General features: G+C 42.5%; 1 protein-coding gene across 1 annotated transcript; it reads left to right on the forward strand.

The window, feature by feature from the left end:
• Positions 1-27,663: 27,663 nt before the first annotated feature.
• On the forward strand, positions 27,664-38,860 carry SLC38A2 (solute carrier family 38 member 2). The gene is made up of 16 exons (XM_069975942.1): positions 27,664-27,828; positions 28,976-29,198; positions 29,429-29,510; positions 29,608-29,723; positions 30,518-30,591; positions 30,680-30,772; positions 30,857-30,938; positions 32,058-32,140; positions 32,540-32,598; positions 32,735-32,914; positions 33,055-33,134; positions 33,222-33,322; positions 33,721-33,842; positions 34,182-34,326; positions 34,568-34,665; positions 35,512-38,860. Exons 2-16 carry the CDS (start codon positions 29,077-29,079, stop codon positions 35,608-35,610), a joined length of 1,536 nt encoding a protein of 511 aa, XP_069832043.1. The 5' UTR covers positions 27,664-27,828; positions 28,976-29,076; the 3' UTR covers positions 35,611-38,860.
• The last annotated feature ends 33,229 nt before the right edge of the window (positions 38,861-72,089 follow it).

A 72,089-nucleotide genomic window follows, 5' to 3' on the forward strand; every position in this document is an offset into this window, starting at 1 on the left:
TAGTTAAAAAAAACTATACAAATGTGGTATCGCCATAACCGTAGCGACCCAGAGAATACATGTATTATGTTATTAGTGACCGTCGATACAGATTTTTACGGCGATCACTAATGGGCTCTATTCTGCTGCCATCAGCTCTTTATGGCGATGGTGCAGAATAGTGCAGCAGCGCCGGTAATGCCCGCAGCCCCCTCCTCTCAGCTATCGGAGGTCGCTGAGGGGTTGGGGCAGAGTGTGGGGTCAGTCCCCTCACCAGCGATCGCTGTTATTATCAGTGTAACGGCGGCCACCGGTAACAGACATTGCCAGTGCAGCTGAACGCTTTCATCTCTTCTCACCGTGAATCCACAGTGAGAGGAGATGAGAACATGTCCCCCCCTGTCCCCAGAATTAACCCTAATGACCTGGCCACTGACCCTTCCCTCCCTGGGCGGCCATCTGATCCAAGATGGCCGCCACCATCACTGTGAACAGACTCTGTTCACAGTGATGGATTCCTAAAAATGATCAAAGCTTCATTCTCTCCACCACCGGAGGTGGCAGAGAGCATGGGGCAATGATCGGTGACCACCCGGTGTGGTCCCAGTACAAGTGATCAGCGGTATATACTATATACCACTGATCGCTTGTTCCAAATGGTGTCGGCACTTTTTTACGCCTGTCACCAAAGTCAAGTGCCCTGGATTACCCGTAACCACCCCGGATTACTTGTAACCACCCCAGATTACCTGTAACCACCCCAGATTACCTGTAACCACCCCAGATTGCCCGTCACCACCCCAGATTGCCCGTAACCACCCCAGATTGCCCGTAACTACCCCAGATTGCCTGTAACCACCCTAGATTGCCTGTAATCTCCCCAGATTGTCCGTATCCACCCCAGATTGCCCGTATCCACCCCAGACAGCCCATAACCATCCCAGACAGCCCATAACCATCCCAGACAGCCCATAACCACCCCAGATTGCCCATCACCACCCCAGATTGCCCGTCACTACCCCAGATTGCCTGTCATTACCCCAGATTGCCCGTAATCTCCCCAGATTGTCCGTATCCCCCCCTGATAGCCCATAACCATTCCAGACAGCCCGTAACCACCCCAGATTGCCACAGACTGCCTGTAACTACCCCAAATTGCCTGTAACCACCACAGATTGCTCGCAACCACCCCAGATTGCTCGCAACCACCCCAGATTGCCCGTCACCACCTCAGATTGCCCGTTGCAACCCCAGATAGTCAGTAGTCAGTGAACACCACCAGATTGCCCGTCACCACCCCAGATAGCCAGTGAACACCCCCAGATTGCCCATCACCACCCCAGATAGCCAGTAACCACCCCTAGATAGCCAGTAAACACCCCAAGATTGCCCATAACCACCCCATACAGCCAGTAAACACCCCAGATTGCCCGTAACCACCCCAGATTGCCTGTGACCACCCCAGATTGACCGTAACCACCCCAGATTGGCACAGACTGCTCGTAACCACCCCAGATTGCCCATAACCCCACCAGATTGCCTGTTGCCACCTCATATAGCCAGTAAACACCCCAAGATTGTCTATTACCACCCCAGATAACCAGTAAACACCCACATATTGCCTGTAACTAAAATGACACTCCTTCTCTTCTGAGCCCTGCTGTGTGCCTATACAGTGGTTTATGCCCACATATGGGGTAACATTGTACTTAGGAGAACCTCCGTTACAAATTTTGGGGTGTTTTTTCTCCCCTGTTCCTAGTGAAATTGAGAAATTTCAAACTAAACAAACATGTTATTGGAAAAATTCAATTTTTTTCATTTTTACGGTCTAGTTTTGAATACTTTCCTCCAATACCTGTGGGGTCTAAATGCTCACCACACCCCAGGAGGAATTCCCTGAGGGGTGTACTTTCCAAAATGGGGTGACTTTTGGGGGGGTTTTCTATTCTGTAGACATTACAGGGGCACTGCAAACGCACCTGGCGCTCAGAAACTTCTTCAGAAAAATCATGCACTGAAAATGCTTGGCGCTCCCTTCCTTATGAGGCCCGCTGTGTGCCCACACAGTGGTTTATGCCCACATATGGGGTACCGTTCTACTCAGGAGTACCTGCGTTACATATATTGGGGTGATTTTTCTCCCCTGTTTCTCGTGAAATTGAGAAATTTCAAACTAAACAAACATGTTATTGGAAAAATTCTATTTTTTCATTTTTACTGTTTTCTTTTGAATACCTTCCTCTAATACCTGTGGGGTCAAAATGGTCACCAAACCCCAAGATGAATTCTTTGAGGGGTGCACTTTCCAAAATGGGGTGACTTTTGGGGGGGGTTCTATTCTGCTGACACTACAGGGGCTCTGCAAACGCACCTGGCGTTCAGAAACTTCTTCAGCAAAATCTGAACTGGAAATGCTAATTGGCGCTCCTTCCCTTCCGAGCCCCGCTGTGTGCCCACACAGTGGTTTATGCCCACATATGGGGTATCGTTCTACTCAGGAGAACCTGCGTTAGATATATTGGGGTGAGTTTTCTCCCCTGTTCCTCGTGATATTGAGAAATTTCAAACTAAACAAACATATTATTGGAAAAATTCTATTTTTTCATTTTTACTGTCTTCTTTTGAATACTTTCCTCTAATACCTGTGGGGTCAAAATGGTCACCACACCCCTAGATGTATTCTTTGAATGGTGTACTTTCCAAAATGGGGTGACTTTTGGGGGGGTTCTATTCTGCTGACACTACAGGGGCTCTGCAAACGCACCTGGCGCTCAGGAACTTCTTCAGCAAAATCTGAACTGGAAATGCTAATTGGCGCTCCTTCCCTTCTGAGCCCCGCTGTGTGCCCACACAGTGGTTTATGCCCACATATGGGGTATCGTTCTATTCAGGAGAACCTGCGTTACATATAGTAGGTTGAGATTTCTCCCTTGTTCCTCGTGAAATTGAGAAATTTCAAACTAAACAAACATATTATTGAAAAAATTCTATTTTTTCATTTTTACTGTCTTCTTTTGAATACTTTCCTCTAATACCTGTGGGGTCAAAATGGTCACCACACCCCAAGATGTATTCTTTGAAGGGTGTACTTTCCAAAATGGGGTGACTTTTGGGCAGGTTCTATTCTGCTGACACTACAGGGGCTCTGCAAACGCACCTGGCGCTCAGAAACTTCTTCAGCAAAATCGGAACTGGAAATGCTAATAGGCGCTCCTTCCCTTCTGAGCCCCGCTGTGTGTCCATACAGTGGTTTACGCCCACATATGAGGTACCATTGTACTCAGGAGAACCTGCGTTACAAAATTTGGGGTGCATTTTCTCTCATGTTTATTATGAAAATGATATACTTTAATCTTAACAAATATAAAATTGGAAAATTTCTATTTTCCATTTTTTTCCGGCCTAATTGTGAATACTTTCCTCCAGCCCCTGTAGGGTTGAAATGCTCATTATACCCCTAGATTAATTCTTTAAGGTGTCTAGTTTCCAAAATGGGGTCACTTATGGGGGTTTCCAGTATACAAGCCTCCTAAATCAACTTAAAAAAAGAACTGGTCCCTAAAAAAATCAGTTTTGGAAATTTCATGAAAATTTGATTATTTGCTGATACATTTCTAAGCCCCCGTAAAAGTGAAATATGTTTACGAAATGAAGCCAGAATAAAGAGGACATATTGATAATGTGACTTACTAACCAATTTTTGTCATGTGCCTTTTTTTTTTTTAGAAGCAAAGAATTTCAAAGTTCGTAAAGTGCAAAATTTTCAAATTTTTCATTATATTTTGATGTTTTTCACAAAAAACACACAAGACAGTGACCAAATTTTGCCACTAACATAAAGTACCATATGTTAACGAAAAAACCAATCTCAGAATCGCTAGCATACGTTAAAGCATCACTGAGCTATAAGCGCATAAAGTGAGACAGGTCAGATTTTAAAAAATGAGCCTGGTCATTAAGGCCCAAACAGGCTTGGTCCCTAAGGGGTTAAAGGGATTTTATATTGCGTGCACTATATAGCACTAAAGCACTCATTGTGTATTCAGCAAGAGAAATTTATAGATTTTGGTAAATCATTACTGCAAAAGATTAAAGAAGTTAGAAGTCTTTTGGGCAATAATGATTGAGGTCTAATCAGGATGACCATCTAGTTAGCCAGAACAAAATGATTTGGTATTGCTAGAAATATGGTAACCCAAGCAGTGCTTCATAGCTGAACGAGTTTAGTTTTATAAAACCGTTGTGACCTTTGATATAAGAGGATGAGACTATTAGGAATTAATGTAGTGCACATGGAAGTGTCTGGTTTTTTCATTCCTTTTTTTCACAGATATGTGCTTGGCGCCAAGGGTATTAACGTTCAGACTTTGTTTCTTTTTACTACATATACACAGATTGGCTGTCCACAAATGTCCAGCTTTAAGAAAACAAGGCTTTATTCCCCCTGCCACCCCTCAGTGCACTCAAATACAAGAGAAAGGCAAAGCAGTTAATACAGGGAGTAGGACTGATTTTGCCTTCACCCTGCATACAGTATGTTTAGCACATTTACAGTAAGCTAGATCTTTGAATTATAGATTGTTGTAAGTTATTCTCCATGCTACTACTTTTTGTTTATCAGTCGGTCTGGTATTCTTTGTTGACACTTCATTATTAACTCTAGTTAATTACTCTAATAACAAAAAAACACATATCTAAAGAAGTATCATGTAGTCATGATGCATATGTCCCACTAAGACATATGCATATGTTCATATCTAAATATTTCTTTTATAGGTATAATATTGCTGCACAGATTAGTAAAGGGGGTAGTCGTTTTATCAAATTGTTTTCTGTTGGTTTATGCTTTCTACTGAATACTGTAAATTATGTTATACTATAAATCATTGAGAAAATAAACTACTAGGATGTGCTATAATATGTTTAAGTAATATTCCACCATTTAAAAGAAATTGCTGTTGTGCTGGGGTTTTAGGAAAAAGTTATGCTTACCTACCCCTGTTCCCTCACAGGTCCTTCTCTTTTCCTGTTTTTAAGTCCTTCGCTACTCCTGTCTTCCCCCTGATTCCAAAATGAGGGCTCAGAGCTCGACCTGTCCACTTAGCCAATCACTGGCCGAGATGGAACACCAGTGTGACCAGTGATTAGCTGAGCAGGCAGATCCTACTCCACTCTCTTGTCTAGGAGGCAGGCAGAAAACAGGAGCAGTGAAAGACAAAAAAACTGGTAAAATGGGAGCAATTCATGAAATGGACAGAGGTGGCAGCAGAGAGTACTGTGTCAGATTGGAACAAAAACTCCACTTCCTGCATGACATCCAGCAGCTGATAAGTACTGGAAGGCTACAGGTATTTTTTTTTAAATAGAAGTCACTTACAAATCCATATAATGTTCTGGCACCAGTTGGTTTAAAAAAAATGTCTTTCTGTCAGGAATGTGCAGTAGCCTGGTGTAAACTGGGCCTGTTTTTACTTTTGTGTGACCTGCTTGCTTCTCAGCTTCCTGGCAATGCAGGAGTTAAACTGATCACTGCTAGACTTGATCAATATAGCTGAGTAATCTTTTGACTGGTTTCTCTACCTGTCTGGAACCTGGAAGATCAGAGCGCCAGTCCAATGGGGATCTGGACCAGGCTCTTGGTCATCATAAAATAACGCTGAGCCAGTCTCCCAGCGCTGGCTATTAAGGTTTACTCCCTTATCCCAGCTCCTATGTCTATTCCTGTTATCCCCGTTCCTAATCCCTCTGCTCGCCCGACTTGTTATTTGACCTCCCACCTGACCTTTGACTATTCGATTGTTTGCTGATTCTATACTGTATTGCCCGATTGATTCTGACTTGATTTGTTCACTATCCGATATTGTGTTTGTCCGTTTGTCTTGTTCTGTGTTTCACGTATTGAGTATAGGGAACGTCTTCGTTGTTGTCCGCGGCTGCCTAGGGCCGATTGAGGCAAGTAGGTAGGGATAGTGGGTGGGTCCAGCCTTAGGGCCCACTGTCTTGTCTTTTCCCTGCCTCCCTGTCCTGACAATTACTCTATAAGTGTCTTCAATGAAGAGAGATAATAATGAATATTGGGTTTGGAAATTGAAATGAGTGTTTTAATACCTTATTTATTTTAATCAAAGATCTATAGGACTTAACAAAGAAAACAATTATTTACAGAATACTCAGACATGTCATCAAATTCCCAAACTGGCATATGCGTTGCGTGCTCCACGGTATATTTAGCTTTTGGATTTACACATGCTAATTGAAATAACAGCTTCACTTCAAACTAGGAATTTCTTATAAGTAAAAATAGATATAATGAAACAACACAGCAGGAAAAGTGAAATGACCATGAAAAGTATTGCACCTAAAAATAATATCAGCTGCAAGAATGAAAACTGCAGGATATTAGGATTAAAAAAAAGACAGTGACATGGAAAATTGAAACAAAAATCACCCAATATTGTAAAAATGTGCCTAACATAAAAACAATAAATCCTTATAGGAAAAAAAAAAAAAAATATATATATATATATATATATATATATATATATGTCACCAGCCATCAGCAGTACCCATTAACCGTAGATATTCAGCAGATCCTGTAACAAAAGGGGTACTTTGGCCCTCTATTAGTTTCTATATATTAGGTGTATTTCTGACCTGTGATGCTGTATTTACCCTCCTCAGTACAGGAGACACTAGAAAGAAATCACTGCCCCGGAGGGCACAGTCTGACTAAAGGCCAGATATTCTATTGAATTAAAGCAAATGTACCATGAGGTAAATTTTTTCTTTTACCTTAGTCGTTCGGTGGCGGTGTGGAGATCGCGGTAGTGCAGTCCTTTTTTTGAAACGCTGCCCAGTCCCCACACTTGGCACCAGTCTTTTCTCGAGCACTGGACCAGTGTGACCATATTCCCTCACCTCTGTGACATGGCTCCTTTGAATGCAATGGAGCCGCGGGATTTACAGCCAGGGATTCTCTATCTGCTATCTCCAGCAGATCTATTCATTTCTGTGGATAGGGGACAAGTAAATATAGGGGCCCTATTGCATGGAGCAATTATCTGCCGAATCAGGCCAATTCAGGCAGATATTACTCCATATAATAAAGACAACCTACAGCCGAGAAGCCAATCATCGGCCAACTGTTGTCTTTTTAAAAATAATTGCCAGGCAACTGCACATCACTATGTAGCGACAGCGTAAAGTAAATAATAAACTTATACTTACCTGTCCGGGCTCCCTTGGTGTCCTGCTGCCTTAAACCACATTCCCCGCTCACCGCAGCCCTTGCTAAGCTGCTTCTGAAGTGACAGGCCACTGAGCCAATCACTGGCGCAGTCCCGTCTTGTTCAGTGATTGACTTAGCCGCCTGTCGCTAACGATGCCCTGCAGCCCTTGCTGTACAATTCTCGAGCAGTGTAATGGGTTCTGGCATTCACTTACAACGATCATGGGGCCATGTAATATAACACGAACTGGAGAGAATGGAACGGCTGCACATCCCATCTATGGCTGATACTAATGCCGCTAGGCCTATATTAAAAATCAACACCAGAGTGTCTGTATATGAATTGATCAAGCCATATTGCCCCGTGTACCACCGTGCAGGTCCTCTGGTCCACACGGGTCCCTACGCTAACTCCACACCAAGTCGGTCAGCGACCGCCAACCCCGCAAAGCGTGCACACGCAGGGAAGGGAGGCCATGGAACGGCCCTGCAACCCCAATGTCACAGGACCAGACCCAAAAAGCCCCACCAAAACCCAGCCAGCACCACCGGCGGGGAAGGCTGCCCCCAAACGACACCAGTATGGATATGGTATTACACTTACCATTGCTGCTTTCACAGAATGGGAAAGACATAAGGTCCATCCATGTGAGCACAGGCATATCCTGCTAATTTTGGTCATGTGGGTCTTATAAAGGAGTGCTAGCTGTTCAGAGAGGGAGAACTGTGAAACACGAACTGGAGAGAATGGAACCGCTGCACATCCCATCTATGGCTGATACTAATGCCGCTAGGCCTATATTAAAAATCAACACCAGAGTGTCTGTATATGAATTGATCAAGCCATATTGCCCCGTGTACCACCGTGCAGGTCCTCTGGTCCACACGGGTCCCTACGCTAACTCCACACCAAGTCGGTCAGCGACCGCCAACCCCGCAAAGCGTGCACACGCAGGGAAGGGAGGCCATGGAACGGCCCTGCAACCCCAATGTCACAGGACCAGACCCAAAAAGCCCCACCAAAACCCAGCCAGCACCACCGGCGGGGAAGGCTGCCCCCAAACGACACCAGTATGGATATGGTATTACACTTACCATTGCTGCTTTCACAGATACCGGCACGAGGTACATGGGGCAGTATGGCTTGATCAATTCATACACAAAATTCTGATGTGTTTTTTATTTAGCCTAGGGGCACTAGTATCAGCCATAGGTGTGAGGTGCAGCACTCTTTTTCTTCTCTGAACCGTATTTTGTTTCTCTCTTTTCTCCGTGTATTGCACTCCTCCTGGTGAGACCCACATGACCGCAATTAGCAGGAGACACCTGAGTGCACATGGTTTTAATCCCTCCTGTTTTTTTTCCCATTCTGTTTGCCGCAGCTATGGTGAGTGCAACACCTCATCCAGACTTGTGCTGTTTGGGGGACGACCTTCTCCGCCGGCGGTGCTGGCCGGGTTCTGGTGTGGTGTTTTTGGGTCTGGTCCTGTGACATGGGGGTCGCAGGGCCGTCCCATGGCCCCCGTTCCCTGACTGTGCGTGCCTGCGGGGTTGGTGGCCACTGACTGGCACGGTGTGGACTTAGTGTAGGGACCCATGTGTATCAGATACCGGCACGAGGTACATGGGGCAATATGGCTTGATCAATTCATACACAAAATTCTGATGTGTTTTTTATTTAGCCTAGGGGCACTAGTATCAGCCATAGGTGTGAGGTGCAGCACTATTTTTCTTCCCTGAACCCCATGTAATATAACACTAACTTGGCAAACCCCTTTAATGGTACACTTGCTCTAGGGTATGTTCACACTAAGCAATTTGTGAGGACTTGGCACAGAATACTGATGAAATTGACACAGAATTGGTGCATAATTTCACATTATAACTTTCTGGGCATATTCAATGCAGATTATGTGGCATACAGGCAGAAAGCAGATGTTCAAACTCCATTGACATCTATGTGATTTCTCTAGCGGAATCCACCCAAAGAATTGCATTGATTCTTTGGGTGGAAAGTGGATCCGGAGCAGAACATTATGCATGTAAATTCTGCTGTTTGAACAGTAAAATGGAAATCCCATTGCACACAATAGAACATTGCTCTGTTCATATTTTACAGGCGGAATTTCAAGTGGAATACGTGTTAAATTAAGTGTGGATTTTGCAGAAAATTCCTCGCCTATTGCTCGGTGGGACCATACCCTTACTAAAGAAAAATGCAAAGTCATACAAAGCTTGAACTAGGAAGAAGGTAACACTGTAACTGAGTGTGTGTGTTAAGCATGACACAGCAGCTTTCTCAAGAACAGATTAAAAGCTTTGTATAATTAAAAGACCACGTGCTGAAAAGGAGATGTAAACTATTTGCTGTTATTTGTAGGTGAAACGTTAGACTCTATTAAAGCACAGATTAGCCAAGATTATTTTGCACATTAGAACTATTTCCTATTAGCCAGTATACTAGAATCATTCTAGAATCAGTTACACATACATTTAGAGAAGCTGATGTGTACACAATGTTCACAATGTTCTGTCCAGTATGATGACCTTTATTACTAGGATGTCACTTGAAAGTCAATGTGCCCCTTTCCAAATAATAATGTAATTTGAATTTATCAATTCACCTACACACAAAACAAGGAATTAATAATAGGCTTTAACCCCTTAAAGGGGTTATCCAGCGCTACAAAAACATGGCCACTTTCCCTCTACTGTTGTCTCCAGTTTGGGTGGGGTTTTGAAACTCAGTTCCATTGAAGTAAATAGAGATTAATTGCAAACTGCACCTGAACTGGAGACAACAGTAGGGGGAAAAGTGGCCATGTTTTTGAAGCGCTGGATAACCCCTTTAAGGACCGGGCCAATTGTCACTTTCGCGTTTTCATTTTTTCCTCCTCACCTTCTAAGACCCATAACTGTTTCATTTTTCCACCTACAGGGCCATGTGAGGTCTTGTTTTTTCAGGAGCAGATGTACTTTGTAATGACATCTTTTAATCTGTCATAAAATGAATAACGGACCCCCCAAAATAACTTGGGACAAAAAATGTGATTCCGCAAATTTTGGGGGCTTCCATGTTTACTTAATGCACTTTACAGTAAAACTGGCATTTTTTCTTTATTCTATAGGTCAGTCTGAACACAGCAATATGCATGTTTACTAGATTTTACTATTTTTATTAGCAGTAAAACTTTTTTTTTTTGCAAATAGGCATATTTAAAATGGCCGTATTGTGACTATTATAGCGCTTTTATTTTTTCAACTATGGGGGGGTCGTATGGGGTGTAATTTTTTGCATCATGACCGCTAGTTTTTATTCGTTTTTCATCTACATTAAACGTGTTGATCACCCCAGATAGCAGCCGGTCTTCACCCGTTAGGGAGCAAGCTCAGCTCGTGAGCCCACTCCATAGCCCCGGACCCCGGCAGGGTGTACATTTACGCCCTTCTGCATTAAGGCACAGGCAGTGGGGGGGCGTAAATGTACGCCCGTGATTGTTAAGGGGTTAAAGGAAGAAGTAGACATTATACTTACATTATTGAACTCAAATTACAAATTTAATTTTCAGCTTTTAATGGTGATATTAAAATCTAATTTTCATTCCTTTTCTTGTGAAAATGATAGACACCAAATACGACTGTGGCACGGTATTGTGGTTTCTGTAAGCAAAAGCTAGAGCAGAGATGTAAAAAGAATTTTTTTTCTTTCAGATCAACTGGTGCTAGAAACTGCCAGAGATTTGTAATTTACATCTATTAAAAAAATCTCAAGTCTTCCAGTACTTAACAGTGCAGGAAGTGGTGTAATTTTTCCAATCTGACAAAGTGCTCTCTGCTGCCACCTCTGTCCATGTCAGGAACTGTCCAGAGGAGTAGCAAATCCTCATAGAAAACCTCTTCTGCTCTCCAGACTGGGGAAAATTTATTATCACTTATTGCAAGACATACAGCAGCAGAAAAGTACTAGACGACTTGAGATTTTTTAATAGAAGTAAATTACAAATCTCTGGCACATTCTGGCAACAGGGAATGTTTGCATTATGTAATTGCAAACATTAGCATGTTTCCAATTTATAGAATTATTATTTTTTCAGTTATCATGCTTTAAAACAAAGCTATACTTATTATATCTAGGTCCAGTGTCTTGAAGGCAGCTTTTTAGTCTTGTGCGGGTTAAAAAAAAAAGACTAAACCTAGGAAGTCCCGGGCATCTGCACTCAGAGAGAAGGCAGTCAATTGATTGATGGGCACATTGAGCCGTTACACTCTTACCGTACTTATAAGCTGTTGTATGTCCTGCAGGAAGTGTTTTATTTTCAGAGCAGGAGAGGCTTTCTATGGAAATCCCTATAGAAAACCTCTCTTGCTCTGGACAGTTCCTGTCTCAGCCAGAGATGTCAGCAGAGAACACTGTGTCTGAATGAAAATAAAACAACACTTCTTGCAGGACATACAGCAGCTGATAAGTAGAGTGAGACTTGAGATTTTTAAATAGAAGTAAATTACAAATCTATACTGACACCAGTTGATTTGAAAGAAAAAGATTTTTGTTGGACCACCCCTTTAACTACACTGATCTCTCATAGAGATCAATGCAGTACATACTATATGTACTGCATTGATCAATGAGATAAATGCTTCATTACTAAGGGCTGCCAGAGCCAACAGTTATGGAGCACCGAGAGCTGACTCCCAGCCCGGCCACAAGTATCATGAGGGAGGGGGATCTACCAACTATACCACCACAAATGGGAGCGGCGGTCGCTGCGGTCCCTCTCTGAACCTCCCAACCCACCCAGGACGTATGGGTATGGTTAAGGAGAACTCCAAGAGTCATGTTGGTGGAGAATTAAGGCCACCAATCCTTATCAGGGAACATGGATATGCAAAGTGGCTTCCTAAAAGCAGAAAAAGTGCTTGCTCTCTGGTGCCACTTTATAAAGGTAAAAATTTCTGCAAGTAAATACTTGAATCCTTTAAAAGCCTTAGGACCATAATAGACAGCCAAGTCCTGTCTGTAAATAAAAGCCTTAAAGTGTTAATGTCATTTAATCGAGAAACGAGTCAAGATTTTCTGATAATGAGCAGTGGATAAGAGAGAGGGGGGGGGGACCTGGAAAAAGGCTTTTTGAATGCAGATAATGGCATATTTGCCTAACAAACCCAATTACAAAGTTTCTTAAAATCCCCTGGACTATTGATTTCTGAACAAAAATGAAACAACAGTGACACTTTAAGGCTAAGTTCACACATACCGGATCCGCAGTGGATTTCTCGCTGCGTATTCGCAGCGGGATGCACTGTGGATCCCTGCCCAGCGGGCTGCTGACAAATTCGCAGCGGGATGTGCATCCTGCTGCCAGTTTGTCTACCCATAGAGTTTACTGGGCAGGGATATGCAGCGAGGAGTTGGCAACTTTATAGTAAAACTGTTTAGTGTACAGTATAAGAAACTTTACTTACTGAACTTACTGATAGCAGCTCTCTGTGTACCTCATAGAGCTAAACTCAGACTCTAAATCTCCAGGCTGAGCTGCATGTTTTCTGTGGTGATCCTGCCCATAAGATGGCCAAGAATTGAGGAGCAAGTAACCATGCCCCACCATCAGTGTCCACCATTGAACCTGTATATTTCTATGAAGGAGGGGGGGAGTGGCATATGGCCACATCCTTACAGTCCTTTCCTGCTATCATACTGTCAGCTGCACATCTCATATTACATTTTTCAGCAGGTCGGAACAGCCTGGTTGTTAAAGTTATTTTTGGTTTCTGACCAATACATAATGTTATCTCCTGTAGGGGGTACTCACAGTCACATGTACCATCCTCAGTCTCTTGCACATCTATGTGTGATAGAACATTAAGAAACACATTACACCTTCGTAAGAGAACGGCCAGTCTCTGCAAAGATCATTCCAGCCGGTACTTAAGTACTGGTCGGATGATCTTTACGGCCGCAGTGTTCTGATGCTGGCGCATCAGCGTGCACCCGCACCAGAACTTCTCATAGCCCCCTATGAAGAAAGCGACTGGAGTCACTCGCTTCATTTTGTGAACTGACATGGGTTTCTATGCCCGCAATTCAGTGAATTGCGGCCGCAGAAAACTGACATGTCAGTTCTTTGCAGCACCGCATGGGATCCCGGCCGGAGAGTATACTATGTGTATACGCTCCGACAGGGATCCCATAGAACAGGCTGTGTTCCCCACCGTACTTTTACGTAGTGTGAACATAGCCTTAAAGTCCATAAAGTCCATATATATAGATGTGTCAGCATGATCTGTTGATATGTTTTCTTTTGTACTCTCAGATACATTGGAATAGGCACAGTAGTAAAGAAAATAAAAATATACACAAACTCTCATGACTTGTGAAACGTTAATGGGAGCTACTGTGTTGTTCCCCACCATTTTTTTGTTTGCAGGCTTGTATTTAAAATTTTCCCAGGAACCAAATGCTAAAAAAAGAAACTTTATTCACTTCAAAAGAATTAACCCACACTTGTACTTTCTACTCCACTAGTCTTCCTAAGAGACTCTCCTACAAGCTTCCAGTACAATGAGTCACACCATAAAGCTACAGGAAGGGGATACAAGGAGGGAACAACCAAGCTGAAACTGAAGTTGTAGAAATTTAACTAGCAAGCTGCCTGATCAGAATCGCTTACGCATTAACCCTGATAATTTTTATTCTACCATCACAAGGAAAGTCTTATGATGCCACTTGCTCCATTAACTCCCCAAATTACTATTTCTTATTTATGTTGCTAAATAAAGTGGAGAACTTGAAAGTGGACAATCAGGGAACGCCTGATGTAATATATTTACGGCATTTCAAAAAATATCTCTATTCAAAAGAAGGATTAATGGAATACAAATATAACCCTGAGTCTTATCTGTAAATGTGCTTTAAATTCCTAACCGATGACTGCTATTTCCGTAACTGTGTCACAAGAGATAGTGTACAGAAAATGTGCACTTACATGATGCAACCAGCACGGATATTACACATGTCACATGTCCACAACTCAGTACTCAGCTGAATGGAAGGTTAGGCTTCTCTTTCTAGGATTGTTTGTAAACTAACACACATAAAACACTAAATAAAGCTGTCAGCACAATATTAGGGATGTGACTGAAGAAAACAAAGCTTAGAAAAATAAAAGTCAGCAGAGGGGTTTGGGATATTCTTTGGATGTGTCTTTCCCTTAACAGGGTTGTACTTTTTAAAATAAACATTTTGTTACAACATGACTGCTGAGAGTAGCTATAAAGTGGCACATGAGTTGGGGAGGCATAGTTCCATTGAAGTTTATGGAGTCTAGTTGTAATACCATACACAACCTGGGGACAGGTGTGGTGCTGCTCATGTAAGAAAGAAACAGTGCTTTTTCTAAAGCTTTTTCTTTATTACAGGATAACTAATTATGAAGATTTTGAACTTACCGGAACAAGTATAACAATGTACATACAAAGTGAGGCTATGTCCACACACTGTAAGAGACTGGCTGTTCTGTGACCCGTGATCTCTGATGTACCGGCCGGATGATCTTTAGGGCCGCAGAGTTCTGATGTGGGCGCATCCGTGCCTGCATCAGAACTCCCCACTGCACACTATGGAGAGTGTGGACGAAGCTGCTTGCTCCATAGTGTGCACTGACAGGGTTTTCTGCGGCTGCTATTCAATGAATGTGTATACACTCCGGCCGGGATTCCCTCAGAAGGCAGCACTACCTAAGTTCCATGGGAAATACAGCCGTTGTAACAACGGCCGTGATTCCTGCGGAACTTATGTTGTGTGAACATAGCCTGACACAAGATCTGGATCCCCTGCATACAACGAATTTGGGTTAGAGCTAAATTGAGGAATGACATCTAAATGGTTCTTAAGCTTTCACCTTGCAGTTTGCTACACTTAGAGTAGTCTCTCTTTGCAATGGCTGATGATGGGGGATTCAAAAGGACAGTACCAAAGCAGCTGATGGGAAGAAGAGTCAAGTCAAGGTTTGGGCAGAGTTCTCTTAATACAATAGCTAGGCAAAGATGATGGCTCTCTTTCAATATGGTAGAATGGCCAAAGGTCTGGGCAGGCAGAATGCTTTCACCAGTGTAGACAGGCCAAGGGTGATGGGCAGGTAAATCTACTTCAATATGGTATACATGCCAAAGGTTAGGGCAGATAGAGTTTTGTCTATAGGGTATATGGGCCCAAGTGGAGGTGAAGTGGAATTCTCTCACAACAGTAAATAGATACAGTACATAGATTGCCAGAGTTCATGACAGAAGGCGAGTAAACAAGGTTAAAGTGTACCTGTAAAAAATTTGACAAGTCACAGGGACAGGAACGTGGATCAGCATGCTGCACTTCTTCGCTTTAAATCATCTCTATCCAGGCTGCCCTATAGATTTATAAAGGAGCTACCTGGATGGAAATTACTGTGAGCTAGGAGTGAAATGTGCTTCTGCATAATTCTTTACATTCTCCTGTTGGATGGAGGTCTCAGCAGTGAGATCCAGATCAATTAAAAGGCTTTTTTATTGACAGTAGTGCACATTTAAATGATAAGATGGTTAACTAGCAAACAGGACTGTATAACACCTCCACGGAGTAAAATACCATTGAAGTTATCAAGGCACTTAGAAAGATAGGGCATGCACAGCTCCCAGTATGTAAGGTGGGTGCACTATGCCAGCACACAGAGAGAACCTGAATGAAATCAAAAGCAAAGATATGTGCTATAATGGCAAAATCGGCACACCAAATAATAGAGATATAAAAGTACTTTACTGATCAGGTACACAATACAAAAATTACAAAGTCCCACTTAAAACCATTTAAAAATCCTAAACTCCAGGGAAAGCATATGGTCTAATGCGATCCGAGACATGCAGCCCCATAACTAGTATGTACTACCCCTATCATGTAAAACAATATATACACATGGATATATATATCTATGCGCCCAACAGGTCACCAAATCAAAATATTGCACACATATATAAGAAACCAAACATATGGTGGAAATAAGACTTCCTCAGGGGAAGACCGAGTGTACAGACAGAACCCGTGGGGCTCTTCAGACGGCACCCCCACTTACCCCTATCATCTTGATTTGGTGATATACAGCTTTGGTCTACTTCTCTCACAGTTTCTTCTCTCCTTTTATTTTGCTTTACTGTCTTATTATTTACTTATTTCCACCATATGTTTGGTTTCTTATATATGCATGCAATATTTTGGTTTGGTGACCTGTTGGGCGCATAGATATATATATCCATGTGTATATATTGTTTTACATGATAGGGGTAGTACATACTAGTTATGGGGCTGCTTGTCTCGGATCGCATTAGACCATATGCTTTCTCTGGAGTTTGGGATTTTTAAATGGTTTTAAGTGAGACTTTGTAATTTTTGTATTGTGTACCTGATCAGTAAAGTACTTTTATATCTCTATTATTTGGTGTGCCGATTTTGCCATTATAGCACATATCTTTGCTTTTGATTTCATTCAGTTATCAAGGCACTGTATTGCTCAAGCACAGAATGATAAGAGATGAAAGTAGCCTGGGGGTACATGCCCATTTACTTCAATGGGATGACATACTCTCAGCAGCCCTGCTGCAGCGCACAGTTTGGCTGACCGCTGGGAGACCGCGAAGTAAGCTGGAGCGGAGACCCGGTTCTGTATGTTCCCGGGCCGTGGAGGTTAATGGCGCTGAGTTTGAGATACTCGCAGCATGAAGACAATCCCGCTACAAGTATGTCAGCCCATTGAAATGAACGGGCAAGTATCCGCAGCGGATTTTGCTGCAAATTTGCAGTGAGAAATCCGCTACGGATAAGTTACTTGAGAATATTGCCTTTGGGTAGGTTCACACTTAGCGAATTGCAGCAGATTTCACTCTGCACCTTCCGGCACTGTCACTTTGAATATGTTTACATATTCGCAGAAGAATTTTCATTCTGCTGCCACTATATAAAACAACATCCTCCTTAACCCACGGCGGCCTGTTTCTGTGGCTCCCAGCATGCTGACGTCCCGCTCAGCCAATCAGTGGCTGCGGCAGGACAGCACACTGATTGGCTTAGCGGGACGACAGGATACCGGGCCACCGCGGGTTAAAGGAGATATCCAGTGCTGCAAAAACATGGCCACTTTCTTTCAGAGACAACACGACTTCAGTGCAGGTGCGGTTTGCAATTAAGCTCAATTCACTTCAATGGAACTGAGCAGCAAAACCCCGCCGAAGCTGGAGACAAGAGTGAGGCTGACTCTGGAAGAAAGTGGCCATGTTTTTGTAGCACTGGATAACCCCTTTAAGGAGGATGGCACTTTCCATACTCGCAGAGGAATGAAAATGATTCAAAATGACAGTGCCATAAATCGCAGCACATTTTGCTGCAGAATTCGCAGTGTGAAATATTTCGAAGGTCTACTGTACCATTGATGCTAAATTTCACCTTTTCTGGATATGTTAATGAAGTGGTTCAGTGCACTAGAGAAGTTTCTGTAGCCTTTGTGCACCAATCCGCCCACCCACTGTCTCCATATGAGAGCCCTCTGCAGTGATGTCATTGTGGGATGGGAGGGCTGCAGAACTGCCCCCAGTGCACTGAAAAGCCTCATTTAAAAATTAGATCTATCTGAACAGCCACTGGCTGTATTTCTAGAAAACTTATTAAATACACTGTAGGTAATTGATTTGCAAAGGTGCACAGTAACAGTACATTCTCGACCTTACAGAAGATGCAATTTGTAACTTCAGTTCCTGGAAGCAATAGGGAAGTGTTTGCTTGTGAAGTTTACATTTTCTGATAAGAAGTCAAAGTGAGAACTCCCTAAATTCATGTGTGTTATAAATACAAAAATCTTCAGCTCAAGAAACATAGCTGCAGGTACAAAACAACCCAGTGAGTTTCGGGGGATAAAATCTTAAATCTTTACTGTTTCTTGTATCTTCACACTTAATTATTGATTTAGATGCACTACAATGGTTGGTATTGGATTGCAAAACTAGCAATTCCAGCTTTGTTAATAACCCTGCAGATCTACAGAAAAATCCCATTCCTCACTGTGGTTCTGCAAATGTCATCTGTGGGATACAGGAAATATATACTATGGATGAGATCCTATCCATGTCCTTGTATGGCTACTTTCAGATTGCTCTAGTGCAGTGGTGTCAAACTTGCGGCCCTCCAGCTGTTGCAAAACTACAATTCCCATCACGTCTGGTGCCTTTTTGATAACATAACATTCTAGTAGGGAATTACCACTCATTAGAAATGAGCGATGAGGCTGCATTCAACTTCTTCAGCCCCAGATAATGAAATCAAACTCAGCTTGTAGTCATTAGGACGGCGGCTGAGCTGCAGTTACACATTGCCACCAGTGCACAATGAACTGAGAATAAGTCACCCTGCCAATCAGCTACCCTGCGGATAGCTCATCAGTAAATTTAGCCTGGAATACCCTTTAAGTAACTCAATTAATGTAGTCTAACTCATGACATAGTTTAGTTAATCTCATCCTCTATATCTTCATTGTCATCATTAACTACTCTTTGTTTTCATGTATCTATTCATTTACTTTGGCATAAGTGGAGATTAAGATTCCTAACACAATGACATTGAGATGTTTTCTTGTCTTAGTTTGGAGTTTTTCATATATTTGTTTTGCAATGTTAATCTTCTCTTCCAAATCTGCTCATGCAAATGATTTACAGTTTATTCTTATATTCAAATCCTATTGGAAAACATATTGCTCTTTAGTTAGCATTTCATGAGTGAATTAAGTTATGACTGCATCTATTAATATAGTTTATAAAAAATAAAAAAAATAGAGATGAAGCAACATATTTTACAAAACACACTGTATACAAGGCTATACCAATAAAACATGCCAACATGTACTGTAGCTGCTTACCTGCTAAAAAGAGTAATCTATGACTTTAAGTATCAAATGCATGCAGCAGAGCAGGAACACCGCTTGGTTGAGGGTGCCTTCACACGTACCGTATCGCTGCATTTTTGGTGCAATTTTTACATGCGAGTTTTGATTTTCACATGAAAAACATGTGAAAATCAAAACGCGCATGTAAAAAACGCACCAAAAACGCACCGATACGGTACGTGTGAAGGCACCCTTAAAAGGGTTATCCAGAGCTTCAAAAACATGGCTACTTTCTTCCAGAGACAACACCATTCTTGTCTCCAGTTCAGGTGCAGTTTGCAATTAGGCTCCAAACTGGAGACAAGAGGGGTGCTGTCTCGGGAAGAAAGTGACCATGTTTTTGTAGCTCTGGATGAGCCCTTTAAAGGCCCTCTCTCATCTCCAGATTGGGTGAGGTTTGGAACACAGTTCTATTGAAGTAAATGGAGCTTAATTGCAAGTTACACCTGAACTGGAGCCAAGAGAGGGGGAAAAGTAGCCATGTTTTTGTAGCGCTGGATAACCCCTTTTAGGCGCACACTGAGGACTGAGTTCATCTGGCAACGCTGTTGACTGCATTGTTAATGTATGCAGTCAACAGCACTGCCAGGTGAATTCTGTCCTCAGCGTGCGCCTTAACAAGCAGGATTATAACAGTGTATCCTGCCGCCAGCAAGAAATGGCTGTGTGAACATTGCTAGCACATTGGCGCTCGCTTAGGGTGGGTTCACACAACGGAATTCTCGTGGATAAATTCTGCGGAATTACATAGCCTGTACAAGCTCACGGCCGCGCGCCTTTCCGCCGGCTCCATAGACACCATTCTATGGGCCGGCTGATTCCGCATTCCACCGAAAGAATTGTCACAGAAACACTGTATTAACAGTTAACCCAACTTTTTTTTAATTCACTCCCTTAATCCAGTCACAAACACAGCTATCTCCTCTGACTGCCCATAAGCATGCACATGCATTCAGATTTGGCTGTCCATATTTACCTCAAGATGAGACAGGTGATAAGGAGTCTGCCACTGATCAAACATGTTGAAATGCCACAATACTAATGGGGAGCTTTCATGGTCTCCACATATAGATCACATAGTTAACAATTAAGATAAAGGAAATCTTTCAGCTCCACCACTGCAAATCTGCACCACCTGTTTATTTATTCTTTTAACATGGCATACGTCATTGCTATATGGCAGAAGAAATACACATTGGAAAGTGTTCTGACGTGGACCTCTGGCAAACACTGAAATCTGAAAGAAGCCTACATGGGGTTTTCCAGTCAGCAGGAACCACCTGGGGTGATCGCATCTCTTGACATTCTACCTGGTCTTACAACTACATCACTCACACAAGACAATGAAGTCGCATTGCTATCTATAAGTAGCTTCAACCCCATAGTCGCAAAAAATCATGACATAAACACATTCACTTGTATGAGTGATGAAGTAACACAACCAAGCAGCACAATAGGCAGTGCAATACGGTGGTTCCAACGTGTAACCCTAACCTTTGGTCTTGCAGGCCTGCAATTATGGACAGAATTACAAACACGTGAGTAGGCCCGTCACCCTGAAAATATTGTTCAGGAATTGTTTGAGGAATATGAATTCAAGGTTTTGACTTGGCCTTCAAATTCCCTGGATTTCAATCTTTGACATGTGACGGAACAAGTCCCATCCATGGAGTGTGCAGGTCGAATGACTGTGCCCTCCTTATACGGACTAAGACCTCACTCTTACAATGCAATTTTGTACAGATTACGGACCCATTTATTTCTGTGGCCCCATACACACGTCTGTAGGTGCTACGGGTATGTGCCTGGGGCAGTGATCTGTACCCCATAAAATGCTGATCAGTCCTAGTACAGACCGCAATTGCTACAGAGATCACTATTTATTTATGAAGGGTTCCAAGCATTTCAGACTATGGATGTAAATCTGTAGAGCTGTCTGAAGCTGCGGCACTATAAACGTGTGGATGCAGCCGGCTTCGGTGTTCTTTTGTCTTACGCAAGCAGTTAACCTGGCAAAGAAAACAGGAAGCTCTGGGTATTGTTCTGCTGAGAAACCTTGGGTCCTGATATTTATGTGGATGTTAGGTTGTTTTCTGGTGTATGATTTCACATATGCCAAATGTATTCATAGACCTCCAGCATAAACATAGGCCTTATTCTTTTGGCCTCTGTTTGGGAATTTTGGTTCTCAAACTGCTCTGAACTCAAACAGTTCAGTTCTCAAACAATATTTTTAAGCAAAGTTTGTTTCAGTTCTCAAACACTTGCTCGGTTCTCAAACACTTTTCTGGCACCCAGTCTTGGAGTACAGTAATATCTCGGTGTTCAAACGAATCTGAATTTGAATTGTTCGGTATGCGAATGAAAACTTTCCTGGAAGCAATGTTTGGAATTGGAACTTCGCTAAGAATACAAAGTTTTTTGTGAGCGTGGATAGTGAGTTGTACCGGGTGAGTTTAACGCTGATGAGGCTTCACATGCAGTACAGTACTGTATAAGATTGTTGGAGTGCATATACAGTACATATACAGTAGTAGTACAGTCAGTGCACCACCATCTCCCATCCTGTACTGTATAAGATTGTTGGAGTGCATATACAGTACAGTAGTAGTACAGGCAGTGCACCACCATCTCCCACACATTACAGTGCTGGGATGAGGGGGTACTCTATACAGTAAAGGATGAGTGAGGAGTTATTGACTACTGTACTATAATTGCTGGTTTTGTTGAACATTTTTTGTTTTAAATGATACCGCAAACTTACGCCCGTAGTCTACTTACGCTTCCCGAGCGCCCTACGTAGCGATCTGACACTGGTCTTTTACTTGGAAATCTTCGCCTAGCCCCGGACACCCCACAGAACCTTTTGGATCGGCACAAAAAGCTGCAAAAATGAAGAAATCACCACTACGTACGGGACCGCATGTAATGCTACGGGCGTAAGTTACAGCATTTTCGTCCGCAAACAATGGTCTGGTTAATTTTTTATGGCGCCGCGTACGATCCGGGCGTAAGTTCGTACGTAGTGTGAACTGTGCAGCCGTACATTGTATACTTTCCATTGTACGCAAACTACGTAAGTCTCCGGCCGCTTGTTCACGGAACGCGCTACGGCCGGAAACTTACGTAGTGTGAACATAGCCTAGTGCTGTTCTGTACTGCAGTGATTATACTGGGCACTATACAATGCAATAAATGACACTGTACAGTATAGTGCTGTTCTGTATTGTACTGTACTGCAGTGATTACACTGGGCACTATACAATGTAATAAATGATACTGTACAGTATAGTGCTGTTCTGTATAGTACTGCAGTGATTATACTGGGCACTATACAATGTAATAAATGATACTGTACCGTATAGTGCTGTTATGTACTGTACTGCAGTGATTACACTGGGCACTATACAATGTAATCAATGGTACTGTACAGTATAGTGCTGTTATGTACTGTACTGCAGTGATTACACTAGGCACTATACAATGTAATATATGGTACTATACAGTATAGTGCTGCTCTGTATTGTACTGCAGTGATTACACTGGGCACTATACAATGTAATAAATGATACTGTACAGTATAGTGCTGTTCTGTACTGCAGTGATTACACTGAGCACTATACAATGTAATAAATGATACTGTACAGTATAGTGCTGTTCTGTACTGCAGTGATTACACTGGGCACTATACAATGTAATAAATAATACTGTACAGTATATAGTGTTGTTCTGTACTGTAGTGATTACACTGGGCACTATACAATGTAATGGTACTGTACAGTATATAGTGCTGTTCTGTACTGCAGTGATTACACTGGGCACTATACAATGTAATAAATGGTACTGTACAGTATAGCGCTTTACTGTACTGCAGTGATTACACTGGGCACTATACAATGTAATAAATGATATTGTACAGTATAGTGCTGTTCTTTATTGTACTGTACTGCAGTGATTATACTGGCCACTATACAATGTAATATATGGTACTGTACAGTATAGTGCTGTTCTGTACTGCAGGGATTACACTGGGCACTATACAATGTAATCAATGGTACTGTACAGTATAGTGCTGTTATGTATTGTACTGCAGGGATTACACTGGGCACTATACAAAGTAAAAAATTATACTGTACTGTATAGTGTTGTTCTGTATTGTACTGCAGTGATTACACTGGGCACTATACAATGTAATATATGATACTGTACTGCATATTGCTGTTCTGTATTGTACTGTACTGCAGTGATTACACTGGGCACTATACAATGTAATAAATCATACTGTACAGTATAGTGCTGACTGTAGTACAGTGATCACACTGGGCACTATACAATGTAATAAATCATACTGTACAGTATAGTGCTGTTCTGTATTGTACTGTACTGCAGTGATTACACTGGGCACTATACAATGTAATAAATGGTACTGTACAGTATAGTGCTGTTCTGTACTGTACTGCAGAGATTACACTGGGCACTATACAATGTAATAAATGATACTGTACAGTATAGTGCTGTTCTGTATTGTACTGTACTGCAGTGATTACACTGGGCACTATACAATGTAATAAATGGTACTGTACAGTATAGTGCTGTTCTGTACTGTACTGCAGAGATTACACTGGGCACTATACAATGTAATAAATGATACTGTACAGTATAGTGCTGCTCTGTACTGCAGTAATTACACTGGGCACTATACAATGTAATAAATGATACTGTACAGTATAGTGCTGTACTGTACTGCAGTGATTATACTGGGCACTATACAATGTAATAAATGATACTGTACAGTATAGTGCTGTTCTGTACTGCACTGCAGTGATTATACTGGGCACTGTACAATGTAATAAATAATACTGTACAGTATCGTGCTGCTCTGCATTGTACTGTACTGCAGTGATTACACTGGGCACTATACAATGTAATAAATGATACTGTACAGTATAGTGCTGTACTGTACTGCAGTGATTATACTGGGCACTATACAATGTAATAAATGATACTGTACAGTATAGTGCTGTTCTGTACTGCACTGCAGTGATTATACTGGGCACTGTACAATGTAATAAATAATACTGTACAGTATCGTGCTGCTCTGCATTGTACTGTACTGCAGTGATTACACTGGGCAATTTGCAATGTAATATATGGATACTGTAGGTAATTATTAGTGGCTGCTGGAACCAAATAAATACATTTACATTATTTCCTATGGCAAGAGAGTGCTTGGTTCTCAAACTGTCCTATGGAGCCAATTACGTCCAAGAACAAAGGTACCACAGTATTTGTATTTCTAATAGAAGCAAGTAATTATGTTACTATACTGTTTAGATTAAATGTATTATCCATTAATTAGAACCCAAACAAAAGACTTGGATCCATCCATGTTAATTGATTTATATCTACATTACTTATGTATATTGAGTCTTTGCACCTCTCCTGTTGATGTGGACTGACTGTACCCAGCATGCCCTGTCTGTCTCTGTTGTAGGACATGTTACTTTCACACTTGTAGTGGAGACGCCACTAAGCTTTTCTTCCCCTGCTGCTATAGAACAACAGCTCCCAGCATGCCATGTCCATGTCTGCTATAGGTTATACTTAGAGCAGCAGCTTCCCCAAGTGATAACTCAGTTGTAACAAACACACAAGTCGGCTTTCCCAAGTAACCACAAGGGAGGATTGAAGACCGGCATCCTACACATCTTATTCCCATCAGGGCACAGGCATGGATTTATATAGAGTCACATGCCTACAGAAATCCAGATACATCTGAGCTGCCTGTGCCCCTTACTGACATTTTTGCCATCTTGGAGCTTATAGATTTCAGCTATACTCTTTGCCTGCATGCTCTCATCATGCCAAGCCCCCTTCTTGCCCAACCCACTTGGTGAGTGTTGCATAGACCTGGCAAAAAGTAGCCAAATGTTGCCATATGTGCGCCCAGCACAGGTTTGATAAATTCCCCCTCAAAGTTCTATTCCTTCTGTTGCAATTGAACAATACCTCCCAGCCTTCCTGTCCAAGCGTTTGCTATAAGACATTCTGGGAGTGGTGGTTTCATGGTTGAGCTACATACCTTTGGTTGTGTGCCACAAATAGCATGTAACTTTGCACATAGGGCCACATGTATCATCCGGCGAACGGATGATTTTCGGCGGAAAGTGCCGATTTGCGTATTTTTTTATACGCAAATGGCCGATTTGCGAATAAAATATTCGCAAATCGGCACTTTCCGCTGAGTACGCCAGGGGGCGGATTTATCGCGCACGATTTATCATCCGTTCCGCCAAAATGTACGCCGAAAACCTACTCCAGTCCTCAGCTGGCGTAGGTTTTCGGCGGTGCGCAACGGCGCACACGGGATTTATGTAGAGGCAGTCCGCCTCTACATAAATCTCCGTAGCGCCGGAGCTGCGGGGGCATTTTTACGTCCGGCGTAAAAAACGCCGGACTTAATAAATGCCTCCCATAGTGTTAGTGAATGCTGACATGTGAGACTGTGCGACTGCGATGCAACAGTCTTAAGGCCCTATCCCACGGAACGATTACGGCAGCCCCTCCCGGACTCGCCGCTGCCGAGTGAAATAGCGGCACTGATAGCACTCGTTTGCTCCTCTTAGTCGGCCGTAGAATTGGGCCTTTAGGGTCCTTTTAGACGAAGCAATAAACGATCGCAAACAAGATTGTTTACCCAAAATCGTTCACCATATTACACAGAAAAATAGTTGTTAGTTACGATTGTTACAGCAATTGTTACTACAATCGTTTACTCCATCTGATCCCAGCAAAAGAAGGAATGATTTGAAATTATACTGAATGATTAATGAACAAATGCGGAATTACAGCGAACGAATGTGGAATTAAAGCGAGCGATTGACAATGATTTTAGGGTCAGATCTTAATCAACAATCAATGACACACGAAGAATTTTTCGATCGTTGCCTTCAATTACACAGGAAGATAATCGTTTAAATTCGAACGATATAACGATTTTCTGCACGATAATTGTCCCATGTAATAGGGCCCTTAGAATGCAGGTCACACACACCTTTGCTACCACTGACCTTAATGCAAGTTGCAGGAGACTGCGACTTGCTTGTATCTCCTCTGCTATTTGGCTATTTTGTTAACAGCAAGTCGCTATATAGCCCAAGGGTCCGTTCACAAGACATTTGTCTATCCTCTTCTATTTGGCTTTTTCCAGACAGATCCAGCTGGAACCGTCCATCTCCGTTCTGCATGCTTTTCTCAGGATACATTTTTTCTACTGAACAAAAATTATTTTGTCCTGTTTAACATCAGCTTTACCTCTCCTACTTCTTGCAACTGTGAAAACAATCACTCCCAGGCTGCCTAATGACTGAGGCTTGGGAAGGACATGCTGGGAGCTGTTGTTCCCCGGCATCAGTGGTTACTCAAGAAAGCAAAATGGTTACTTGTATAGAACCCACTGTGACTAAGAAAGAAGCACTCCCAGGGTGTCCAGTGGCAGGGACATGGAAAGGGCATGCTGGGAGCTGTTGTTCCCTAGTATGTGTGGTAGGAAATCTCAGTGGTTAGTAAGGAAAACTAAGTGTGAAGCCATTAGTCCCAGTGCATACAATTGCTGGGACATGCTGGGAGCTGTTGTTCCCCAGTATATGTGGTGGGAAATCTCAGTGGTTAGTAAGGAAAACTAAGTGTGAAGCCACTATTCCCAGTGCATACAATTGCTGGGACATGCTGGGAGCTGTTGTTCCACATCAGAAGGGCAGGTGCAGGGGACAAATAGACAGATATTACATGTGTGTGTAAGCCACATCTTTGGTTTAGGTTATTTATAGTATATAATACATTTTTAGGTTATTTATAGTATATGATACACATACAAACAGTCCTTCTATCATCACATTCTGTTCTGGGAGAGGGGGGAGGTCGTTTTTACCTCATTTGCAGCAAACCCACAGCAGAAATGACCCACCAACCTTTCAATTATTTATATTTCTTTGCAATTGATAAACTGCATGTGTGAATAGTGTCCTTTCCTCCTCAGACACTCCATGTCTATAGCTAGTAATCTATTCATCAGTCCTAAAGGAAATGAGAAGAGGGACCGGGGCTGGGACTGTCCTGAGGACTCTGACAGGAAGCAATGCTAGTAATAGCTCAGTGTACTCTCCATATCTGCCCCAAGCTTCTATGTGGCTTCTATGCCCTGAGGCCCCTCACTGCGCTCCAGCTAAGGACAATACCTGTCCATGAACTCTGCTGCTGGAGACAAGCAGTGGCCCTGGCAGCGCACAACAAACACAGCGGAGGCAGCAGCAGCCTCCTCAAACTTGACCCGGGCGCCCTGAGCCCAGAGGAGGAGGCAGCCGGCTGAGAGGGCGGCTCCGACACTGTTGATACACAAAGAAACGCAACACGATGCTGTGTGTACCCTGAGTGACGCACGCCGGCCCGCCCCCTGCTGGCCCCGCCCGGTAACATTCCATAATAAGAGAGAGTATCCCGGGTAATCTCCAGTCACCGAGCTGCCGCCTCCGGACTGTCACTGCTCCCAGCTGCTGCATCCTCTCCTATACATTACGCTTCTAGCAGAGCAGTGCTAGTTATTCGTGTCCTGTGGGATATTGTCAGTGCCCGGGCATCTGTATTGTGTGCGCCCTGCCAGGAGCTCAGGTAAGTGTGCGTGTGGGTGGGTGACAGCCGCTCACAAGGCTGCCAATGTGACTGCGGGGGAAGAGGCTGCTGCTACATTGTATCATAGAGACGGCCACAGCCCAGCCTTCCCTCTATCCCTGCTAGGAATGGAGAATCTCTATGGTATAATACCTGAGAGGGCTATCTGTGGTGGAGTGACAGTAGCTGAAGGCTGGGGAGGTGCAGGCTAGCACTGGGAGGATGAGACCTTCTGTCTGCCATTGCTTGTGCTGGCCACAGCTAGCCGGCTCCTCATTCTGCTTCAATAGCATGTGGCTGTTGCATCAGATTATTCTGCCTTCCTCTAGGGCAGAGGTTGTAATGAGGAAGAGGAGGAGGAGGCAGCTAGGAGTGGCCATCTACCTTTCCTATGTCTGTGCCTCACTGGCCGCCTTCCCTCTTTTTTTTTTTTTTTTTTTTTTTTCCTTTTTGCTGGTAACAGCCCCTGTAGAGAATTTTCTAGACACCGGCGTTTTCTCCCAGAGACTCCTGTCTGATTTCCCAGCTTTATACCCAGATCCCACCCTATTACGGCAGTCCCCTTTCTAGTAATGTAATAATAAACTATTTACAGCTGAAATTCTGTTGTTTCCTAAATTGAGCATGTACCTAGAACGCTGTCTGACGGCTACATTATTCCAGTTCATATAAAGGTGCTAGAATTTAGGCGTTACAGTAAAGTATCTGATCTTGAGATGTTTCTGCTGGCACATTGCGGCAGCACCACCACCATGGATCTATCATTTATAGCATGGCAGCTTTGATGGTTTCTTTATCAGAGTATGAGGAGGTAGATCATGAAACAAAAATGGCTTATTATATGAAATTGTAGAGATTGTTTTATTATTATATTTATTTTGGTGGAAACTCTGAACACAATGGCTTGACTTGGTGGAATTAAATATCTGCTTGTGGCCTTGGAATGCATTTGATTGACAAGTGAGGGTGGAGAGGGAGAAGGGAGGGGGGGAGGCGGCGCTTGGCATTTGCAGTGTGCTGGATGATGAGAATAGCTAGTACTTTTCCACTCTCCCCTCTCCCCCTCCCAGTCTAGCTAACCCATGATCATGAAGCATCACGTGGTTCCAGTTGCACACTGCAGTATTGACGTTTACCATCCTTGCAGGCAAAGAGCCAAGCGCAGCAGCAGGATCAGCAGTAGCCACACCGTCTACATCAGCGAAACTCGTGGACACGTTATTTGAACATCCAATTTGTTTGAAGCAAATGGAGACCATGAGCAAACAAGAAATGGGGAGGCTTAATATTTCTCCAGATGAAGACAGTATGAGCTCCAACAGCAACGACGATTATTCAGGCTATGCAACAAAGAAGCTCTCCATTAAAGGGTGAGACTGCTATATATGTTTATTATTAAATATCTATAAGGCATTCTATATTAGAGCACCTTTCATAGTTTTAATCTCAGCATTGTTTTGTGTATGTTGTATTTTTGACCTTGTGGTCAGAACCTAACAAGGGACTTAGTCATAGCTGAAGAGGAACGCCTTTCCATTTGAATGACAAATTCTAACATTAAGCTGAATAGGTCTCTGATAATGTTCTATTTCCATTGCAGCCATTATGACATGGATCCTGAAAACCAGAATTTTCTACTTGAACCTACTATGGCAAAGACGAAATGTAAAATGGAATATAATGTAAGTGGAATAACTTACATTTAATATGTAAAATAAGCAAATGTGACGTATTAGATTTGTAGTTATCGAACTTGATTGATGGATATTGTTCTTTTAGCTCCCAGGTACCACATCATTTGGCATGTCAGTATTTAACCTCAGCAATGCCATTGTTGGCAGTGGAATTCTGGGTCTTTCATATGCCATGGCTAACACTGGGATAGCACTTTTTATGTAAGTATCTTTTTGTAGAAATATTATTATCTTTCTATTTAAGTTAGTGATTTTTTTTTTTCAGTGTTTTCCCTTCAATCACCACAAGAGGCAGTAGTTATTTATTATTTTCAGAATAATAATGCTCATTGTTTTAGCTGTGCAATAATGTATTGTGTTGCCACTGCATGTTAGTCTTAGTTGCTGAAAAAAGGGAACAAAGTCTCTTCTATATAAAAAGCTTCCTTGTCTACTTCTGTTTATTGTAATAAACCACAGTCCGGCCTATTGTTTGCTACTCTGTATCCGGTGGAGAACTGTTAGTTTCAAAATATTTAACATTTATATTTCCTGTTGGCTGTGGTGTTAAGCCACACCTGCCATATGATAGCTGGTAATTATGACCTTTCCTGCGTAGTCAGATATGCAGATGTGTTGTATGACTAATGGTCTCATGAGCTTAAGCTATGTTATATGGAACAAGCACCTTGATGGTAGCTTTGTCTTTTTCCAATAATTTATTTGAGAAACAGGGCTAAAGAGTAGTAGAAAGTTGCATTACCTAATTCTGGCAAATATTTATGGATAGTAGAGACAGTCAAATGACTATGAAGCCTGGCCCATCTTCCTTCCTTTTATGTTTTGTAATAACAAAAGCTTTGAGTTCTAACCTGACACTAGTAACTAATGACAGCAAGTCTCACATGTGCAATATTTGCTGTTCCTGTGTGAGGTTACAGAATGACATTGCAGAATGGAAATGACGGATAAGTATGACTTTAAATCCTTTGTTCTTTTTTTTTTTTAATACACAGGATCCTATTGACATTCGTGTCAATATTCTCTCTATATTCTATTCATTTATTACTGAAGACGGCAAATGAAGGAGGTAATTGTTTTATCATACTCATAAAAAATAAATTTACTTGTTTACAAATGGATTCTATTCTATGTATTAATATGTTTTCCTTCTGCAGGGTCCTTATTATATGAACAACTGGGATTTAAAGCTTTTGGTATATTTGGAAAGCTTGCAGCTTCTGGATCTATCACCATGCAGAATATTGGAGGTATGCTATTTTTGTACTGTACCGAGATGACATCATGTGTCATATGAGGGACTTGTCCTTATACTATATATTTCTGTTTTCCAGCTATGTCAAGCTACCTCTTCATAGTGAAATATGAACTGCCACTCGTGATCAAAGAGCTTCTTGGCCCAAGTGCTGATCCTAAGTATGCATATTGCTTTAGTTAATATTATTTTTATATGCTTGTATGGTGTTCTTTTGTATGTTTGTCAAAACACTTATCGGCTATGTTCACATACTGTCTATTTTTTGGTTGTTTGACAACTGTCTTTTAGGACAGCAGTCATTTGAAGCCAGTTTAAGGCTGTTATTTTTAGATGCATGGTAGTCATTATGAAATATGGCCTTATATTTGTCTTAAAAATTATGGCCTTCCTAAAAGACGGTTGTCAAACCGTCAAAAAAGACAGTGTGTGATGGATTGTAAGAATGACCCTTTAGGGTCCATTTACATGTACAGTATCTGCAACAGATTTGATATTACAAATTTTATGTGTTCTATCATAATATGCAGCTTCAAATCTGCAACATCAAATCGGCCACAGATCCTGTACGTGTGAATAGACCCTTAAAGTAGAATCTTTTCAGAAAGTAGTACAAATGGAAGGCACCTGTTTTTATTGCAGTGATAATGCACCTGTGAGAGGCAATTGAAAATTGCATGTAGCATACATTGTGCGTATGACTAAATTGAAGTGAAGTGAAAATACCATCTGTTCCTCCCCATGATGTTTTTTTATGTGTGAATCACTGTTGACTTGCCATAAGCAAACTCACCCCTCATAAATATGCTGTTGTCATACTGTGACCTAGGTAATGTAGTTTACTTGCGTCATCCAAATTAGTACAGAGATCATACCTGGAGCAGACCAAAACTGGAACAGTTCTACCACTGTAATAAATGTTCTGAATCAATCTGCCAGCCACGCCGCCTCAGAACATTTCATAGAGATTCTTGATGGTCAAAGCATGTTTGTTTGGTGACTTCATGCACCGCATTTGCTGCCAAGAGCATTCCACAGCTATGTCTGTGGGGGAGTACAGTGCTCTTTTCAGTAGGCTTTTACAGAATATTTGCAACCATTTTTTCTTTCTTTAGCTTTAACCCAATGTTGTAATAAAGATACAGAGATCAGTCAATTCCTTCAGATTTAACAATATCTGGTGTTATAGCTGTGTCTACTTCTGAAGCACGTGCTTCAAGTTTATTTTTTGTTTCTCCTCCTTTTATTTTTGTAACCAAGATTTCTTTTCTTTATTGTAGTGCATGGTACTTAAATGGGGATTATCTGGTCATCATGGTCTCTGTGCTGCTCATCCTTCCTTTGTCACTCTTAAGAAACTTGGGTAAGTTGTTGTGCATTGCGTTATCTTGACCAGTTTACATAAAGTTTTACTATACATGCACAATCCCATGACAAGTATTGCATGTGATTGCATTTTAGGACAGTGGCTATATAGATGAGAAGTTATAAGACTCCCATGACCACAGCTCATTCACCTTATCCCATCTTTCACATTGAAAGATTCTTTTTTGCATAGTATTATGTATTATATAATTTTTACCTGAAGGTCTCATCATTGACAGCTTAAGCTTTCCTTGAACTAACGAGACCCAGCATTCATTTAAATGGCTATACATAAATACATGCCTTTATATTAAAACCGTTTCCCTGAACTATGTTTAGGAGTATACATATATATTTTTTTAATTTTTTTTTTAATCCTATTTTACTTTTTTTTTAGGATACCTTGGCTATACCAGTGGCCTTTCTCTGATGTGTATGGTCTTCTTCCTGATTGTTGTAAGTAAATCATTTTTTTTTATACCAATGAGCGTGTCTTAATAAAGTTGACTGCCAATATCTAGTAAATATCTTACGATTAAATGCATTACATTTTTTTTTATTAATTATGTAAATGGTGGTGTATTCATTTTAGGTGATATACAAGAAATTTGAGCTCACGTGTCCTGCCTGGATAGAAAATGATGCCATTAACATGACTTTGAACAACACAATTTCTCATCTGACCACACATGGCCTTGCAAGTGGTGCTGAGCTTAATCACACACACGATGATGACATGTGCACCCCAAAATACTTTGTATTTAACTCACAGGTAAGTACAATTCTGACACCCAGACATTTGTTTTCTTCATATTGGTTTATTGTTTCAGATTGACACTTTTTGAAAAAAAGAAAAACTCTTGCTAGTAAAATAAAGATATGTATATGTATTTTTATTTTTTTTGTCTCCAGACAGTGTATGCTGTGCCGATCTTGACTTTCTCCTTTGTCTGTCATCCAGCTGTCCTTCCCATCTACCAGGAACTTAAGGGGTATGTTCTATTCTATTTTAGGCCAGGAAAATAACCCTGAGTCCTGCCAATAAATGTGTGCTGAACACTGTTCTCCTTTTTCCACAGACGCAGTCGTAGAAGGATGATGAATGTGTCAAATGTGTCATTCTTTGCCATGTTTCTCATGTACCTGTTGGCTGCTCTCTTTGGATATTTGACTTTTTATGGTAATTATTTTACTAGTTTACATTATTGTTGTGTATATTCATATGTTTTCATTAGGGATACTTAAATCACCGCCAATCTATAAACTCAGGAAAGTTTATTAGAATTTTAGTCGGCAGTACACATAAATATGTGTTCTTGGTGCCTTTTATTCAGTGGGCTGTATATATGAACTATTGCAGGGTTTATATATGGAAAAATCTAAATAAAAGTTATTTAATAAAAAATAAAAAGTATAAAAAAAAATATGAGTTGCTGAGTGACAAACTGGTACAAAAGGAGAGAGGGCCTTGCCCATTAGGGCTTCCAATGTACAGGAGGAAGGGGAAAGAAAGTGTAGGTAGGGGTAATAAATGTGCATATTTTAGTTTTGTTTTATGATTGTATTTGTTTTCTCTAGGTAATGTTGAACCAGAGCTGCTCCACACATACTCAAAAGTTGCAGGAGGAGTCATATTCGTGGTTGTGCGTCTGGCTGTTCTTGTTGCAGTCACTTTAACTGTTCCCATTGTTATTTTCCCAGTAAGTCTGCAAATAATTATGTATATAATTACTGTAATATATACTGTAATTGACTATTTGATGTGGACAGTATGACGTTTATATGGTATAAAAGAGATTAGCTTACTTTAATTGTATTAAATGTATGGGAGACAATCTGGAAATGAGCACAACATGTGACAGCTCTTTACCGCTTCCTATACTCTGTTACATGTATGTGCCCAATAGTGAACAAATGGTAAAAGTATTTATAACACAAGTGACATTAATGTGCAGTTACTTGGTGTGTAGTTCTGCCACTTTTATGTTCATATTATCATCTTCTAGGCATTTCTAAAAGTGCTTTTTGTCTCTCTTAAGATCCGCAGCTCCATCACACAACTGTTGTGTGCAGGAAAGGACTTTGCTTGGTGGCGTCACATTCTGATCACACTTCTGATTCTAGCTTTCACCAATGGTCTTGTCATCTTTGTTCCCACCATAAGAGACATCTTTGGATTTATTGGTAAGCTTGTAACAATTTTAGTTTATTATCCTTATGCCAGTGTCAGATAGCTGTAATACAACTGCATTTTAGTGTCCGTATTACGGCTGCAATACTTTCTGCATTATTGTAGGGCTAAAATGCAGTTAGATCACAGCCATATAGGTTTAGTTGCTTTATGTTTAGTCTCATCACATAACTTACTTTTTATTAGGGGTTATCAGTGTCTGTGTCTAATATACTATTATGGTTTGTAATACAGGTGCCTCTGCAGCAGCCATGTTGGTTTTCATCTTGCCATCTGCTTTTTACATAAAGTTAGTCAAGAAGGAAAGTAAGAGTTCTGTTCAGAAGATTGGGGTAAGTGTTTTTTCCTTCAATATATACTACCATGACAAAACATTCAAGTCTATTCTTACCTTAGATCAATATGCAGATTATTCTTGAAGTATAAAAGTTTGGTATTTCATAAGCTTTATATAAACCCAAGAAGAACACTTGATCTTGTAATTCAATTTATCCTGGAATTCTTGATTCTCAAAATAATACGTTACCACTTTTAATAGCTGTAACCATTAAAGCAGTATTCCTGTTAATATACATTCTAGTGTTGGAAATGGGCAGCACAATAACCAAATGTGCCAATGTCACTGAAATGTATCCGTTAACAGATAAAGGTGTTCACGCTACCGCTCCGTCTGTAGGGGGAAAGTCTGCTCTCTAGAGCCACCTATTGGTCAGACCTACTTTATTGGCTTCCATCCTACCAGCACCTCACACTGTATTCACAAGGGACAGTGGTCTACAGATGGAAAGGATACTCTGACATAGAATCCCTTGTCATGTCATGTTTTGTATTGACTTACATGGTAGCTATGTATAATAGGTTGCACTATAGGAACATCTTTCTTCCTTCTGGAGAAGGGGCTACTTTGCATACCCTTTTCCCAGAGATCTTTGCCTGGTCTATAAAGCTCTCTACACCAGATGGTAGTCCCCACACAGAGAAACACCACCTAGAAAAAGGGGTAAAATTATTCAGTCATCCAATAGCTTGCTCTTAGAATTTTTTTTAAACGGCTGGTTGTAATTAGCTGATTACCTCTTACAATGTCACGCTAGTAGCCAGTCGTACTGAGATCTTTTTGGTTTGTATCATAAGTCATTTGCATAAAATAACCCTTTCTGTTTGCTTTTGTTTTCTAGGCTACACTATTTCTTATCAGTGGATTTGTGGTTATGATTGGCAGCATGACCCTCATTATCATTGACTGGGTTCACGGTAAACCTTCCGATGGGCACTAAGTGGCTTGATGAGGAACCTAGCACTTTGCTAAAAGTGAGACTGTTCACTCCCAAGCTTTCTACTGAAAATGAAAACCATTTGTTCACAGTTTCGCTTCCTTCAAGATACCATTATTTGTAGAACTAGAGAACTCTTTATGAAGTTAGTTCTACAACGCAAAAAAAGGACAAATACCATCCTTAATCCCAAGGTTCTAACAGGAGGAAGTAATTTTATTCCATTCTGGAGAATGGTCCAATTATCTAAACTTTACTGAAGCCACATGGATGGCTGTTGTCAATTACTGTTACTTGTACTTGTTTGTTAATACTTGAATGTGCCTACAGGAACCATTTCATGTGAGTAAATGTTACACTGATGGTGTCAACACAATGGATGGACACAATCCCCTTTCTATGTACCAAAAATGCTCAACAAAGTCAAGCACTTCTAAGGGGAAGGATGCAAAAAGTGTGCTTAAGAGATCTTGTTAGGTTCCTTTAGTATCTTAAAACATAATCAGTATTTTACTAAATATTTATTTTGTCATGTGGCACAAAATGATAATACAGAAAGTCTGACTGAAGAAAGACTGCTCAAGATTTGTACTAGACAGCCCCTAGGGAAAGTGCAGGTTACTGGCAATTTATTAGCAGTTGTGAACAAGGTTAAAATACTATGCTTAGCACTGACATAAAAGCCTTGTGTAAGACCGTTTTACTTAGTAAACACAAGAAGAACATTATTATAGAAATAATAATGTGCCCATTAAGCTCAGTATCACCCAAGCCTGTATTTAATATTACTGTGGGTATAGTCCTAGCATGGTACAAAAGTGAGATATTTAAATGGCTAACTTATTGAAGCCTGCAGCAGTTTACATCTTATATGTTATTTCAGATATTTAATATCTTTATTTATAAAATACTGAATTACTTGAGGGAAAAATTTTTTCTCGGTTTTAGTTACAAATCAAAAAGCCTACCGTGCTTCATTCATAAAATGTTTACCGTCTACATTTTACAAAGCCTTTGTTACAGTTCTGTAGGCTACACTGATTTCCACCTCCATGTCCTGTTGGTCGTAGCTTCCTCTTGTGGCAGGTTAAGGGCCTGTTCACACTTAGAAAAATTGCCAGAATCTCAAGCGAAGCCCGCGCTGCAGACACTGATTGAAATTCTGCTTGTGCCATTGATCCAGTGGGATTTTTTGTGCACCTCTGCTCTCCACCCAAAGAATTGACATGGTGGAGAGTAGAGGTGCACAAGAAATCCCACTAAAACAATGTGACGGGGGAGTTTCAAGCGGCGTCCGTAGCGTGGGCTCCACTTTGAATTCCACCACTTTTGCTTAGTGTTAACGGGCCTTATAACTGTTGAAGTCAAGGATTTTATGAGAGGCATAGGGTAGTATTACTATCAAAAGTGTTCCTATCGTATGTTACTAAAGGAACCATCTATTTTGTAGACTAAGACATCATTTAGTTCATGAAGTTTGCTTCATATGTCAATTGATATCAGTTTTGCTAAGTGAATAATAATGTGGAATATTAATTCCATCAAGAAGATAATTATTTCTGCAGTGCATTTGCAAGGGGAAACATATGGGCTACACCGACATTCACACAGCAGTGTTTATGTATGCCATGTCGGACCAGCAGGCAGGCTACACAGCAAACTTTGAAGCAACCTCAGTATAATACAGAGCTTCATGTGAATCCTGTTAACAGTGTGGCCTCTACGTGTTGCTACTAAAACTGTGGCAAGTCACCAGTGTTTTTAGAGAGAATACTGTAAACTATGCCATGATGCCATGTGTCCTTATCTTAACAGGCACAATATGCTTATACAGGCATAGATCAAGAGTATACTGGTCAATTTGTTTGAACACATACCTCTTCTAATTTAAATCACATGGTTTACCTATATTCTTAGAACTAAAAACATGTGATATATGTACACTACATCACTCATTACTATTGTTAACAGTAATACAGGTATATAACATTTGCTATGTGTGGTAGTCCAAACAGCCTCTCTTCCTCAGAGCAAACATTTCACAATTTTTTCACCTCATTGTCTTCCATAGATGAATATGAACTCGTATGTCCTATTTATACAACATTGACTCATCAAAAGGCAACCTATTTTTCAATATTTATGATGTTTGTATAGTAGAAAAATGTATGTATATATATATAAATAATCTGTAAAATATCTTTGTAGATACAAACCCTTTTTATTTGCCATGTATGTTTTATTATAATCATTGTCTCTACAAGGTTTACCTGGAGTATTCAAGGGAAATCATACCTTAAAATAAGTAGCTAGATCTAATAACATCACTAAAACTATTGGTTGTGTTTTTCTTACAGTGGGCTGCTGATTTTCCTTAGATATCTGTGTACATCGTCTTCCAAAATCTGTTTTATGAGTTATTAGGAAACACTCCCTTTATAGTTACATTGAAGACATATAAAATGTGTAATTCTATCTGTTTTAGGAAATAATACATTTGGGTTATGAAGAGGGTTTAGTCCACACCATCTACTGATACCTCCTCTTTCAACAATTTTACTTGTACAAGATATCTTTTGAAAATAACACCCATATATACAGTAATGCTACACCAATAGGTATATTGGCATTTTGGGGTAATGGTGACTTTTCCGTGGTTCCCAACTAAACATGTTTCTGTCTTAGACACTGAAAGGGTGATTGATGAAACAGGCAAAAGCCTTGCCACTTCCAAAATGTTACTGTATATAGAATATTCTAACTGGATAAAATATCAGCTGCATATTAAACTATGGGTAGTGTATTTAACAAGAAATACTGCTTCATATTTCTGTCATTCATGTTTTCATGAGATGATGCCCTTAGGCTTCCTTAACAATGATGCATTCACTAATAGATGAATGGGTTGTTCTAGTAAGGGTTATGACTGCACTGTAGTTGCTTGTTTGTGCTACAGCAACATCTGGCAAGTCAAACATTGGTCTAAGAACAGTTAAGGGTCCATTAATGTAAATAATTCAGTGATATCATTTACATTAACCATTTTTTATTTCTTGGAGATAGAGAGTGTCTTTTTTGTTTATCTTGTGCTGTATAACGTAGGGATCCATGCAATACATGTTTTGGCATCTGTATAAATGTAAAATATGACTATTGTTAAAGCCAGCAGCTCAGTTAGAGTTGTTGGTGAAGTCTGAGTTTCAATGAAACATTGTATGCTTTTAATTGACCTTAAATAAATCCATAATATGAATTGCCTGGTCTGTGTTGCATTATGTCATCTGTTCCAAAAAAGAAAAATGAAAACCCACATACATACATAACATAGCCACAAACCATTACTCATGAGTTCAGGCTATTATTACATTGTCATTATGTTGACCCTGACTGTTTATAAGAATCATTAGCCTTCTGGATTAAAAGCAGCATATCAGTAGTTTGATTGATAAGGGTCTGTGACAATAAAATGACGGGACTGAAGTGCTCAGCTGAATGTAATGCCAGTGCTTCCTATGAGCCCATACACCAGTCTGAATCCCAAGGAGAGCCAAGCGCCATCATACAGTAGCTGGGGAAGCAAAATGAAAGTTAAGTACACTGCCCTATGTAAAAAGCAGCACATTAAAGTTACAGTTCGTTTTAATAATAATAATAATAATTTTTATTTATATAGCGCCAACAGATTGCGCAGCACTTTACAATTCTGGGGGTACATACATAGACAAAAAATAGACATTACAGAGCTATACATATAATTATCCATACATTAGGAGTGAGGTCCCTGCTCGCATGCGTGAGCTTACATACTATCAGGAGGGGGTTTGAGACAAAATGGCAGAGTGCTTCATTGTTCTTATGGTCCGGCCATCTTTATAAATAAGGCAGTGCAGGTAAGGGTGGGTGAACCTGTCAATAGCCAATGCCTGCATGCACAGGTCTAAGTGCTTGGCGTGTGTGTATGTATGTGTCTGTGTGTGTGTGTGTGTGTGCGCGCGCGTGGTGGAGGTGTGTGTGTCTGCGTGTGTGTGTGGGGGGGGGGGGGGGGGGGGGGTTGAGGGTAGCAGTCAAAATTAGGGAACTTGGTAAGCCTGCTTGAACAGATGTGTTTTGAGGGCACGTTTGAAGCTTTGTGTATTGGAGGTGAGTCTGACAGTCTTGGGTAATGCATTCCATAGAACTGGTGCAGCTCGGGTGAAGTCCTGAAGACAGGAGTGAGAGGTGCGGATCAAAGTGGATGTTAGTCATAAGTCATTAGAGGAGCTTAAGGCACGGGTAGGACGGTAGACAGAGATGAGGGAGGAGATATAGGGAGGTGCAGCACTGTGGAGAGCTTTGTGGGTGAGCAGGAGGACTTTGTATTGTATCCTGTGTTTAACAGGGAGCCAGTGTAGTGACTGGCACAGGGGGGAGGCATCGGTATAGCGGCTGGACAGGGAGATGAGCCTGGCCACTGTATTGAGAATGGACTGGAGAGAGGAGAGTTTAGAGGAAGGAAGGCCGATTAGTAGGGAATTGCAGTAGTCTAGACGGGAATGAATCAAAGCGACTATGAGAGTTTTAGCGCATTCGACAGTAAGGAAGGAACGGATTTTAGAGATGTTTTTTAGATGCAGATTACAGGAACATGAAAGAGATTTAATATGAGGAGTGAAGGAGAGATCCGAGTCAAACATAACCCCAAGGCAGCGGGCTTGTTGTGTAGGGGCTATGGTCGCACCACTGACAGAGATAGAGATGTCAGGTGGAGGGTGTTTAGTAGAGGGAGGGAATACAAGAAGCTCAGTCCTCAGGGAGGATATAACGTTAGAGACGGCAGACAGACAGTTACTGGTGTTCTGTAGAACAGCGGGGGTGATATCACGGGAGGAGGTATACAGCTGGGTATCATCAGCATAGAGATGGTACTGAAAACCAAACTTGCTGAAGATTTGTCCGATGGGCAAAGTGTAAAGTGAGAAAAGGAGAGGGCCCAGAACTGATCCCTGGGGAACCCCAACTATAAGGGGAAGAGAAGATGAGGAGGAACCAGCAAATGATACGCTAAAGGAGCGGTCAGAGAGATAGGAGGAAAACCAGGAAAGAGCAGAGTCCTTGAGGCCGATAGAGCGGAGCGTGCAGAGGAGGACCTGGTGGTCTACAGTGTCAAAAGTTGCAGATAGATCCAGGAGAATGAGCAGAGAGTGGTTACCTTTAAATTTGGCGGTGAGGAGATTGTTAGAGACTTTAGTAAGGGCAGTTTCTGTAGAGTGGTGAGGACGGAAACCAGACTGAAGGGGGTCAAGAAGAGAGTTTTTAGAGAGGTAGCGGGTTAGGCGAGAATAGACCAGACATTCCAAGAGTTTAGAGATAAAAGGGAGATTAAAGACAGGTCAATAATTGGCTGTACAGGATGGGTCTAGGCAGGGTTTTTTCAGTAACGTAGTGATGGCGGAGTGTTTGAAAGTCGAGGGGAAAATGCCAGAGGAGAGGTAGAGGTTGAAGATTTTAGTAAGGTAAGTAGTGACAACAGGAGAGAGAGGCTGGACAAGGTGTGAGGGAATAGGGTCACTAGGGCAGGTGGTGGGGCAAGAGGAGTCTGGAAACTTCCTCCTCTGTCACTGGCTCAAAGGCTGAGAGGGATGAGGAGGAACAGTAAGGACCCTATTCCACAGTAACGATAATCTGCCGGATCGGCCCCATTTCGCCCGATTCGGCCGATTATCGTTGGGTGAAATAGAGAGAACGATCAGCCGATGATCGTGTCATCGGCTGATCGTTCATTTAGGGCCAGACCTAAATTCATCGGTCCCCCACCGCGCATCGCTACGGTTGAATAACGGTGCGCGGCGGGCGACCGACGATTTGACAAGCAGCAGCATACATTACCTGTCCAGGCTCCTTCTCCACGCTGTCTTCATCCCCGGGTCCCGTGCGCTCTATCTTCAGAATGGCCGTTCAGCTGATGGACGCCGCGGCCTGTGATTGGCTGAGTGTGGCCTGTCAGCTGACAGGCCATTCTGAAGATAGAGCGTGCGGGATCCGGGGATGAAGAAAGCGCGGAGAAGAAGCCTGGACAGGTAATGTATGATGCAGCAAGGGCTGCAAGGACATCGGAAACAATGTCCCTGCAGCCCTCGCTCAACGATCATCGGGCCGTGGAATAGGCCCAGTAAACGAGCGGCGATCTAGCAGATCGCCGCTCGGTTACATCGTTGATCGGGCCCTCCTCGGCCCGTGGAATAGGACCCTAAGAGGGAATAGGATTAAAGGGGTTGTCCGGCGAAAAAAATTATTCACAGAATAACACACATTACAAAGTTATACAACTTTGTAATGTATGTTATGTCTGTGAATGGCCCCCTTCCCCGTGTCCCACCACCCCCACCCGTGTACCCGGAAGTGTGGTGCGCTATACATTACCTGTCACGTGCCGACCACGGTCTCCGATCTTCAGTAGTGACGTCTTCTTCGGGAGGCCAGCGGATCTTCCCGAGTGCTGGCCGCCCTCTGCAGCGTCATCCGAAGCTCAGCCGCGATTGGCTGAGCATAACGGTGCTCAGCCAATCGCGGCTGAGCGGCTGATGACGCGGCCACGTCATCAGCTGCTCAGCCGCGATTGGCTGAGCACAGTTATGCTCAGCCAATCGCGGCTGAGCTTCGGATGACGCTGCAGAGGGCGGCCGGCACTCGGGAAGATCCGCCGAACTTACGAAGAAGACGTCACTGCTGACGATCGGAGACCGTGGACGACACGACATGCGGTGAGTATAATGCACCACACTTCCGGGTCTAGCGTGGGTGGGGGGAAACACGGGGAAGGGGGCCATTCACAGACATAACATACATTACAAAGTTGTATAACTTTTTAATGTGTGTTATTCTGTGAATAATTTTTTTCGCCGGACAACCCCTTTAATATTTCCTTGGGACTGGGAAATGATCTCCTGACGGATGGTATCCATTTTGTCCTTGAAGTATTTGGCTAGGTCTTCAGCGCAGAGGTTAGTTATGGGTGTCTGAAGTTTGAGTTTAAGGAGAGAGTTGAGGGTATCAAAGAGGCGTTTTGGGTTATGGGAAAGAGAAGAGATCAGAGTGGTAAAGTAGGATTGCTTAGCAGAGTGAAGAGCCGAGTAGTAGCTTCTAAGCACGAACTTATAATGTAGGAGGTTGTCTGTTGTCTGTTGTCTGTTTTAATAGCTAAAGGAAAGCACAAAAACTGCCATGTAACTAGAAGAAACACTAAATGAATACAGTAGACTTTTACAAGCACAGATAAATAGCATAATCATTAGTTTAATGAACGACGAGATGATTTTTTTTAAACAGGCGTTTAGATGAGAAGATAAATCGCTATGAAAAGCCACTAATGCAATCATTATTGCATTTGTTTATATTCTGTGAATAATCGTAATTGCGTTTTTATCTATATACTGTGAACGACAAGTGTTAACACTGAAAGATTTGAGAACCCCTAATGATTTTGAGGTCAGCCTAAATGATGCGACCCTTGACATACAAATGAATTTCCGTTCATAGTTTGATTATTGCCGCATTTACACCAAAAAAATTATTGCTTAAATTTAAATGACGTAACGTTTTTTTTGCACGATAATTGGCCTGTGTAGGTCAACATAGGTCAACACTCGTGTTATCTTTCTGAAAAAAAAACACCTTTCTCCACCATTGTATCCATGAGTCATGAATGCAAGAGTTGCTCCATACAAGCTACAGACAATCTGGTGTATCGCAAAGAAAATGTTCCCCACCTTCTCCTATGACTTGGATCCCTGATTGACGGGCTACTATATATGTGTACGGACATATACATAACAGCCTTTCCATCACTGCTCTGGATGTTGGGCAGAGTCAGGGGAAGCACAATGGGTAGAGATTCTGAGGGGTCTAGAGTTTTGCTGGCCGGGGCCAGTGCTGTCTACAACCCCATTCCCTCCACATCCAGACATAATCTGTGGACTTTTTGTGGATTTCTTCCTCATCTGTTCAGATCTTGGGGGAGGAGCATTAATAAAACTGCCCTTTCATTATTATAAGAACCTTGGGCCAGACAGTGCACACAGAGGGTTACATACTGAGGGGAGCCTGTGCCCTAGCTTGTGAGTCTCACACTTCCCTTTGCCAAGACTCAATAGCAAACATATTTTTCTCAAATACTAAACACTGAGTACAGTGTCAGCACCATAAACTTAATGGCTCCAAATCTCTAAACCCCCCTTGAAACCTCAATTATTATTGCAGACAACAGCAAAGTGTAATTTACTATAAACCAAGCCTAAGTACAGCTACAGACCTTTTTACAGGTAAAACTAAAGAGGTCAAGGTGGATGTGGGACTATTGCAACAGGAATTATAACACTTTAGAGAGTGAAATGGAAAACAGAATTTCACAAGCAGGATACACATTAACTCCAGAACCTGGCAAATGTATTTCTCTGGAAAAGGTTGCAGAACTCAGGACACAAAAATCAAATGACTTAGAAAACAGACTTGAACAAATCAATATCTGTATCTTGTGTTCTGAAATAGCAGATGAACAATGAACAGTGGATTAAGGAAATACTACCAGGTGCTTTTCTTGGAATGTGAGATGCATAGGGACTCATTGAAAACTCTACTTACTCCTATATACATAGGTCAACACTCATGTTATCTGTCTGAAGAAAACCCACCTTTTCTCCACCATTGTTTCTATGAATCCATGAATGCAGGAGTTGCTCCATACAAGCTACATATCCTGACATTATTCTGAAAGACATCAAGTACAGATTCATATTTGCTCAAGCCTCAACATTTTGTTCTCATTTGTATATACCTCCCCTGTACATTTTCAATGTTCAATAGGAAGGGGCTCATTTTGCAGCTTTCTCTCGCCAGGCTTCTGTTTTTTCAATTGAGATTATAATCTATATATCTACATGTTTAACTCACCAGGGAAGGGTGGCATTTGAATATTCACCAATAGTAGCTGGCCCTACTCCAGTAACCCTGAGCCCCTACCGATACAGACACCACACACAGGTATTTTGTATGTACTGCAATACTTTTCGGTTTCAACAACCAGACATGGATCCATCTTTTCCATTGTGTATATACTCTGCCTTCTGGGACTCTTTTAAAGCTTATACAGTTTTTGTGGATCCCTACAATCCCCATCTTTTCCATGAAGAAAGCATTCAGTGAAATAAAAAACAGAACTCAACAACAATTGTAAGAGGTTGAAAGCAACATATGTGTCAGCCACACCCAAGTTAACTAACATCTTTGCCTTCAGGTGGGCAGATAATACCTCCTATACCTACAAGAAAAATCAAAATGGCACATTTTTTACCAAGAAAAAATTCTCAAGACTGTTGGCGCACCTTGTTCACCTAAATATTTCTTTACCGGCTACTATCAAAATCTACCTGCTGCTGCTCTAAAAAAAAATAGCTCTGTTTGGCTAATAACAGCCAATGAGACTAATGAAGAATATGGTGGCCTCATAACTACTAGTTTATTGTATTTGCTGTTGGGGCTAACAGTAGAGGTCTGCTTTATAATTCTTGGATATAAATTATTAGCATGCTGTTTCAATTGAAAAAAACACTTTTCTTTTATGTCAGCATAAAGCATAACCACTCTAAACATGAGAATTCTGTGTTGACTTCAGTTAAGCCCTGAATCTCATTCCAAACCTGTTATTCCCTTAGGGTCTCTATCTCTGTACCTGAACCCGGTTCTTTTTTTGACTAACAAAACAGTCACTCTGTCTCTGAATTATTTCATTTGATTAGGCGAAACCTATATTAAATATTCATTACAGATTACTTAAACCATGAGAAGGGTAATTCTGATTGTCCTATGGCAGCACACCATGGGTTAATATGACATCATCTCCCTGTACAGAGGAGGGTTTAGGCCCTATTAACCCTTTAAGGACGGGGCCCATTTTCGTTTTTGCGTTTTCGGTTTTTCCTCCTTGTGTTTAAAAGGTCATAGCACTTGCATTTTTCCACCTAGAAACCCACATGAGCCCTTATTTTTTGCGTCACTAATTGTACTTTGCAATGACAGGCTGAATTTTTGCATAAAGTACACTGCGAAACCAGGAAAAAATTCAAAGTGTGGTGAAATTGAAAAAAAAAACGCATTTCTTTTATTTGGGGGAACTGTGTTTTTACGCCATTCACCCTGGGGTAAAACTGACTTGTTATGCATGTTCCTCAAGTCGTTACGATTAAAACGATATATAACATGTATAACTTATATTGTATCTGATGGCCTGTAAAAAATTCAAACCATTGTTAACAAATATACGTTCCTTAAAATCGCTCTATTCCCAGGCTTATAGCGCTTTTATCCTTTGGTCTATGGGGCTGTGTCAGGTGTCATTTTTTGCGCCATGATGATTACTTTCTATCGGTACCTTGATTGCGCATATACGACTTTTTGATCACTTTTTATTAAATTTTTTCTGGATTTGATGCGACCAAAAATGCGCAATTTTGCACTTTGGGATTTTTTTGCGCTGACGCCGTTTACCGTACGAGATCAGGAATGTGATTAATTAATAGTTCGGGCGATTACGCACGCGGCGATAGCAAACATGTTTATTTATTTATTTGTTTACTTTTATTTAAAACCTGGCAAAAGGGGGGTGATTCAGACTTTTATTAGGGGAGGGGGCTTTTTACTATTAACAACACGTTTTTTTTTTTTTTCTACACATATACTAGAAGCCCCCCTGGGGGACTTCTAGTATATATACTTTGATCTCTCATAGAGATCTCTGCAGCATAGATATGCTGCAGAGATCCATGAGATCGGCACTCGTTTGCTTTTGGCTGCTGCAGCTGAAAACGAACGAGTGCCGAGCCGAGGACGGCGCCATCTTGGACGCGTCCCCGGCCGGCATCAGTAACGGAGACCTTGTCCCGGAGGAGCGATCTCCCCCACTAGACACCAGGGAAACGTTGCCTCCGGTAATCGGAGGCAGCTGTCAACTTTGACAGCTGCCTCCGATTAGCTAATTAGCGGGCACAGCGATCCGACCGTGCCCGCTAATAGCAGCGGTCCCGGGCTACTCGCGGCACCCGGGATCGCGGCACTTCAAAGCAGGGCCGCCGCGCGGCCCCGCTTTGAAGTGCAAGTGAGGACATATGACGTACCGGTACGTCATATGTCCTTAAGAGGTTAAACAGAACGATTATCGGCCATATTCTGCCGATATCAGCTGTTACGGCCGATAACCGTCCTGTGTAATAGAAGGCAACGATCAGCCGACATCAACGATGTCAGCTGATTGTTGCTGTCGTTTGTCTTTCAACAAATTGAAAGACAAACGTCTGTGATAGCAATGATCTGCTGCCATCGCTCCGGGGAATAGGAGCTGCAGCAGCAGACCGCCGCTATCCTCTACGGGCTGCCCCGACGATCTAGCAATCACCTGGGCAGCCTCCCCCCTCAGTCATCTGGGGAACAAGGAGAAAAGGAGCACTGTTTGCTCCTCTGTGTCGCCCTATGTAATAGGGGCTTTAAACTAGCAATACACAGTTAATTAGTTACTTAAATAACCACTCCCCATAGCGGGGGTCAAATCTAGCTGCTAGGAAGAGACACACATATTTTTTTTTTTATCTAAACAGATAGAAGGGTGTTGCCACAGGGTTTTTCCTGTTGCTTACTCTGTGTTTTGCAGATATTTTGTCTTTTTTTTGTTTTGCAGATTGGCTCCTTGATGTTTACCTAGGAGCACTTCTGCCTATTAGCGTCATGACTAGGTGGGTAGTAGGATCTCTTGGCCCTGCCATTCTGCCTGTAAATGTGGGGGTCCTTAGGTTCCAGCGACTGCCTTTAGTTTGTGTAATAGGACTGCTGTATACTGGCGTCTGCCATTTACTTGGCCCTCCCAGCCTCCCCTAAGCATGCAAGTGTTTATCCTCCGGCATATCACACCTGCCATCCCACCTACTGGAAGTGATGTGGACCAAGCCTGCCTATCAAGACTAATGTGGACGTTTCAGGGGGCATGTGCATGCACTCCTGGAACAGAGGTTCTTGTGCCAATTGTCTGGCTACAGATTAATCTCCTCAGAGTGACACAGCAGTCTTCTTGTCATGGTTCAAGGGCCAGCTATTGGAAACCTTCTAAAAGGGTCAAATCCACTCTGAGACAGCCCCAGCCTACTCAACCTGTCCAGTCTCAGCCTTTGTCTCCATCAGCATCAACACATGTCTGCATTCCAGTGGCTTGGGCCTTACGTATTTGGCTAAGTCAACTGACCCAAGATATCGAGTATGTGGACAGAAGGGAGGATATGCTTAAAGATATAACAATGCTAACATCTGGCACAGATTTCCTATTTCATTGCACCATGGATTCATTACATTTTTACTCAAAATTCATGTCAGTTTCCAAGGCTACTAGAAGAGGACTGTGGCTAAAACAGGAGGTTACAGTCACCCAATTATGCTCTTCTGGGCCGTAACCCCTCCAGTGTACTAGATATTGTAAGGAGTTACAAATCCTTCTGAAGTCTAGGATGAGTATACCTTTTGAGCAGACTCTTCGGGTGAATTTTAAGAGAACGAGGTAATTGTAATCTAAAGGAAACCGGATTTATGATTTCAGTGATGGAAAAGGGTCCTGTAAAGCGATGAGTACTTGAAGACGTAGTTTCTTTGTGGACAACTAGACTTAATCATCCACTGTGTAATCAGGGCCGAGACAACGTTTATGGTTGGCATATCTTGCTTGTTTCTGTTGGGCATTTTGCAGAGTCACCAGACTCTTTGCCCAAACTGTGAACATTTGTTTTTTTTTAGCTCACTAACCAATGAAAATTGCGCTTCTTGGTTACGTACTGCAGAGAACTTGGGATGATAACCGTAACTGCAGAAAAAGGGGGACAGTTGTGTCTAGGCGTTGACATGATTATTGAGGGCGAATTCTGCCATGGGTAAGAATTCAGATCATCTCTCCTAGTTGTCGGCAACAAATACTGCTCCAGTGATTGATTTAAACATTCAGTTTGCCAGTTGGTCTTGGGGTGAAAAGCAGGGGAAAAAGACAATGAGGTACCCAATAGACTGCAGAACGCCCTCCAGAACCTCAACACAAACTGAACCCTTCTGTCCAACACAATATTGGTGGCTATGACATGCAGGCGAGGGACATGTTGAATAAACAAACCTGCGAGGGTCTTAGCGTTGGGCAGTTTTTTCAATGCTACTAGATGAACTACATGATGTCTACATGAATGAGACAACAAATAACTGGTACTTGCTATGCCAGGGTCACCAGCCAAGGCAGAGGAGTGAATTTCATCCAACACCTTTAACCTGAGATGCAGCGGTACAAACTGTTTTTCAGGAGGTGAATTCACAGGTGCATTATTTTGAGATCTCAAAATTAAGGTCTTTAAGTCTACAGACATACTAGCTACCACCACGCCTGGTGGAAGAATTCTCTCGGGTTCCACCTCTGGTACTTCATTGACCCCAAAGCTTCTGGACAAGGCATCAGCTTTAACATTCTTAAGCCCTGGTAACAATAAAGTTAAACCTAGTAAAAAAAACAGTGCCCAACGTGCTTGGCCAGGATTTAGTCTTTTTGCCTTGTTCTTATGGTCCGTCAGAACCGTAACCTGATGTCTGGCTTCCTCTAGAAAGTCTCCTCACTCCTCAAAAGCCCATTTTATGGCCAGCAGCTCTCGGTTCCCAATATCATAATTAACCTCCGAGGTGGAGAACTTTCTGGAGAAATATGCCACTGGTCTTAAATTGGTAAAATGTTCTTTACCTTGAGACAACACTGCCCTAAAACCGGCCTCAGAAGCATCAATCTCTACCACAAATGGAGACTCTAGATCAGGGTGCACTAATACAGGAGCGTAAGAAAAGCTTTTTTTTTAACTGTATAAAGGCCTGTTAGGCTTCTGGCGACCAAGAGGTTGGGTTTGCCCCCTTTTTAGTCAATTGAGTGAGAGGTTTGACAATCAAGGAGAAATTCCCACTCAAGTACCGCTGAAACCTTTTTGGGGTACATCTGCACTGAATTGGGGGTCAGAAGGTACCAAAACCCAACCTCTTTGAAGCCAAACAAACATTTAGAAAATGTAGCACACAGAGAATTTTTTCGTAACCTGGACAACACCCTCACATAAATGTTTTGGATGAGACTCTTAGTTTGGGGAAAAAATTGGGATATCGTCCAGGTAAATAACCACATATCGGCCAAACAGATCCCGAAAAATTGAATTCATGAAACGTTGAAAGACAGCGGGAGCATTACTCAGACCGAAGGGCATTACCAAATACTCAGAATGCCCTTCGGGAGTATTAAAAGCCGTCTTCCACTCGTGCCCCTCTCTAATACGGATCAGATTGTAGGTACCCCAAAGGTCGATTTTTGAGAACCATCATGCACCTACTACCTGGTTTAGGAGATCCAGGATTAAGTGGGTGCTGGTCCTTCATAGTGATTTTGTTGAGTTCACGGTAGTCTATACAGGGTTGTAGACCACCATCTTTTTTTTCAACAAAAAAGAATCCAGCACACATAGGAGACACAGACGTACGGATGTGACCCTTTTATAAACTCTCTCGTATGTACAGGTGCACCGATTCTCGTTCTGGGGGCAGAAGGTTAAAAATGCGGCCTTTAGGAAACCTGACCCCAGGTACGAGGTTGATGGCACAGTCATCCGAGCGATGGGGAGGCAGGGCGCCAGCAAAAGCCTTGTCAAAGACGTCACTGAAATCAGAAGTATATCTGGGCAAGACAAACCCATCAACCCATCAACTAGGCAGACAACTATGCAGACACTGGACTTAGGTGAGGAACACAAGAACTGCCCCATTTAAGTTCAGTGGTTCTCCAGTAGAACACTGGATTATGCAGGCGTAACCAGGGCAACCCCAGAATGAGGTCTGACACCAACCCATCCATAACAAAAAAGGACATGAGTTCATGATGTAGATATCCCACCCTCAAGGTAACATCGGATGTGCTTAACTTAATCCTCCCTTTTCTCAAGGGGGTGGAGTCAGCTACGGAAACAAAAAATGGAGAACATAACCGGATTAACTCAAGACCAAGTTACATAGCAACAGAAGTCCACATGAAACTAAACGTGGAACCGGAATCAACCATAAGAAAAAGAATTGTCACAACAAAACAAGGAAATGGGTAAAAAAAATTCTCAACTGATTGTGGAGGTACCTGGGTGCCTGAGTGACCCTCCAGATAACCACTAGGGCACTGGTGCTTCCCAACTGCTGATTAGGCTTTGAGGGACAATCCCTGATAAAGTGGCCAGGTTTACCACAATATAATCACAGGGATTTTTCCTACCAGATCTTCCTGCGGGCAGCGGCTGAGGTGGACCCCAACATCATAGGCTCCTCATCTGGCAGAGGAAGAGAGGAAGACATAGCAGTCCTGGGAGGAGTCAGTCCTGGGAAAGGCCTAGCTAACTGAATTTGGCGTGGTCTCACAGTCGTCACCCCCTGCTTCTCTCGCTGTCTCTCTCTTAGACGTCTGTCTATGAAAATCGCGAGTGTCATTAGGTCACTAAGTGGGTTGGGGGCAGGGCCGGCCTTTGGGGTGTGCGACCTGTGCGGTTGCACAGGGCGCATCACTCCGGGCCAGCAGGGGGGCGCTCGGGCAGACAGAGACAGCTGCACATCTAGCTATAGAAATGTGTGCTGTCTCTGTCTGCAGGAGCGCCGGAACACTATAGGAGGAGGAAGGCGCAGGGCGATCAGCCATAGAGGTGCCCGGGCAGAGAGGCAGCTCTGCATACCTATCTTTGGAGTAGAAAAGATCACTGTATGTCTGCAGGAGCGCCGTTAGAAACCACTGTATGAGCAGGGTGCCGGGCGGCCAGCTGGGGGAGCGATCGGGGTGGACAGACATACACAGCACGACACTGTCACATAATGCATGTTGTGTATGTCTGTCGGCCCCGATCGCTCCCCCAGCTGGCCACCCGGCACCCTGCTCCTATAGTGGTTTTTAACGGCGCTCCTGCAGGACATACAGCGTCCCTTTCTTCACCAAAGATAAGTATGTTGAACTGCCTCTCTCTGCCCGGGCGCCTCTATGGCTGATCGCCCTGCGCCTTCCTCCTCCTATAGTGTGCCTGCGCTCCTGCAGACAGAGACAGCACACATTTCTATAGCTAGATGTGCAGCTGTCTCTGTCTGCCCGAGCGCCTCTGTGGCAGATCGTCAGCGTCTCCAGTGTCCCGACGACCGAGTGACGTCACTGAAGCGACGTCCTCCGAGCAGAGGAGACGCATGGCGGGGAGCCAGGTGAGTTAAAGTGTCTGGTTTTTTTTGTATGTGTGTTAGTCAGTCACTACATCGGGGGAGGGGGTGGCAACTACCTACCTACAACTACCTTCCTACAACTACCTACCTATAGCTACCCACAACTATCTACAGCTACCTACAACTACCTACCTATAACTACCTTCCTACAGCTACCTACCTACAACTACCTACCTACAACTACCACAGCTACCTATAACTACCTACCTATAACTACCTACCTACAGCTACCTATAACTACCTACAGCTACCTATAACTACCTTCCTACAGCTATCTACTTACACCTACCTATAACTACCTACAGCTACCTATAACTACCTTCCTACAGCTACCTACAGCTATTTACTTACACCTACCTATAACTACCTATAGCCTGGGCCGTATTTACCACTAGGCACCCGTGGTCCGGTGCCTAGGGCAGCACCTTGCAGGGGGGCAGCACCAGGGAGCAGGGGGACAGAAAAAACTATTTTTTTTTTTGTTTCCCTCCTCCCGTTCAGACTTGCCAGTAAATCTGGTGTCTTTTCCAGGGGGGGTGGGGGGGTATGGTGGTATTGGTCAGGTCTGGTATCGCCAATAGGTGCGTGTAGATAGGGCGTCTTCAGGTTTAGTGCCTAGGGCAGCAGCAGCTGGTAATACAGCCCTGCCTATAGCTACCTATAACTACCTTCCTACAGCTACCTACAGCTATCTACTTATACCTACCTATAACTACCTACAGATACCTACAGCTATCTACTTACAGCTATCTATAACTACCTACAGCTACCTACCTACAGCTACGCACAACTACCTACCTACAACTACCTACCTTCAGCTACCCACAACTACCTACCTACAGCTACCACAGCTACCTATAACTATCTACCTACAGCTACCTGCTTATATGGTGGCACTGAGCTGCCTGACTACTATTTGGGGGCATGTATAGGGCATACTGCTTATATCTAGTGTTGAGTATTGTCCTATGTTAATCTATTATTATTTTTTAGTTGTATGTGGTATTAAAGCTTGTCTCTATTCACATCAATGGAACTGGGTTGTAATACCACACACAACCTGAGGACTGGGATGGAGCTGTTTATGAAAGAAAGTAGACATGCCTTTTTGAATCCTGGATAACTCCTTTAATAGGGTTGTCTAAAATTGGAAAAAGAACAGCTACTTTGTTGCAGTAACAGCACAGCCACACACTATATATAGTGTGTGTTTTGGGGGGGGGGGGGCGCCAGAAGACAGTTACGCACAGGGCGCCATCTACCCTAAGGCCGGCTCTGGTTGGGGGTAGAGTGACTAACCATGGTGTCCTTTATCGCTTCTGACAACCCTTAGCGATAAAGGGTCTTCAATGGGAGGTCAGGACACCCAGTCACCGCACTCATTTGTCTAAATTCTGAGGAAGAGTTCTCTGCTGTGCAGCAATCTTGCTAAATGGAGAAAAAATGTGGCTCAGCAAGGGCGGCATGGTTGGGGTCATCATAAATTTGCCCTATGGACAAAAAGAAATTCTCGACTAAGCTCCATTCATGGGCTCCAGGAGGTAGGGAGAGAGCCCAATCCTGGGGGGCCACCCGGAGGAGAGACACAATCATTGCAACACTCTCTGCATCCCCAGAGAACGGGTTGAATCTAAAGTACAAATTACAGGACTCCCTGAAAGACCTGAATTTGTTGAGGTTCCCGTCAAATCTGTCAGGCATTAGCATCTTAGGATGGGAGGTGACAACAGAAACTGTTAAAGGGGCCTGTGTAGTAGTGGACTGAGTTGCTGTCTGGGTCAGGTTGTCAACACGCTGTGACAGCTATGCCATGGCACCTGCCCCCCATCCATGTCACATTGTCGCCAAGAAGGCCAGCTACGGATGGCTTAACAGACAGATTGAAGGCTAAAAAGATCGCTGGCGAGGGTAAGGGCCTGCGATAATGTCAGGATATATGGGACCAATAAGACAAAGGACAGGTGCAGCCCTAACACTGGCACCCACCCACTGTCCCTGCCTAATTGCCACAACAGTCCTAAATGACAGCGAACAACTGGTCGACGGTCCTTATCCTATGTAGTGTGAACATGAAAAAAAACAAGACAGGAACAACACAAGAAATCTAAGACAGGGGTCTGAGTCAATAACAAGAGGGCAGCACAGTACAGAAATCAAGTTTGAGAGAGTAGTCAAAGTCCAGAAAGCCAAAAGTCAGATTACCAGATATACAATGCAGAAATAGCTAGTTACATAGTCAATACGGTTGAAAAAAGACACATGTCCATCAGGTTCAACCAAGGAGGGGATGGATACAGGGAAGGGGGAGGGGTGATAGGTTTTATACATATGCATTTATATTATTTTGGTCTAAGAACTGGTCTAGGCCGGTTTTGAAGCCCTCTACTGTTTTTGCTGTGACCAGATCCTGTGGTAGACTGTTCCACAGATTCACAGTTCTCATTGTAAAGAAGGCTTGTCGCCTCCTTTTTTTCTCCAGGCGGAGGCAGTGCCCCCTTGTCCTTTAAGGGGGTTTTACCTGGAACATGTTTTCACCATATTTCTTGTAGGGGCCATTTATATATTTAAATAAATTAATCATATCTCCCCTTAAACGTCTCTTCTCCAGACTAAACAAATGTAATTCTTTTAATCTCTCCTCATGACTAAGATGCTCCATTCCCCTTATTAGTTTAGTTGCCCATCTTTGTACCCTCTCCAGCTCTAGAACATCCTTTTTATGAATCGGGTTCCAAAACTGGACAGCATACTCCAGATGAGGCCGCACCAAAGCTTTATAAAGTAGTATTATATCCCTGTCCCGAGAGTCCATGCCTGTTTTAATGCATGACAATATCCTGCTGGCCTTAGAAGCAGCTGACTTACATTGTGTGCTGTTCTGTAGTCTATTATCTACAAGTACACCCAGATCCTTTTCTATCAGTGACTCTCCCAGAGTAACTCCCCCCAGGATATGATGCATGCGGGTTATTAGTACCCAGGTGCATAACTTTACATTTATCCACATTGAACCTCATTTGCCAAGTGGACGCCCAAACACTCAGTGTGTCTAAGTCAGCTTGTAAGATCTGCACCTCCCCCATAGACTGTACTGTACTACAAAGCTTGGTGTCATCTGCAAAGATAGAAACATTGCTGTTAATTCCATTCTCAATATCATTAATAAACAAGTTAAACAGAAGAGGGCCCAGTACTGACCCTTGGGGTACACCACTTATTACCGGGGACCATTCTGAGTAGGAATCATTGACCACCACTCTCTGGGTACGATTATTAAGCCAGTTTTCAATCCAGTTACACATTAAACTTTCCAAACCGATAGACTTTAACTTACCCATCAGACATCCATGAGGAACTGTGTCAAACGCTTTAGCAAAATCCAGGTACACGATATCCACAGCTGCACCGCCATCCAGGCTTCTACTTACCTCTTCATAGAAACATATTAGGTTGGTTTGACAGCTTCTGTCCTTAGTAAAACCATGCTGGTTATCACTTATAATACTATTAACCACTACATATTCCTAGATGTAGTCCCTTATAAGCCCCTCAAATAGTTTCCCCACAATGGACGTTAAGCTTACAGGTCTGAAGTTACCTGGTTCAAGATACTTTAGATAACTAGGCTCTATCGCAGGCAAGGTATAGGAAGGTACTTATGTAATCTGGAGTCCCAGCCCCAGGCGTGATTGGGGCTGAGGCTCCAGGCCCTGCCCAGATACCGACGGCTGACTGGTGTGTCAGCTGTCAGTCAACAGTCAGTAAACACACTACACCTTATGCTGTTCGGCCAGGGGAGTGAAACCCTGGCCACTGCTACAACAAGTAATAGAAGAGCAGAGTAGAGTAGAGAAAAACATGAAAAGCAGTCTGGCTGCTATAGACGCTGTCGTCGCACCCCTAGCAACCGGCCTGAGCAGTTGTTATGTATGCCTTGGCCACACGTGATGCCAGGTGCTGAACCCCCGGCCCGAGTCCTAACAGTTCCCTATCGAAACAGTGGAACTTATTTACCATAAATGGCATGTTTATCAGCTAGGAGAAGTTGTTCATCTACTGTACATGTTCCTTCCTTTTCCTCCTTATTCTCCTCTATCCATCCGGGCTCATTCCACCAGATGTACAGCAGCATCTTGGGTCGAAAGAGCCAATGTGCCCTTGGAGGAGATTTGTAGAGCAACTACCTGGTCATCATCAAAAACTACAGGCTCAACATAGTATATATTCTGAGGGTACAGCCTTCTGCAAAGGACTGATCCACAGAGCAACTAATAATTCCACCCTGGTATAAGTTATTGCATGTCCCATGGTGTGCTGCCATAGGAAGATCAGGAAGTTGAACATTTACTCACTGGTAATTTTTATTTTCCTAGAGTCCATAGGCATAACAAAGATCCTTTCCATTATTGCTTCATACTTTATGTGTGTGTCTCTTCCTAGCAGCTAGATATGGCCCCCTCTATGGGGAGTGGCTATTTAATTAACTAATTAACTGTTTTATTGCTAGCTTAACCCACTTCTATCCAAGTAGACAATGTCATATTAACCCATGATGTGCTGCCTACGGGCTCCAGGAAATGAAAATTACTGGTGAGTAAATTTTCAACTTCATAACACAAATAGTTGTGAAAACCTTAAGCTACTAGCAAAATTGATAGAGCAAAGTCAGAAAGTAAGCAACAGGTCAAGGGAGTTTTACCAGTTGCAGAACATTTTCAGTTACCCAATCCAGGGACAAAATGCCAGTTCTTACCTCCAAGCATAAAGAAAGGTCCTCTTGATTAGATGAAGCCAGAAAGAATACCAGCCAAAGCTCTGCATTTTTGCCAGTATCCACAGAAGCTCAAGTAACATAACTTTTAACCTATTAACTGCAATAACCTAATTTGTGGAAAGTAGTTATTCAGAAATGTTATTCACAGTCTAAAGACCTTAACATCTTAATTCTATGTTCCTACATAGGGAATAGAGCGAGAAAGGGCACCCATAATCCTGATCATTATTTGCAGCCATCAATATTACAAGACAGCCGCCTATCCCTGCTTTGTTCCCGAAGTGGGAACATAGCCTTAAAGGGAAACTGTCAGCTAGAAAAGATGTCTCAAACTGTTTACATGTGTATACAGTAAGCAGTGAGACTATCAGTAAGACTACCCATACCTTTATTGTAGTTGTCCAAAGCAGAGATCACCTAAGAGTCGTGGCCAGGGCACTTTAATGTGCTTTAGTGCCTTGGCCAACATTTTTTTTAGGTACAGATGTAGCCTGTGTTAACTTGATCACAATGACGCATTTAACTCGACACTCTAATTGACTTAACACAGCTCCCTGACACAATTGTTGCGTCAGGGATCATGTTAACCCTGGCTACATCTGTAATTGCAGCCTTGTACAACTACAATAAAAGTATGGGTAGTCTCACTATTAACATAGCTATATAAGTTTGGAATGTCTTTCCTAGCTGACAGTTTTCCTTTTAGAAATATACAAATGATCTACTAGATTTATAGTATCATGGTTTTGAGCATTCTAATGTTATGAGTTCCCTCTGTCTCCTGTTCTTTATTTTGAACCCCAGGGGTTATCCAGGCCTACAAAAACATGGTTACTTTCTTTCAGAAACAGTGCCTCCTACAGTATGTTCCTCAGTTTGTGTGTTTTTTTTTGCAGCTCACATCCATTAAAGTGAATGGAGCTGTGTAAAGGGGCATTTACAAAGGGCAATTATCATCCAGAAGCTTTGGTAGAAATACTCTTGCAGTCCAATCCTCGACTGATCGTGTCTGGAATACTATCTCGCTGGCTGGCTAACCTTTTAAGGACAAAGCCAATTTTCATTTTTGGACTTTCATATTTTACCTCCTCGTGTTTAAAAGGCCATAGCGCTTGCATACTTTAATACTTTGCAATAACAGACTTAATTTTTCAATAAAATATGCTGTGAAATCAGAAAAAAATTATTCGTGCAGTGAAAAAAAAGAAGGTTCGTGTTCACCCCGTTCGCAGTATGGTAAAATTGACATGTTATCTATGTTCCTCAAGTCAGTATGATTACAACGATATATAATTTATTTAACTTTTATTTTATTTGATGGGTTTTGAAAAATTAACACCTTTTAAAAAAAACTAAATATGTTTAAAATTGCTCTGTTCCCATCCTTATCACGCTTTTATCCTTTGGTCTATGGGGCTGTATGAGGTGTTTTTTTTTGTGCCATGATCTGTACTTTCTATTGGTACCTTGTTTGCATATATACAACTTTTTATCACTTTTTATTACATTTTTTTCTGGATTTGATGTAAACAAAAATGCACAATTTTGCACTGGCGTTTTTTTGCGCATACGCCGTTTACCATGCTGATGTGATAATTTAATAGTTTAGGTGGTTACGCATGCGGCGATACCAAATATGTAATTTTTTAAAATTTATTTATTTTTATTTATACAATGAGAAAAGTGGGTAATTTAAACTTTTATTTAGGAAGGGGATTTTTTTTATTAATAAAATTTTTTTTTTTTTTTACATACAGCACTTAGAAGTTCCCCTGGGGGACTTCTAATACAACTACACTGATTTATCATATAGATCAGCGTAGTGTACATAATACAGCACTGGTCCATCAGATCGGTGCTGTATTAAGCCGAATTCACACATTCCATGTTCTGCACAGAGCACAGAATGCATATAACGGAGTCCCCCCCCCCCCCCCCCGGGCAACATCTGTGATAAAATGCTGGGAGCTGGGGAACTGTATTCATATGCACTGTGCTGTAATGAATCAGCCATGCGACTCTGTCATTACAGAGCGGTGAATATAAATACAGTTCCCCCGCTCCCAGCATCTTATTACATATGCTGCCTGGGCGGGGGGGAAGTCTGTTACATGCACTGCACATCAGTGTTCCGTGCAAAACACGGAACATGTAAATGTGGCCTTATTCTGGTCTGCAGCAGACCAGATACATGGATTGCGGAGCCGGGATCAGCCTCAGTCTGACGCTAAGCCCTGGCCAGCTCAGAAGAAGGCAACTTCCCTCTGCAATCGCATTGCAGGGGGGATCCCCCTGCTAGTCGCCAGAAAAAGGGGGACAATCACTGTTTAAATGCAGCTGTCAGCTTTGACAGTTGCATTTAAATAGTTAATTAGCCGGGAACAACAATCAGCCGCGTCAGCTAATACACCTGGTTCCCGGCTGCACATAGCAACCAGGGACCGCATGCTGCAGAGAGGGCGTGCGCCGGGACTATACTAGTATACTCATCCTGCGTCATTAAGAGGTTAAAGAAATAAAGGGAAGTAAAAATTATTCAGCTTCACATATATTAAGAGTATATTGTGAACCTATTGGGACTTGGAGTATGCATTATAAAAGAAGTTAAACACCAAGAAAGATACACACACGGTCATAGTGCAATACCCATACTATATATGAAGAGCAATAAAAGACTAGTGCAATAAGAATGGATGCACAATGTGAACTGCAGACTTATGCAATATTAGCAACCAAAACCCGCTCGGCCCGCCTCCTGTCACCGGAGCACAGCCTCTGCCCGCTCCGGTCACCCCTGACGTGCTTCTCTAATCCAATCAACGTGGAGCAGCGTGGGGCCGCTGCGGTGCACGTAACGCGCGCTCCACGGCCGGCCGCAGCGGAGGCAGGCTGAGCGGACTGTGGTGACCGGAGCGGGCAGAGGCTGTGCTCCGGTGACAGGAGGCGGGCAGAGCGGGCTGCAGTGACAGGAGGTAACAGGAGCGGCTGCGGTGACCGGGGGCCATCTATAACAGAGGGGGGAGAAGAGAGAGGGGGGCCATCTATAACAGAGGGGGCCATCTATAAAGGAGGGGGGGGGGGCGAGTGAGGGAGCCATCTATAAAGGAGGGGGGATAAGAGAGAGGGGGGCCATCTATAAAGGAGGGGGGAGAAGAGAGGGGGGGCCATCTATAACAGAGGGGGGATAAGAGAGAGGGGGGCCATCTATAACAGAGGGGGGAGAAGAGAGAGGGGGGCCATCTATAACAGAGGGGGCCATCTATAAAGGAGGGGGGGACGAGTGAGGGAGCCATCTATAAAGAAGGGGGGAGAAGAGAGAGGGGGGCCATCTATAACGGAGGGGGCCATCTATAAAGGAGGGGGAAGAAGAGAGAGGGGGGCCATCTATAAAGGAGGGGGGAGAAGAGAGAGGGGGGCCATCTATAAAGGAGGGGGGAGAAGAAAGAGGGGGGCCATCTATAACAGAGGGGGCCATCTATAAAGGAGGGGGGAGAAGAGTGAGGGGGCCATCTATAAAGGAGGGGGGAGAAGAGTGAGGAGGACATCTATAAAGGAGGGGGGAGAAGAGAGAGGGGGGCCATCTATAACAGAGAGGGGAGAAGAGAGAGGGGGGCCATCTATAACAGAGGGGGCCATCTATAAAGGAGGGGGGGCGAGTGAGGGAGCCATCTATAAAGGAGGGGGGATAAGAGAGAGGGGGGCCATCTATAAAGGAGGGGGGAGAAGAAAGGGGGGGCATCTATAACAGAGGGGGGAGAAGAGAGAGGGGGGCCATCTATAACAGAGGGGGCTATCTATAAAGGAGGGGGGGGACGAGTGAGGGAGCCATCTATAAAGAAGGGGGGAGAAGAGAGAGGGGGCCATCTATAACAGAGGGGGCCATCTATAAAAGAGGGGGGAGAAGAGAGAGGGGGCCATCTATAAAGGAGGGGGGAGAGGAAAGAGGGGGGCCATCTATAAAGGAGGGGGGAGAAGAGTGAGGGGGCCATCTATAAAGGAGGGGGAGAAGAGTGAGGGGGACATCTATAAAGGAGGGGGGAGAAGAGAGAGGGGGGCCATCTATAAAGGAGGGGGGAGAAGAGAGAGTGGAGCCATCTATAACAGAGGGGGCCATCTATAAAGGAGGGGGGAGAAGAGAGAGGGGGCCATTTATAACAGAGGGGGCCATCTATAAAGGAGGGGGGAGAAGAGAGAGGGGGGCCATCTATAACAGAGGGGGCCATCTATAAAGGAGGGGGGAGAAGAGAGAGGGGGGCCATCTATAAAGGAGGGGGGAGAAGAAAGAGGGGGGCCATCTATAACAGAGGGGGCCATCTATAAAGGAGGAGGGAGAAGAGTGAGGGGGCCATCTATAAAGGAAGGGGGAGAAGAGTGAGGAGGACATCTATAAAGGAGGGGGGAGAAGAGAGAGGGGGGCCATCTATAACAGAGAGGGGAGAAGAGAGAGGGGGGCCATCTATAACAGAGAGGGGAGAAGAGAGAGGGGGGCCATCTATAACAGAGGGGGCCATCTATAAAGGAGGGGGGGCGAGTGAGGGAGCCATCTATAAAGGAGGGGGATAAGAGAGAGGGGGGCCATCTATAAAGGAGGAGGGAGAAGAAAGGGGGGGCATCTATAACAGAGGGGGGAGAAGAGAGAGGGGGGCCATCTATAACAGAGGGGGCCATCTATAAAGGAGGGGGGGCGAGTGAGGGAGCCATCTATAAAGAAGGGGGGAGAAGAGAGAGGGGGGCCATCTATAACAGAGGGGGCCATCTATAACAGAGGGGGCCATCTATAAAGGAGGGGGGAGAAGAGAGAGGGCGCCATCTATAAAGGAGGGGGGAGAGGAAAGAGGGGGGCCATCTATAAAGGAGGGGGGAGAAGAGTGAGGGGGCCATCTATAAAGGAGGGGGGAGAAGAGTGAGGGGGACATCTATAAAGGAGGGGGGAGAAGAGAGAGGGGGGCCATCTATAAAGGAGGGGGGAGAAGAGAGAGTGGAGCCATCTATAACAGAGGGGGCCATCTATAAAGGAGGGGGGAGAAGAGAGAGGGGGCCATTTATAACAGGGGGGCCATCTATAAAGGAGGGGGGAGAAGAGAGAGGGGGCCATCTATAAGGGAGGGGGGAGAGAGAGGGGGCCATCTATAAGAGAGGGGGATAAGAGAGAGGGGGCCATCTATAAGAGGGCTACATAGAGGGATGCATATACAATAAGGGGGTCACATAGAGTCAGCCTACCCACTAAATGAGGGTGTAAAGGGGCCAATACAGATGTGCAGTTATTATAGAGATGAGGATGGTGTCAGAGTGAGGAGCCTAATATGTCTGTCTGGCAGATTCTGTGGATTCGTGGCTTGGAGAAGTTTTCATAACGACCCAGGACGGATGGAGAAGAAAATGAAAAGGGAAGAACTCTGATCAGAGAAGACGTCCCCTGTGAGTCACTTGATGTTACTGCACTGTAATGTATATGGTGTACAGAACCTGTGTAGAGCTGCGTCCACCTCTATATGATTGTATGAGATGATAGTGATCTGTGTACAGGGGATGTTATTTAGTAGCAGTGGTGGTATTAGTCAGTATGTGATAGTATTAGTATGCGGTGGTATTAGCCAGTATGTGATGGTATTAGTCAGTATGCGGTGGTATTAGTAAGTATGCAGTGACATTAGTCAGTATGCGGTGACATTAGGTATGGAGGTGTCAGTCAGTATGCGGTTGTATTAGTCAGTATGTGGTGGTATTAGTATGTGGTGGTATTAGTTAGTATGCGGTGGTATTAGTTAGTATGCGGTGACATTAGTCAGTATGCGGTGGGATTAGTCAGTATGTGGAGGTGTCAGTCAGTATGCGGTGGGATTAGTCAGTATGTGGTGGTATTAGTCAGTATGTGGTGGTATTAGTCAGTATGCGGTGACATTAGTCAGTATGCGGTGGGATTAGTCAGTATGCTGTTGTATTAGTGAGTATGTGGTGGTATTAGTCAGTATGCGATGGTATTAGTCAGTATGCGGTGGTATTAGTCAGTATGTGGTGGCATTAGTCAGTATGCGGTGGTATTAGTCAGTCTCTGTACACTGTGTAGTCGTGACGACCTGTAACTGCAGCACCGTTACATAGTACAGAGACAGAAGCTTCTGACCCCATTTACTGTGTTATTATCTAATTCCAGTCATGGCCGTGATGATACAACATGTGGCCGCGCTGCACTCACATCATCCCATAACTTATCACCGCATGGCGTGTGGGCCTGTGTGCTCGGAAATGCCAGGGCTGATTTTTAGTCCCAGTCCGGCCCTGTATCTGTGCCCTCAGTTTCCTGTGCTGCATGAACGATGCAAGAATCATTTGTGCAGCCCAGACCCCTTGTTTTGTCATGCCATGTAAATGCACTGCAAACGTGCACCGATATCGCTGATCAGTGCACTGCAAAGGAGCTTCAATCAGCGAGACCCTAAAAATGTTTTATAGAAGGAATGACATAAGTAAGATAGGTTTCCGAAATAAGTAACAGGATGTCTGTTTCAGTCCTTAAATATTTTTATTTTGGTTCTGAGGGGTGAAATGATCAGACTAATGTGACTTGGTGACATTCTGCCTATTGCCTACTGATAGCAAATCATCTTGATGGCAAATCTTGAAAACTATCCTTGCCACCTAATACAGACATATAAATGAACCTACCATAGACAGAAACTGCTTCTGACACAAACTTGCTCAGGTAATGAATATTTTACAACCTTGCTTCAAGTTTCTAAAGCAGGCACAAATAACAAAAGCTCAGATGTATGGTTTAAATTACACAACACAGGAAATTCACTGCATAAATAGCCGTTTCCAGCTAATGGGGTTGTGTGGCTTTTATAGATCTTTACTGTAAGTCCAGTATGTACTTCACTGCAAATGTCCTGCATGAAAGGGAAAATGTCTCTTTTTGTCTTTTGTTATGAACTTTGAAACCCAAAACCACAGGAGTATATGAAAAACATACTGTAGCTTCATAACATGCAGCTGAAATCACTGTATGTGTAAATATAGCCTTAGGAGTATATTATTGCATAATAATATATATACACCTGTAGGGAGACACAGATGACCAGCTCCAATCCATAATAGTCCGAACAAAGTCCGAAAATTTCAGTTTCTCTTCTTTATGTTCATATAACTACACAAAAATGTGAACTTTGCAGTCTTTTTTTAAAGGGGTTATCCAGCGCTACAAAAACATGGTCACTTTCTTCCAGAGACAGCACCACTGTTGTCTCCAGTTTAGGGGTTCTTTGCAATTAAGCTCTATTCACTTCAATGGAACTGAGTTACAAAACTCCGCCCAAAATGGGGGCAAGGGTGTTGCTGTCTATGGAGGAAAGTGGCCATGGTTTTGTAGCGCCGGACAACCCCTTAAAGATTTTTTATATGAACTAGTGAGAAAAATCCATTAATTAATTTCACTTTCATAAATGGAATAACACTTGTTATAATCAGTTTAATAAACTATGAACCCCATTTCTTTGTCAGCTGATTTACTCGGGGCAATCTTTGTAACTAATGTTTGCGTGAACAAAAAAAAAACCTCGGTGCTAAGCCAAGTTCCTGAACAAAAGCACATGTTGTCATTTGCATGCAGTAGGTTACATATGCTTGCTTTTGCAAATATTTAATGTTTCCATGCTACATGTACAGTAACTGGTTCAGCACACAGTTGTGACGTACAAGGAATGTATGTAATCCACGCCCTGTATTTACATTATTTTTTCCATGGAAATAGGAAGCGACTGCTGTTTCTCAATGAAAATTGTAACAAAGACTTCAAAATACATTCACAAACAAAAAGATTATGTTCAAAGCTGTAATCTGCACATATCATAAATTATACAAATTGTGGCATTATGACTATACACAGAACACAATAATGTCTGTACTTTTGATATTTACATTAAATGTTTATTAACTGTGAGTAGGTTTTCCCATCATAGACAACTATCCTAATCAGGCATTCCTGAACATGTACTGTATGATTGGTAAAAGTTGGGACCCACACCAAAGTTTTAGGCTACAGTGATAGTTCAACTTTCAACTTTCACATGCATGCATCTCTATTTAGGCCATGTTCTCACATGCAGAGAAACATATGTGGCCATACCCACCCCCCTTTTCTTCATCAACAGCCATGCAGTGTTGACAATATTATCACCAACTTCGCATTGCTATTGATGACCAAATGGGGACATGCTTTTGGTTGCATGCAGTGGCTGAAAATGTTGGAAAGCAAACTTACAGGTCTCACTTTTGGGCTATGTTCACACTACGTATATGTACGGCCGTAGTGCGAGCCGCGAATATTCGCCCGTAGTTTTGAGGTTCATGCGTACGCTGGAAAGTATACGATATACGGCTGCACAGTGCACACTACGTATGAGCCTACGGCCCGATCATAAACGGACCCGTAAAAAATTAACAAGACCATTGTTTGCGGCCGGAACTGTGCAAATTCACGGCCGTGGATTAACAGGCGGTCCGTACGGAGTACTTAAAAAATAGCCGACAATAATGCCGAATGCCGATGCCTCTAATAGTTAATATATTAAATTAATAAAACACATTTTCTTTGTAATAAAGTCCCTTTCGTTGTTCAATAATTTAATTCTAACAAATCCATCATTGTGCAATTAAATATACTGTTAAAATAAATATATATATAAATAAATGTATATTTATATATATATTTATTTTTTGACAGTATATTTAATTGCACAATGATGGATTCATTTAAATTAAATTATTGACCAACGAAACTGATTTTATTACAACAAAAATGTGTTTTATTAATTAAATATTAATTAGTACAGGAAGCTCCATTAAGCCGTTAATTCATATTCCCGGTAAATAGAGCATTCTGTACTAATCAATACTTGACTTTAATTAAAACATCAAATGTTTCTTCTAATTATGTTATCACAATAGCATTATTAGAAGAAACATTTTGAATTATATGTGCGCTCAGCTGATTGGCTGATCGGCTGAGCGCACATATAAAGAGCCGGTCCGCAGCACAGTGACTTCCTTGTGCTGCGGACCAGCGAAGAGGTGGGACATCGGATGGTGAGTATAAAGCTCTCCTCAGCACTGCACCCATCCCAGTAAGGAAGGGGGGTCACTTAACCCCTTCCTTGCTGGTATGGGTGCAGTCTGACATCAGCCTGGCCCCCAAGGGGTTAAGGGGGATGCAATACATCCTCCCTTAACCCCTTGGGGGCCAGACTGTAAGCAGCAATCTGTAAAGATGCTGCATACTGTAAGGTGCACAACACCGCTCACAATGATGGGTGTTGTGCTCCTGTGTTTTTTGTGTGTTTCTCCCTTTTTGTTTTTCAGATATTGGTATCCTGTGGATTACGTCAGATTTGATGGACTACGACAATGACCAGCGGTTGTTTTTTTTTTTTTTTTTTTTTTTTTTATAAAATGGTCAATGAGGGGTGTGGGGGTGTTTTTATTTGAATAAAAAAAAAATTTCACTTGTGTCTTGTCTTTATTTCTTTACTTTATAGACTTAGTAGTGGAAGCCATCTAATAGACGGAATCCATTACTAAGTCGGGGCCTAGTGTTAGCCGGTATAAAATGGCTAACACTAACCCCCCCCATTATTACCCCAGTACCCAATGCCACCAGGGGTACTGGGAAGAGTCGGGTGCCAGTGGTCCCGGAGCGTCAAAATTGGCGCTCCTGGACTGGGGCGGCAGCAGGCTGGTAAGATTTAGGCTGGGGAGGGCCTAAACCAATGGCTCTTCCCACCCTGATGTTACCAGGCTGCTGTTGCTTGGTTTTTAACCCAGCTGGTTATAAAAATAGGGGGGACCCTATGCGTTTTTTTTTATTATTATTTATTTATTTAAAAAAAACCAGCCGGGTTAAAAACCAAGCAACAGCAAGTAAAGAAATAAAGACAAGACACAAGTGAAAAAATTTTCATTATTCAAATAAAAACACCCCCACACCCCTCATTGACCTTTTTATAAAAAAAAAAAAAACAACCGCTGGTCATCGTCGTAGTCCATCGAATCTGACGTAATCCATTGGATACCGATATCTGAAAAACAAAAAGGGAGAAACACACAAAAAACACACAAACAGGAGCACACCACCCATCATTGGGAGCGGTGTTGTGCACCTTACAGTATGCAGCATCTTTACAGATCGCTGCTTACAGTCTGGCCCCCAAGGGGTTAAGGGAGGATGTATTGCATCCCCCTTAACCCCTTGGGGGCCAGACTGATGTCAGACTGCACCCATACCAGCAAGGAAGGGGTTAAGTGACCCCCCTTCCTTACTGGGATGGGTGCAGTGCTGGGGAGGGGGTGGGAAGAGCTTTATACTTACCATCCGATGTCCCGATGTGTCCTCTTTGCTGGTCCGCAGCACAATGAAGTCACTGTGCTGCGGACCGGCTCTTTATATGTGCACTCAGCCGATCACTCAATCAGCTGAGCGCACATATAATTCAAAATGTTTCTTCTAATAATGCTATTGTGATAACATAATTAGAAGAAACATTTGATGTTTTAATTAAAGTCAAGTATTGATTAGTACAGAATGCTCTATTTACCGGGAATATGAATTAACGGCTTAATGGAGCTTCCTGTACTAATTAATATTTAATTAATAAAACACATTTTTGTTGTAATAAAATCAGTTTCGTTGTTCAATAATTTAATTTAAACGAATCCATCATTGTGCAATTAAATATACTGTCAAAAAATAAATATATATATAAATATACATTTATTTATATATATATTTATTTTAACAGTATATTTAATTGCACAATGATGGATTTGTTTAAATTTAATTATTGAACAACGAAAGGGACTTTATTACAACAAAAATGTGTTTTATTAATTAAATATATTAACCATGAGAGGCATCGGCATTACTGCAGAGGATCGCAAACCCCGGTAATAACGATTCCTGTAAACTGTTTCCCTGCTTTCCCAGATGCATTCCAGAGGTGTTTGCATCACTTTCTAAAGATTTTATTTGTTGTTTTTAGTTGAACCAGATTTCCAAGTAAATGGCCGTATGTTTTCAGATGCATGTCTATTTTTTCCCACGGCCGTAGTTTCAGCCGCAATTTCCGGCCGCGTAAAAACTACGGACGGAAATATACGTAGTGTGAACATAGCCTAGGTCTACAAATGTCCAAATTTCCCATACTCAGCTGCTCCATGCCCTAGAAGAAGTTGTGTAGTTCTTTTAAATCTGACACTGTGCTCTCTGCTGACACCTCTGTCCATTTCAGGAACTGTCCAGAGCAGGAAAAGTTTGCTTCCAGAGTTTGTTCCTGCTCTAGAACAGGAAGATTACATTATAAATGCTAATATGTTTTCTGTTAGTCCATTAGTGGCACAATAATGGGGTATTCTTGCCCCTATGAGCTAGCAGGACAAAATGATTATTTAATAGTACTAACTAATCTAACTCAGGGCATCTCCCCCTTAATCTAACTCAGTGCATCTCCCCCTTAGGATTTATATAGTGACCATTTCCCTGCAGTACTGACTAATTGATTTTTTTTAATGTAATCTTCCCTTACATCTTACCAGCAGCACAATTATGAAGAATTTAGCATGTACAACCCCCTATAGGAGGGCATAATGCAATTCAGAATTGAGAACAGAGCTAGAAAAGGCTTTCTCCGCAGAAGACAAGGTCTTAATTTGGTAATGATTAGAAAAGGAACTTGGGAAGGACAAGGAGGCTGACAGATCTGTTTTAGTGGGACTACAGATCTATCTGCCCATGAAGTCTCCACAGCACGTGTGGAAGTTTCCACTGCATGTGTGGAATGGTGGAACGTGTTTATACACTCCCAGATCTGTTCGAAATTATGGATTTGGAGGCCTTCTTCCCTTTGTTTTTACCCATAAATGTAACTAAAAGATTCTCCGAGTTTCTGAAGGCCTTTGTCCTCTAGAGATAGACCTTTTTCCATTTCAGGATCTTGTGCTGATGAATCTGGAGTAAGCCCAGGAAGAGTAATGACCTGGTTCAAGTTGGAGAAGAACAGGCATTTTTGAGATAAGATAGGTATAAACCCTAATAGCACCCTGTCAGACATACTGTAAATGGTGTGTAAGGCTCAACTGAAGAGAAGGCCTGCAGCTCTCCCACTCATACCATGTACTATACCATACCATGTCATAACATTTTGACGTGAAAGTTACAAAGATGTTCTAGTTATAAAAGTTCCCAATACAGTTCACTTTGCGTATAAAAGCCTTAAGGATTTCAAAAATTTTAATACCCTATTTTTTACTGTAACACTGAACTGAATTGCTGCATAGTTTGCTGCAGATTCAATACGATTTTCATAGCACTATACTGTAATGTGAGAAATTCCCAATAAAATAAGCATGTGTTTTTGATTTGAAAATGCTTCTGTAATCCACTGTGGACCTTACTGGCTCAAATCTGCAGATAAGATCACAAGTAGAAATGAGTGAGCATTAAAATGCTTCACTTGCTTTTTACGTAATTTAAATATTTTCTAATACTTGAGCGCCCAATTCGAGTAACGAACACAATTAAAGTCAATGGCAGACTCAAGCATTTTTTCCAGGGCCTCCTATTCAGCAGAGGGGAAGGTGTCCAGTGTGCCTGAAAACCTCAGAAAGGGATGGAAACACCACGGAAGTTGAACTGGCACAGCAGGGGGGCATGCATAGGTACATTAAAGATTCCCAGGTCCCTAAATTACGCCACTTTTACAGACTGACAACATTCCACACCCACCCCAAGATAAAGTCCAATTTAAAGTGGGGGGAAAAGTTAGGAAACACTCTTTCTTGTACATTTACTTGTAGAGAAACCAAAAAGCTGGCCCAACTCTCAGCTTAGTTCCCGTCATCTCTGACAACCATAGATGTCGTAGACAAGGGGAAACTAAAACTACACTCACCAGTAACTGTCATTGCAAGTGTGTTACATGGTCAGACTCTTCCTGTTTAAATTTTAAAGAAAAGACTTGTAGACTCATCAAGCCAGTGCTCCAAGTGCAAGGGCTGCCAAAAATTGAAAGGAAACAGGGAATCCCATACACCCTTTATTACACATGAAGGAGGGCCTTAAGCACACATTGTAAAGATTTTGTGCAATGGCACTCCTTCTTATAATTTTGGAAGAGAGCAGTTGGCGAGAGCTTGGTGGTGACCCAAGTGAAAATTGTGGGCAAGAGCCTGGTGGTAGCCCCCGTAAAAATTATGAGCAAAAGCCTATTGTGGACCCTGGAAAAAATTGTGGATAAGAGCCGGTTGGTTGTGATACACCTTATAATTGTGGGTAAGAGTCTGTTGTTATCCTGTTATATTGTGGGTAAGAGTCTGTTGTGACACTGTGTTTTTATCCTGTAATGTCACAAGAGCCTTGGCTGAATCTGGTCTCTGAGCTCTAGTCCTGTCCTCCTGAGTGATGCTACCACCTCCAGCCTACATCACCATCTCCCTGTCATATACATAGATACATATATATCTATATTGGGACATTTAGGGGTGTATGGTTTGATTACAACATGCTGCCTTGTGCAGAATGAGGCAGCAGGTGCTGCAACTTTACTAATTGTGAAATAGTCTGCAGTGAAATAAGATGTTTTGCAACAGCTCTGGAAAGGGAACTGGCAGGAGTGCTAGGGGAAGAGTGGGAGGACCGTGATAAACAGCTCAGGGAAAGCAACATATTCTGGAGATTGTAGTACTAAGTAACTGCTCAAACAGGAAATACACTAAATACAGAACTAAGACCCCCAAAACAAATGGATTTTGGTGGTTTCAGAACAACTGTAGACATGTAACCAACATGCTCTGCTCTTAACACTGCTCTTAAATTATTTCCAAGCTTGACTTTTATCCCAGTCACGCCAGTTATTCTTAAATCCTTGCTTCCACATTAGATAAACACTGACGTCATGTATTTAAATTGGATATGCCTTAGTAATTAGAACACAATGAAAGCATTATATTTTGTATGTTCCTTGTTATGGGACTCTCACAGACCTCAGCTGTGGTAAAATTTACTGAAGATAATGTAAGGATGTGCTGTAACAACAGAGACATACTTTAATACAGTAATATGGGTTATCTGGACTTTTAAAACCAATGGCCTATCCATAAAAAAGACCATCAGTATTAGGTGGAGGAGGACTTCCAGAACCCCCTACTGAGAAACTGTTTGAAGGGGCTTTAAGCCTTGAGCCGGTGCTCTATTCATTTCCCTGTTTACATCTGCTTTTACTTGAACATGCTGTACCTTTCATTCATTTAAATAGAACTGAAATGAATAGACTGAAATTCCTAGCAAAGCTGCTATTAAAAGCAGCCAGAGTGCTGTTACAGCTCTCCATGTCTTTGCTGGCATTTTATGCACTTAAAGGGGTAGTGCAGCGTTGACTTTTTAAAAAAAAAAAAAAATCTTTTTTAATTGTGACGACACATTGGCCTGGCAGCCATCTTATGTCAACACATCATGCTGTGACAATTTGGGGGCTGACTTAACTGGGGATGGATTCTCGGCCAGCCCCAAGCTCTGCCCCTGTCTGTGATGTAAGACAGAACGGCTCGATCCAGACCACTTGCCACTTGATCCTCTATGAAATCCCAAGCGCAGGTGAGCGGTTACCACAGTCCGTGATAGATGCAGTAGAGATGGACCATCAATTCAGGAGTATAAATAATTTATTAATAAGCACAACACATTTCGGCTTCCCCATATATAACAGAGCCTTTCTCAAGCATGTCATAACAAAGTACAACCTCCTGTCTGTGATGTGGGTGTTGGCGATCACATGATCTGCACCTTGCTCCAATAGAAGCTAAGCAATCTGCAGATCATGTGGCCGATGGCACCCACATCACAGACAGGGGAAGAGCTGGGGGCTGACTCAACAGGGGACCGACGCCCGGCCAGCTCCCAAATTGTCACAACATAATGCGTTGACACAAGATGGCCACTTGTCAAAAGTCTCATCTCTAGTGTTGATGCTGCATGCTGAAGAGCAAGCATGGACAATTAGCAGCAGGTTCCCCAGTGGGCCAGTCCAAGATGCATTGAACAAATTAAAAAAAATAAAGATTGCAAAAGTGAACATAGCCTTTCTGTGATAAAGGTGTGGCTGCCTGCAGACATGGAAGGACTTCTATATACATCTGTGCTAATTAGTTTGGCAGGTGTGTCCAAATAAAGGCAAGACTACATAAGAAGGCTGTTTCATATTATTAAGCAGCCTACATTTTGAGCCAAAATGGGAAAGAAAAAGGATCTGTCGGCTGCTGAGAAGCAACAAATTGTGGAGTGTTTAGGTCAAGGCATGACTACAATCAACATTGCCAAGACACTACATCATGATCATCGCACAATTAA

This window comes from Dendropsophus ebraccatus, chromosome 1, assembly GCF_027789765.1.
Source record: "Dendropsophus ebraccatus isolate aDenEbr1 chromosome 1, aDenEbr1.pat, whole genome shotgun sequence".
Lineage (NCBI taxonomy): Eukaryota > Metazoa > Chordata > Amphibia > Anura > Hylidae > Dendropsophus > Dendropsophus ebraccatus.

What these genes read in the sequence shown, in the direction of transcription:
- SLC38A2 (XM_069975942.1), top strand. Translation starts at nt 29,077, where the DNA reads ATGGAGACCATGAGCAAACAAGAAATGGGGAGGCTTAATATTTCTCCA. An exon ending in CACCATGCAGAATATTGGAG is followed by an intron (nt 30,773 to 30,856) that starts GTATGCTATTTT and finishes TCTGTTTTCCAG; the next exon opens with CTATGTCAAGCTACCTCTTC. An exon ending in GTTCTGTTCAGAAGATTGGG is followed by an intron (nt 34,666 to 35,511) that starts GTAAGTGTTTTT and finishes TTTGTTTTCTAG; the next exon opens with GCTACACTATTTCTTATCAG.